Genomic DNA, 71873 nt, shown 5'->3' on the forward strand with positions numbered 1-71873 from the left:
CGCTCGCATCCTCCACGCCTCCCAGCGGCAGCATGTATAACGCTGCACGCTGGAAGGTCGTTAACTTATGCAAACGCCGAGGTCACGTGAGTGACCCGGCGTTAAAGCAACAGTACCACAATTACAGTGGGAGGCGTAGATATCTCCCACGTGTGATTGTTAATTCTGATTGGAAGTTATCCAATCAGAAATAAACCTAGGGTATTTATACTTACCTTTCCTGTCTCTCTGTGCCCTGTTGTGGTCTTGTGATAGCTGTAGTGCAGTTTTCTCGTGTTGCTCTCTGGTTACCGATTGTTTTGCTCGTTATTCCGATTATCCTGTCTTCTCCTCTCCTTTGACCTCGGCTTGTTTCTCGTTCTCCCGTTTTCTGGCTCCCTTTACTTGGCTTGTCTCCTGACCATTCTTAGTGTGCTTAGCCCGGCCACTTTAAGGACCGGTATAGCACCCTTCCTCTATGTGACCTGTTAGCGTGTTTGGTTCCAGAATCGTGACACCTATAGTGCCCCCCTCCCTCATGTCCTCCCCTCCCCCACTCGACACTGATGGGGGTTAAAATCCTATGGGTATTTAGCAGATGCTGGATGTCCTCATGCACAGGGTGAGGACGTCCAGCATCAGTTAGGCAACTTTTGGTCAACTAACCACCCGAAAGTCCCTCTAGTGGCTGTCGGGTAGACAGCCACTAGAGGTGGAGTTACCCCTCAAGGTAATTATTGCAGTTTCTGAGAAACCGCAATAATTACACTTGCAAGTTTAAGGGGACTGGGACACTGCACCCAGACCACTTCAATGAGCTGAAGTTGTCTGGGTGCTTATAGTGTCCCTTTAAGCACACTCTCTGACAGACACCCACACTTGCAGATACACACTGACAGTAACACACACACACTCAGTGACAAACACACAGACGTCACTGATTTGACACACACACATTCACTGACACACACTCTTTCATTGACAGAGAGACACACACAAACACACTGACAGACACACACTAATAGTCACACACACTAAATGACAAACAGACTCTCACTGATTTGACAGACACTTAGAAACATACACTAACAGAAGCACATACACGCAAACATGCACTAACAGAAGCACATACACTAACAGAAGCACATACACTCATACACACACACACGTACATACGCTAACAGACGTAAATACACTCATACACACACATACACTAACAGACAAACTAACAGACAGACATACACACATACACTAACAGATATACACTAACAGACATACACACACACACACACACATACATATATACAAATTATTAACATTGCCCACCCAGCCTCCCTACCTTTTAGGAAAGCTGGCATGGATGGGTCCCTGAGGTCCAGTAGGGCTGCAGTGAGGCGGGCGGCTCTCTCCCTGTCACACGCGGCGAGGGAGCTGTGTCCTCTCTAATCCCTTTCGCCGCGTGGGTTGTCTGCTGATGCAGGGAGCCGGAATATGACGTCATATTCCGGCTCCCTGCATCACAAAACGGCACGCAGCGAGAGGGAGCAGAGAGGACACAGCTCCCTCGCCGCGTGTGACAGGGAGAGAGCCGCCCATGCGTTCCTACAGGACTCGAGCCCTGTGTTTTGGGATGTCAGTGTGAAGAGGAGATCATCGGCAAAGGCTGCTATTTTAAATTCTTGTTGTTTGATGTGAAATCCCTTGATGTCTCCATTCTCCCTGATCCCTTTTAGGAAGGGTTCCATCGTGAGAATGAAGAGTAGGGATGGCAGGGGGCATCCCTGCCTTGTGCCGTTGGTAATTGGCACCAGGTCTGATAATTGGCCATTGATTTTAAGCCTGGCTGTTGGGTTGGCATAAATGGCATCCAGCCATTTAGACCAGTTTGGCCCGAAGCCCAGGAACCTCATAGTAAGTTTTAGAAAGGCCCAGTCCAAACGGTCGAAAGCCTATTTGGCATCGACCGACAGGAGAAGGCTCTGAGTAGGGTATGTTTTATATATGTGAAGAAGGCGGAGTCATTTTGTATTGTGTTTTGCTTTTCTTTCCAATCAAAGCCCGATTGATCTGGGTGTATCAAGTCTTTTAGTATGGAGTGCAGTCAAGTTTCCAAGATTTTTGTAAATATTTTTTAATCCACATTGATAAGGGATATCAGGCGGTATATGCTGCATGCTGTAGGATCTTTCCCTTGTTTTGGGAGTATGGTAATGTGTGCTTCTAGAGCTGACCCTGGTAGGGGATGGTTGGCCGTGAGTTGAATGCTTTAAGGAAGGGGCCAGACAATATGTCGGTGAAGGTTTTATAGTATTTGGCCGTGTATCCATCCAGACTTGGGCTTTTATTTAGGGGTATCGCCTTCCGAAATTCCTCTTCTGTGAGAGGTGCATCAAGGGACTGTCTTAAGGTCTGTGGGACTGTCTGTTTTATCCTGGGGATTAGGAAGTTTTCTATTTCTGTTTGAGTCGAAGGGGAGTCTCTTAAGTTTTAACGGTCTGTGTAAAATTGGTGGAAGGCTTCCTTTATGTATGGGAGGTTGTGGGATAAACCCTTTCTGGGGTGTTTGACCTTGGCTATGTACGTTGTTTGGGGAGTTTGTTTAACCCCTTAAGGACACATGACATGTGTGACATGTCATGATTCCCTTTTATTCCAGAAGTTTGGTCCTTAAGGGGTTAAGGACCTTTTGCCAGTAGGCTTCCACATCTGTTGCCCAAGAAGTAGTATGAATGTTTCGTCCGTAGGAGTTTACGTTTGACCTGAGCGTTTAGTATGTGCTGTAGTTCCGTCATTTTTGCCACCAGTTCAGTGTATGTGTTGAATGTGGTGTTGCTTTTGGTAGGTTTTCCAAGCTCCTAATCTCCTCAGTGAGTGTTTTGATTTTGGCTTTACGTCTCTTTTTGCATCGGGAGGCCATGGCTATTAGTAGATCCCTGATTACGCACTTGTGGGCCTCCCAGGTGACTGGGGTAGGGGACCGAGGGGTCGTTGTTGTCCTGGAAGTAATGTTGGATGTCAGATTGTAGCTTTTGCACTGCTTCTGTATCATTGAGCAGTAGATCATTAAGTTTCCACTGGAAGGTTTTTATCGGCAGTGAGGATATTTGGATAACTAGAGACAGTGGTGCGTGGTCAGACCAGGTGATGGGGCCGTATGTGCATGACTTCATGAGATGCTGGAATCTATGGGGGAGAAAAAACATGGCTAGTCTGGAGTAGGTGTGGGTAGCTGGGGAGTAGAAGGAGTAGTCCGTCCCTTGTGGGTTGATAATGCTCCAGCATTCTAGGAGTTGGGATTGGTCTAGAAGGCACGTGATCATGTGCCATGTGGGGTTTAAGTGTGCTGTCGATGAGGAGGTCGAGTCTAGAGTTACGTTACAGTCCCCTTCCATCACCAGCACTCCCTCTGTGAAATTAAGGTTAAGCATTTCTTAAGATAAACTATAAAAAACAGGAGAGCGCAATCTTAGGCAGTAAGTATAGATGTAGATAAAATAAAATAAAAAAATGTACTGTTAACAGTATATAACCAAGCAGCTAGACATAAAGCAAAATTCCTTAAAGATCGTGCCCTGAATATATGAGTAAAAATGTCAGCGCTACATGCGGTAGCTGTGCAATGAGGCAACCTATAAAAAATGTGTAAAAAAAAAAATCAGACTGGTCTCTGTGAATTAGTGGTATAAATATAACAACACTTATATCCCACAGTAAGTTAGAATTGTACACAAAAAATAATGAAAAACCTGCTTAAGAGTCCATAAAGTTCTATAAGGGAGTCTTGAAGGGGTTAATCTTGTGTTGTAGTAGGAGATGTAGCATCAAGAAATACACATCTTAAGATGTCTACAATGATGTCTGTTGGGGAAATATATGTAGACAAAAGTAAATACGTTAGCCTATTTTACCCTTGACCACCAAAAATCTGCCAGTCATCTGTTTTGTGATTCATCAGTGTGAACGGCAGCTGCGCCGCGAACAGTATGGCCACCCCCCGCACTTTTGCTTCTGTGTAATTCCCAAAGAACCCTGTAGGATATTTATGGTTACGTAGGCTAGGTGCCGCATACTTTCTGAAGTGGGTTTCCTGGAGGAAGGCCACATCGGTTTTAAGCCTGGCTAGTTCTAACAAAGCCCAAGGAGCGCTTTTCCAGTGTATTTACTACCCGGGTGTTTAGGGATATGATGAGCAAGGTGGCCATACCGTCTCCTACCCGCCCCCCCTTGTGAGTCCCCGGCTGGAGGGTTTCTGTAAAGACATTGGACTCTGCACTGTTTTCCCAGCAATATACAAACAAATAATAGATTAAAACTATAAACAAGAAGTTGGTAACATAAGTACTTTGTGAATTAGTTCAGGTAGATCACTTTACGAAGTAGTCGTAAAGGTGCCATTAGGTGGCTCTCGGGTCGAGCAACCTTGTACGCCCGAGAATCTGCTTGGCCCCGCGGGATAGGTTATAGCAACCTAGTCGTGTGTGTTAAATTTTTAGTGTGATGTTACTTCACCTTATGGGTGGGGTGGGGGATGTAGGTATTGTACACTTCTCTTTATTTGACCCAATGAGATGCTTAAGTGAGCTCCATTTACTGTATCAAAGTATTACCACAATACTCACCCTCTTTTACACAGGAAATAGAGCCGACTTAAGCTCCTCCTTGTGTCAGAATGTCAGGTGTAGGAAAAATACATATGACAAAGTAGTCCCTACTTTATCTTTTAAAGAAAACGATAAAAGTAAGTTCAGCGTAACAGTGCTGCTTTAAGTAATCTCTTTGACATGAAAGAACAGCAATAATGCGAATATAGGGTTATCTGGAAATAAACCCATGATCTGAAAACACTGGATCCCAATAATCAGATTCCTACCACTATTTTCTATATTTGCTTTACACGGACAAAACACCGACATTAACAAGTGTATCTACAAAAATGTGCAATAACAAAACAAAAATAAAAAAAATTGCCAACCAGAACAAACATTCTAATCCAGTATATCACAAGAAATGTCCAAAGCTGTAATGTGTAGTCATTCCTTGACAAGAGTCCACCAAACAGTGATCTAGGTTGTGTACATATCTTTCCATGTTGATCACAAGGAACTTTAGGAAACTCCCATCATAGGCAGTCCCTTTTATAGTTCCATATCTCACACATTGCAGAAGAGTTGATCCTTCTGCGTAAACAGTGGGGAAAATAAATCAATAGAACCACATGACATCCTCAACCTGACTAGACTTTTACAACATCTATATTCAACAAGGATCCCTTACCCTCTGGGAAAGCTGCTAGAGCCCAAACATAAATGGAAAGTTTTACATATAGGTTTTAACTTGTTCACGTCTCGTGTTGCTCCTACATAAATGGAGCTTTAATGATCACGTTTTCCTTGGGAATCAAGCACCCATGTTGTTCAATTTAACTCCAGCTCTGGTGTTTCTCCTGAATTATGTGGACTGGTATCAGGGAGAGGGATGCCAAGTGCAGAATGTGTATGCTGGCTCTGGGCTCGTGCCTCCTGCACTTGCTTTTCACTACAGTAATCCTCTAGAAACACGGTGGCTAGGTTCCGTATCCTGCGATTACCAGAGAGCGAGAATCGGACCATGCATTCTACGACCGGGGGGCTGGTAATGTCCGCACGAGAGGCAGTGGTGCTCAGGTACATGAGCGTAGTTAAAGCAGATAAAGCCGTCTCTTCTCGCTTGCTGGACAAGCAATTTATGACGAGGCGTAAACCACCCGAAGACAGAATGTGACTCTTGTTTGCTTTGTCCAAGCACAGATTACAAAGACCACCTGGAAAGGAAGAGAGAAAGTCACATAAAGGTCAGGTAGTTCAGAATTGTCAAAATTGCCTGTTAATAATTAAAATTTACCAACTGCTGTACACCACATGCGGCCTTCAGCAGACGAGAGGTCAGCAACAACAGTCACCCTGCTGGTAGTATCAAGAGCAGCTATATAGAGCCATGCTCCATGCAGCTTTCCTTGTAAGCTTATTAAAGAGTGAACAAGTGAATGATGTTGATCTGAGCTAAATAAAGCACGGGTCTGTGCATCTACATTACACCAAAGGCAAGGCTTCCAGGTAAGAAGGAAAGCAAATTACATAATTGTAAAATTAAAGGACTGTCATCAAATTTTCTAATTTTTAAAAGTTCATTACATGTAATGAAACTTTTTTTATTTTTATTATGTATATAGATTATTTAATTTAGAAAATTGTACTTTGTTAATCTGGATGAACATCCATGTTGGGTCAGATTCTACTGTTATCTAACCAACTTCTGTGATTTGCTCTGTGTCAAAATGCAGCCACAGGGCATCACAATACATCGACTACTGGCGTGGGGTTGGTTGGTTCCACCTAAAATTTGAAAGTCACATAGAACTCTATTAAGTATTTTGGTATAACCCTGACAGCTGACCCAACCAAACTATTTACCTAATTTACCTATTTACCTAATGTTATACAAAATTGATCCAAATACTTGCTGGAGACCTTGACAAATGGATCACTAAACCAATCTCCTGGATCGGGAGAATTTACACAGTCAAAATGAATGTACTGTCTACTATTCTTTTCCTCTTCCAAGCACTCCCGATAGTGGTGACCAGGGTAAATCTAGCGAGTCTGCAAAGGGCAATCAATGATTTGATCTGGCAACTAAAAAGGCACAGGGTATCTAGGAGGCTATATCGTCCCAAAGGGAGTGGAGGGCTTGGTCTCCCACATTTGTATTTTTACTGTGTAGCAGCCCAACTATTAACCTGCCATTCCCAACAAATACACATTGTTGGGTCGATTTAGAACCCTTAATTATGAGGATGGACCTGCCTCAATTTTGGATACGGGTTCCCAGATCTGATATATCCCTCCTAAGAACTACCAGTCCGGCCAATCGAAATTTTGTGTGCTACAAAATGTTCCCTGACCAATGCCCTCTTAGCCCATTTTTAAAGAACAGGGCCTTTTTGACAGGATTAAGGAGTCGGAACTTCAGAGGATTAAAAAAAAATTCAAATTCAAATATATGGGCACCTTTTTAGGTAGCTGCAAATGAGAGATTTTACCCAAAGTGACGCAGTAAAAACTGCTGAGAGCACTCCTCTTACCATTTTTGAACGCATGTGTACTTCAGACATGACACAGATGGGCCCTTAATACTACATTATATGCACATATTTGTGATACTTTGGGGGACTATGGAAGATTTAACAATACAGACAAATGGGAGGCTGACCTGGGACAAACGCTGGAGGGCAGTGATTGGGAGGTAACTAGGGATCGAACGATTATCGGTTTTGCCGATATTCCGATTTTTTGTAAGTATAGGACCATCGGCAAAACCGATAATAAATGGGTAGGCCGACGCATCTATAAGGCAGCACAAGCGGGGAGTGGTAAGGAACACTATGGGACAGGGGAGGAGGAAAAAAACACTATGGGACAGGGAAGGGAGGTGAGGACCCTATGGAACAGGGGAGGGGGGGACATTAAGGGAGGACACTAAGGTATAGGGGAGGGGAGGGAAAAGGAACACTGAGGTAGGGGGGAGACCATTAAAAGAGAAGGGAGAGGAACATTAAGGGGAAGGGGGACGTTCCTATTTACACACAAACGCACTACCTACACTGCATCCACTATCCAAACACACACACTGCATTTACTAATCAAATACTCTCACTGCATCCACTACACACACATATAAATATTCTTGAAAAAAAAAAATAAATCTGACTGGAATGTATATTTTGTGCACTTAATAAAAAAAATACGGTAAATGTACAGAATAGCTATCAGCTATAGGCTATTGGCCTGAAAGTTCACAGATTATCGGTATCGCTCTAAAAAAATCAATATCGGTCGATCCCTAGAGGTAACCTCAAAGTACTCGATTTGTGTTTGCCAACAGGAGCAAACCTATAAGATAGTTTGTCAGTGGTACACAATGCCAGTGCAGCAATACAAAATGGGGAAAACCACTTTGGATGTATGTTGGAAAGGGTGTGGGAATTCTGGTACATATATTCATATGTGGTGGGAGTGCCCCAAGGTCCAATGATATTGGGGGAGGGTCAGGGAATTATCGAGCTTGTTTTTTTTAACAGACCTGTTAACATGGATCCGTAGTCCTTACTCTAGCCCCTTGGAATAACTCTGATTAGCTCCTAATGGCAACGTTTTTCAAGGAAGTTATATCTACTGTGGGATGGGAACACCGCCTCTCCTCCCTTATCTTCCCTATCACCTTTGTCTTTTCTGGTCAACGATACTGTGACAAACTGCCATTTGCCACTGGGCATTGGAGAGGACTTATTGCTAGCCTCCTGCCCTGCGACTATGGCCCTGCAGTTCAAACCAGTTATTTTCCCTGCCGAAAGGTTTATTTGTGCCTTTCTGCGGACTGTTAAAGCCATGCTACCCCAGATAGCTATGCCATGGAACCCAGCCGTATACTGAAAGACTGTATGAAAGACTTTGGCTCCATGGCGATTGAACAGTATGTATTTTTATGTCTTTTATTGTAATTTGTCTGCCATGTGGCTAATGGAGTTTTGCCTCTGTCCTTGGAGATAATTGGATTACTTCTCAATTATCTCCAGGATAGAAGACTCTGAAACTGGTTTGGGCCGGAAAGCCATGCTGGCAGTGGGGTTTTAAAAAATACTTTTACTAACTTTTGAACCCCTGGTCTGATTTGTGCCATTTTTTGATATGTTGTTCCCCGGAATGGATTGATTATGAAAATGTATGTTTTATGTTTGTGACATGTATATTTTAGAAGTTATAGAAATGTATAAAAATGTATAAGTTTTAGCTTGGAGATAATTGAGTAGATACAGTCAGGGACGTATTAGCCGCGAGGCAAACAAGGCATTTGCCTTGGGCGGCATTTTCCAGGGGGCGGCAAAAAAACCGCCCCCAAATGCCCAGGGCAAATGTCTTGTTAGCCTTGCGGCTAACAGACATGCCGGTCTGGCTGCTGGGCTGGCTGCTAGGCGCGGGCGGCACTGGCGAGGGAGCACTTTCCCCTGAGCTCTCTGCTCAGCTCTCTCGCGCGCCGCCCGCAGAGTGTGGCTGGGAGCCAGAATATGACGTCATATTCTGGCTCCGCCTCCCAGCCTCACTCTGCGGGCGGCGCGCGAGGGAGCTGAGCAGAGAGCTCAGGGGAAAGTGCTCCCTCGCCAGTGCCGCCCGCGCCTACCAGCCAGCCCAGCAGCCCGACCGACAGCCCCAGGAAGAGGGAGAACCCCCCCCAGCATTCCTAAAGGTAAGGAGGCTGGGGGGGAGGGGTGTTAAATAAAATAAAAAAAGTGAGTGTTAATGTGAGTGTGTGTGTCTGCTAGTGTGTGTGTGTGTCTGCTAGTGTGTCTCTTAGTGTGTGTGTCTGTCTCTTAGTGTTAGTGTGCGTATTTTAGTGTCTGTATGTTAGTGTTAGTGTGCGTCTCTTAGTGTCTGTATGTTAGTGTTAGTGTGCGTCTCTCTGTGCGTCTCTCTGTGTGCGTCTCTCTGTTAGTGCGTCTCTCTGTTAGTGCGTCTCTCTGTTAGTGCGTCTGTCTGTTAGTGTGTCTGTCTGTTAGTGTGTCTGTCTGTTAGTGTGTCTGTCTGTCTGTTAGTGAGTGTGAGTGTGTTTGCCTGTTAGTGAATGAGTGTCTGTTAGTGAGTATGTGTTTCTGTCAGTGAATGTGTGTGTGTGTGTGTGTGTATTTAGAATGCGGGGCAGGGTGGAAGGGTTGGGTGGGGGTGGCGCGTGGAAGGGTTGGGTGGGGATGGGAGGGGGGAGGGGGGCGCCTGAGTTTTGTCCTGCCTAGGGCAGCACAAAACCAGGATACACCACTGGATACAGTAGGAAACTCAATTATCTCCCAAGCAGAGGGGAGGGAATATGTGGGATGTAACCAATATGTGATTGGTTAATGCCTAATTGCCTGTGGGCGCCTCCCTTGCAGGGGAGCACTGCATAAAAGCAGAGTCCCTGTCATTAAATCAGAGATCTTCTTGACCCTCAATACGTAGCCTTGTCTCGTTATTGGAGGGAACTGCTATAGCACACTGGGGATTGCTATGCTCTGCATACTCCCTTGAGCTTTAATCACTTAACTCTTGTTCCTGTTACGCTCTCCTGGAGTCTTTCCCACACGGTCCTGAATGCTGGAGGTTCATTCAGGGTGGAAGGAAGACGGCGCGGCTCCAGTTAAGCTACGGCGGTTGTGGAGTCTGCGGTGGTTGTGGTGTCCAGTGCGGTGCTTGTGGTCCTTGGCGCAAGCTAGGAAGCGTCCGTCAACGGAAGGCATCCGTTACAGATACTTTTCTCTCTTTTACTTTGTAACGGAGCTCCGCGTACTCCGACCGAGTACCCTCCGTTGATGGATGCTCCTAGCGCTCTCAGAGGACTCCAAGCACTGCAGACGACACCACAACCACCGCAGGCTCCACAACCGCCGTAGCTTAACTGGAGCCGCGCCGTCTTCCTTCCACCCTGGATCGGCTTCTGTCCTCCAGGACCGTGTGGGGAAGACCTCTCCTCCAGGAGAGCGTATCCGGAACAAGCTCTTACAAGAGCTAAGTGATTAAGAGCTCAGGGGAATATGCAGCGCATAGCAATCCCCAGTGTGATATAGCAATTCCCTCCAATAACGAGACAAGGCTACGTATTGAGGGTCAGAAGAGGTCTGAGGACTGGAACACCCAGCCTGCTTTTTATTAGGATAAGGTACACACAGGACACTCCCAGGGGGAGGATGAAATTAACCAATAAAAGCATAGTACAGCCCACAGGTTCCCTCCCCTCAGATAAACAGTTAAACCAATTATTACATACAATAAAAATACAGTTTTCACATACACACTGTAACTTTAAAACCATACATTCAATTTCAATAAAAGTTGCATATTCAGACTCAGCATACATCAAACATAAACACTTCCAAAAATCAGCCAAATCCCTCCAGTGGATCAAAAGTTAGCTGGAAGTCCCTTTATGAACGACCGCAAGCACAATTTCCTGCCCAAAACAGTTCCATAGATTTGGGCTGTGTGGCCGGTCAATTTCATGCGGAAAAACGACTAAGTCCCATTTCGAACGGGACTTAGTCTCTGGAGCTGCAAGTTCAGTATGGGAGAAGGTAAGGGTCAGCGGTGTTCGGCAAAATGTGTAGCCGATTTTAGTTCCACAGAATCTTTAGCATACACCGCTGACCGCATTCGAATGACTAAAATGGCCGCCGCCACGTGTTCGGCTGCCGAATGGCGGCCACCCAGCGCTCGGCAATTAACCTGCAGTAACCTCACAGCCTGGGAGGTAAATTGCCTGCACACGTTAACTTCTGGGTGGTCCGCCTGTGTGGTACTTGGTTCAGTAAGCCCTATTTACTGAACCAAGTGGGAGAGAGCCAGGGGCAAGTTATTTTACAGGTCTGGGGACATAGTCTTAAAGGGGTATTGTTCAGCAAAGTCACAATATGTCCCCAGACGGTTCTTAAAGGGCCATACACACCCAATAAAAGTTAATACATTATCAGGGGCACAATCTTCCAGGGGCCATAGTCATGAGGAAGGAGGCTGGCAAATAGGCTTCTCCACAATCCAAGGAAGCAGGGCAATTTTCCATTTAAAGGGCCAGTTACAAATAGCGATTTGTAACATACTTCATTTCTTTGTTTCTTCTCTTTCACTCTCTAAAGGTACTTCTTTTTACTGTTCCCTGGATGAGGGTTTCCAGTTATTGAAAAGATAAAAAAGGGAATTGTGGATGGATATTACAAGATACATATTATAGAATTGTCTGTTGTATGATGATGTGCTTTTGAGGTCTAATTTTTGACTGTATGCCTGTCGCATATTTCTTTTTTCTGTATCTAACCCGTCTAGGATCTCTCTTATAATAAATAAAATAAAATAAAAAAAGCAAACAAATGCAGCAGAAGGCAAGTTAATTAATGCGGCACTCTCACCCCCACCACCGATCCTTAAAAAATGGGTATTTCATAATGAAAGAATCTTTAGGAAATACTCACTTTGACTAAAAAGGGCTCCCTTGAATACTGTGTTTGTGTCTATAACCTGTCAAGCCTTTCATTGACTATTAATAATTCCTCTTTGTTATTTTATTAAAATATTAAATTCACTTATGTGAGTAGCAAGAGAACCGTCTGACACTCTCTATTTACAATTCCAGTGGCTATATGTTTGCAGACCAAGAATGGTGGTGTCCCAGTTATCTTGATGTTGTCATGTCTTATTTAACTGCTTCCTATACAATACATACAAACTGATCAGCCACATTAAAACCACCTGCCTAATATTGTGTAGGTCCCCCCTGTGCTGTCAACACAGGTATGATGTGTCAAGGCATGGACTCCACAAGATCTCTGAATGTGTTCTGTGGTATCTGGCACCAGCACATTAACAGCAGATCCTTTAAAAGTCCTGCAGGTTGAGAGGTGGGGCCTCCATGGATTGTATTTGCTGTTCTAGCACATCCCACAGATACTCAATCGGATTGAGATCTGGCGAATTTGAAGGCCAAAGCACCAAGGAACATGAAGGGGTGTATGTGGCCTGCAACAAACTCTACATAGGGGGTACATGTCAAAGTAACATACACATGAATGCCATGACCCAGGTTTCCCAGCAGAACATTGCCCAGAGCATACCACTGAGTCCACCGGCCTGCCTTCTTCCCATAGTGCATGCTATCTTTTCCCCGGGTAAATGACGCACACACACCAAGCCATCCACCTGATCTATAAAATAACGTGATTCATCAGACCAAGCTACCTTCTTCCATTGCTACATGGTCCAGTTCTGACACTCACGTTCTCACTGAAGGCACATTTAGTGGTGGAAAAGGCATTCTGGTCAGTCTGTGGCTACGCAGCCCCATGCACAGCAAACTGAGATGCAATGTGTGTTCTGACAGCTTTCTATCATGGCCAGCATTCAGTGTTTCAGCAATTTGAGCTACAATAGCTCTTCTATGTGAACGGACTTAGCTTTTCATGTGCATTGTGTTAGCTTTGGGTGCCCACAACCCTTACGCTGGCCCACCTGTTATCCTTCCTTGCCCCACCTTTGGTAGGTACTACCCCCGGCCGTCACGACAGAGGATCCCTGCGGTCTCTTCCACAGACCTCAATGCTGTACTCTCGCGTTTGTGCAAGAATACTTTTCTGATACAGACTTCTTGAAGCTGAAGTGCCAGGAACTGAAAAAGAGTAGCAGGAAGGGGGTGGTGGCCCTTGTAAAGTACAGGTAAGTAAATCTCACCTTTGCCTGACCCCTGCACAACAATGTCCCTGTCAAGGGTATTTGCAAATTATGCAATAACCCCAGACAGTGACCGATCTGCTTTAAAGGGACACTATAGTGAGCAGAACAAAAACAACTTATTGTATTTGTTCTGGTGATTATAATCATTCCCTTCAGGCTTTTTGCAGTAAACACTGTTTCAGAGAAAAGGCAGTGCTTACATTACAGCCTAGTGATAACTCCACTGGCCACTCCTCAGATGGCTACTAGAGGTGCTTCCTTCCACAATGTGCATGGAGACACTGAACTTTCCTCATAGAGATGCATTGATTCAATGCATCTCTATGAGGAGATGCTGATTGGCCAGCGCTGTGTTTGGCTTTTGCTGGCTCTGCCCCGATCTACCTCCTTGTCAGTCTCAGTCAACCCAAAGCTTTCCTATGGGAAAGCATTGTGATTGGCTGAGATCACCACTGCTGATGATGTCAGTCAAGAATGCAGATCAGGGGCAGAAGCAACAGCAGCAGACTGGAATATAGGCAAGATTTTACTATATTTAGGGGGGCCAGAGGGGCTAGATGGTGTTTTTAACACTATTGGGTCAGGAATACAGGTTTGCATTCCTGACCTTATAGTGTTCCTTTAAGTTTCATTAAATGTAAAAACGTTTTAAAAAAAAAAATTTAAAATAAAAGTGACATTTTGATGACATTTATCCTCACGCTTTCCTTGATACCTTATCAACCCAACTATATTAAAAATTGTACATATTTACTGGCCAGCCATTTTAAGCATTCCTTACGATCTATGTAATCACTCACCGATTCCAAATTCCACAAATGTTTCATTCTCCTCAGTTAGCATGTCCAGGAACAGATCTATTACCTGCAGCTTTCTAAGGTCTGAGAAGTTACGTGGATCGTATGCAAAGTTGGCAAGGTTTGCAAGAACCTGCTCTTTTGCCTCTGCGAACATAAACAAAAAATGGATTAGAAAACGAAAAAGTAAAGTATGGGGTACAAGTACAAACCGTTTATAATTCAGTACAGAAAACCAAAGTATTATTGTAATATTATTTGGGACCTCGAGGAAGCCACAGCTATGTGACGAAACGCACAGGGCAAAGGCAACTAAAGAGGATATTTGAGATAAGTTTATTTATTAAGGGACTTTTGCTAAAAAGAAGTAATTAAGGGTTCCATTGTGGCAGAGGATGACATCATCGTGACTTCTAGGAACCATCCAAGGTTTACATATCCTAGACTTTTATGAGTGAGATATTCACTCATTATTTAATGTTGACTGTGTCACACAATTATAGTTGTTTCGTTCCACCCTGGCTTTGCTCTAGATCGGTCAGATCACTATACAAGGAGTACAAGTACATCAGAAACACAATATTCTGATTGACATTTACATTATTATTATTTTTATTATTTATATAGCGCCATCAGATTCCGTAGCGCTGTACAAGCATGTAGCTTAGGCTTTATGCAAATGTGCAGGAAAAGCCTGGCAATTGGTCAAGCATGATGAGAGTGGTAATTATAAAAGCCACCCTTAATATAGGTAAAATAATTACGGGGGGGGGGGGCCATAAAAAGCCACTTTATTATAAAGGAGCCTATGGATAGTGTGTTTAAACAGTGTATGGGGAAATTAGAGAGGAAACATCACAAACATCCCTGGCTGCACTACAGCTGATACCTAGGTATAGCCAAAAAAGAACTACATTTCCCGTGATGCTTTGCCAGCCTCATTCATGGGAGTTGTAGTTCTACCCATCGTTGCCACCCCCTGATTCTCATAATACCTGTACTATCCGTGTCCTGGAATTCGGTAACCAGTGCCTGCAGATACTGGAAGCGGTCGGAGGTGGCCATTTCCCCGGTTATCAGAGACCGACCGGATGTGACGTTTCGTGGTCGCACAGCACGCTCGCCGGGTGGTGGTGGTGTTGTGAGTTTTACTATTGACGTAGTTAGTCAAACCACCTCTAGAGGGCAGTAGAGAGCTCCATAAACGGATGCATGAAAGCCTATTGGAATAGGCAAAGTGAACATAGGCTATTATTGCCTTATAAAGGCCTGGCCACAATAAGACCATTTTATATAATAAGATTGATAGTGCTCTCTGGATATATTGCCCTCTGTAATATATTCTCCCTGTTAACACGTGTAATCATTTTTTTCATTTTTAGTTTTGTTAAATCTCAACATTAAAATTGTGGAGTATTTCTGGCCAAATATGTAATGATATTTGAGATATGTTTTTATCCCCTATGAGGTATTTTATCGCCATAGCAGAAACTGTAAAATAATACAAATTCTGTCAAATATACTTTAAAAAATCTAAAGAAAATGTAATAAATAAATAAATACAATTGTGACGTGCTGCAGAATATGTTGACACTATATAAATGCCAGTAAAAATAATAATTATTGTTAGAAAATGATTCAGTGCTGAAGACCCTCATATATGATAGACTACAATGCCATGGACTTCAATTTAGAGATCTCTGCGTTAACCTGAACAATTCCTGTAACGATGGGGAGCCCCAATGAACGACAAACACACAGGTGGTAGGTTCAAAGAGATTGCCAAAAATTTGAATACGTAGCAACATAATACGTGTCTATGGACGTGTTGTAACTTTGTACCACTCAAGAGTTAAACACATTTTCAAAGCACTATGTCTTCCAGGCCATAAATCCAACCCATCATTCCCTAAATGGCATTATTTAACTCTGTTAGAAGCTCAGTTATCTGCTGCGTAGCCAAGAATTAGTTTGCTGGAAAAACAGAAAGTACGGACAATGTCCTTGAATTGTTACAGCAGCCAGTTAGTAAAGTATAAAGCAAAGAAAGCGAATATCGCCTAACATGGGTATATCAGAGGTTTAAAAAAAATAAATTCCATCAATATTATTGTATGAAAAAAAGATATTAAAAAAAATGCAGACTGTGCCCCTTAAATGGGGACACCCACAGATAGGAATTGCCTGCTAAGTAAAATATAGAACACAAACAGTATTTCTTATCACAACGTTTATTCAGACTTATAATATCCTATAGTGAGAAAACAAACCCATAAAAATAAAAAGAGATGGGTAGACCCAGTGGCTCTAATAACCAGCTTGACAGTCGATCAAACACGTACAGAGGATGTCTACCTTTCCCTCACTTATCATTAGCAGGAGTAAATAAATAAAAAAATAAAAGTGGGGGAATGGAAGAAAAAAAACAACAGATCATTGCTTACTAGCTGTGATGGTGTAGCTACAATGTGTATCCATATTGCTACAGGTGGACTAAGATTTATCTAATGACTGTTATATCTAAAAAAAAAACGTATAAACTAAATACAACGTTGCCAAATCACTCAGAAAGTTCCCCTTTTTAGTATTTCTAGCCATTCCAATAAATTGGTTATAAAAAATTAATGAGGAACACAGAAAAAAGAGATCCTAAAATAAACAGTATATAAATCACATTAACTGATAAACTGTAGCTAAACTATGTATCCGCATCCAAAGTATAAAATGTTAAATTAAATTGTAGCTCATTTGTATCATTGGCAGTCATATAGCTGAGTGTAGAGAGCATAATAATAAAAAAAGGAAAACTATTATTGCTGAAACATAGTGTAGGACAGTGCTAGGTGTGCAACCCAGGGTCGTCATCAGGAGGTACAACCCCTATACTTGTAGGGGGCCAGGCGAGTGGCCCATGCCCCTTTCATACACACAGACCCGGTATGGGAGATCAAATTTTGCACCCAACTTTTTTCAGTGTTACACAGCATGAAGGGGAGCAGGAGTCTCTCAGCCGTCACCTCTGTAGTTGTCCCAAGTCCCAGTTTTCAGAGCGTTGCTGAAGGGAGATCAGGCGTGTCAACGCTGGATGGTGAGTGGGTCCCCTACAGGCACTCAATCCACGCAAGCACAAGTTCCATACCACACCTGCCCACCTAGGCCGAGGGTCGACAGGGGCAAGACCCCAAAGCCTTGTCCACACGGACAGAAGGCCAAATGCCAATAGCAGCAATTCCCACCCAGGCCTTCTGTCTCACTTTTATGGGAAACGACTTGGACTTTATCAGGCCCCAGGTCCGTGGCATGAGGAAGCAGGCCTTTGAGTCATCCCAGGGTGGGAAGGAAGCCTTATACTGCACATCTGGTCTACCTGCCCTCCTCACCCTCCACATAAAAGGTTTGAGTATCCCAGATTCAGGTATAGGCTGAAAGTTGGCGTATCACCCGAGGCACTATCACAGCTTGTACTTTGAGTAATACTTAAGTGTAGCTGTAGCCATCTTAATTTCTGTAACCTTGCAAGCTTCTATAAGCTTGATCTCGTTGAGTTATTTTATGTTACTGTACCTATCCATCTTGGTCAGTTATTATTTTGACTAGGCATATATTATTTTATTATTTATATAGCGCCAGCAAATTCTGTAGCGTTGTACAATTGCCGTATGATGCATTTTTGCGAGACAACATAGATACCCAGTGGTCTTCAATAATGTGATAATACCATGTCTGTATCTATAACCAGATGATTGTCAAGTATAGTGTCTAGACATGTTAACTAGCCTGTTTATCTTCCCAAAAATAGTGAATTTTTCCTACATGTATGCGTATGTAACACTTGTCAATGCTGTTGTGGCATCACAAGCCTGCTTGTTGTTCATTGCACAATAAAATAAAGAATGTAAAAAAAATAAAGCAAGAGACTGCTTTACCTCTGCTACCCACTGCACGGTTAGAAAAGTCGAATCCTGTGCAGTAGAAGCACTAGTGATGGGTGTTCTAAGTCGCATCATCAATATAGTAACAATACTAATAGCTTGAGCTTTTAGAACCGTAAGGATTTCCACTTTATCTGCAGGCTTAGACTCTGGTATGAACAAGGCAGTTAGTATGAGCCACTTACATTGTAACCATATGCAACCCCTCTGGATCCAAAACTTCCTCTCAAAGCAAGTGTAACAGGGTTTCGCTCCAACCCTAAGTCAGCAAGAGGGTGGCCACCTGTTACAGTAATAAGTAGAGGAAGGTTCCCAGTCTGCAGATGTAATGTGATTTAAGGTGGATTGTGTTTCCTGTAATATGTACTGCAGTCAGGAGAGAAATAAATGGTCAGGTCGCCAGACATGGCCTCAGGATGCGTTTTGCCAAATCAAAACCGTTTCCTACGGCCCTTCCAGTGAATCCGCAAGGCAACAAATAGAGCACGTACCAAAGTCATGCCTGTTTGCTGCCAAATGGAATCTTGTTTGTTGCTGAGGAAGGACAAGATAGTTTATTATTCTGACTGATACACTAGAGCAGGGATTAAACTCTCTAGTCCTGTGCTACGAGCCAGGTCATAAAATCTACCAGCCATTGCATCAGGAATAAATTTCTACTTGCCAGGGCTAAATCTTCACTCACCAATGGCTAGTGGAAAAATAGAAGGTTTGAGCCCTGCCCAAGAGCATATGATTCCCTGGCTTATTTTTAATAAACAAGGCTATTTCTTTCCCTGGACGAAAACAAAGCAAAACAAAACACAAACATCTCTAAAATCACATTTTATTTGTGCAAATTGTGCCACAATGTACATTTGTCAGATAATCGGATTGTTAAGTGCATATTATTCTTCCCTAGTCATACGGTGCCTCGCAGAGGAGCTAGGAAGGTTATAGGTAGAGACATACACTGACAGTACAATTTCATATGGCCTCTGTGTAACAAAATGTGTTTTCTCTACTGTTTTTTTTATTTTTAAAGGAACACTCCAAGCGCCAGATTCACTATAGCTGCCTGTATCCCTCCCTCCAGGGCACTCCCTGCCTCCACTACCAATGCTCTCCTGAGCTACGCCCTGCAGTGAGCTGCAGTGGTTTTGGTGCCTGGAGTGTTCTTTTTATTCTATGTTTGATGTTCTCGTTGACAATATTTTACAGGGAAAAATCATTAAATTGCTGCCAGCTACGGTTGGTCTACAAGTTGCATCTCCATATTCTTCTTCATCTTGTCAGTCATCCACAGGGGTACAGTAAATGGCTTAAGCTCATCCAATTTCAGTTCCATAGATTCCCTAAAGAAGAGACACAGGTTACCTAGATTGTAGGGGGGTGTGTAGCATGGCAAAACAGTAAATAAAAAGGAATGGAAGAAACAGAAAGGTCAAAGAAACACTAAAATATTTTTTAAATGTGTATGTCCCTTTTATGATTAGATTAATGCCCCCCTCAATGCAACCTCATCCTTTTCTTGTGAGGTTATCATCCAATCAGACAAAGACACATTGAGCACACTGTGCATGCACAGCAATTGCCACAATCCATCAATCCAATGCAATTCAAAGCATTAACATGATGTGTGTGAAACAAAATGTAATTTGAAAATCAAAGGATATAAGGAGGCAAACTGTGTGAAAGCTATTAAAATCTTGTTTAAAAAAAAAAAAAAAAAAAAATATTTATAATTCTTTATTTTTGAAGTGCACGTTAGAAACACAGAGGACACATTATACGCTATGGAGTCAGCATTGAATTGGCATGTCAAATTATTGTAAGTGTGCAGTGAATCCAGCACTTTTTTTTTTTTAAAGGTAAAAGAGTAGAAAAACGCAATGCGAGGTAAACAAAGCGCTTGGGTAATATGTACACAGGCTACAGTATTAATCAAAAATTTAGTTTTTAGCCAAATTTGTCAGAATGTTGTACAATGTCCAAGAAAATAAAAAGCCTCTATATACCAAAACCACAAAATGAAGATGTAGTAGTTTTGGTGTAAATGCTGACCCTTTAAGCGTCTAACAGGTAGAAGATTGTGAGAATCAGTGATGACTAATCTTGCACTGCCAATGTTTGTAAACTAGAATGGTTTATTTACGTATCCCTGGACGTCAGGAGGTTCCATGCCTTCCTTCACAAAGTGGGCTTTAACGCAGTTAGGACAGCAAGGAACGTCCTAACATTATGGTGTGAGCAGGATAAAATCCCTGCCCGCACTAGAAACCCAGACATTTAAAGGGACACTTATGTGCATGCGTAGAAGCACCGCGCTTGCATTAGGACTTCCCCCATTAGAAAGCATTGTAATATGCTTTCCTATGGGGTTTTGGGCGACGCTGGATGTCCTCATGCATAGCATAGCCTCACCACCCGGAAATCCCTCATGCGGAAATCCCTGTAGTGTCTATCTGGTAGACAACCACTAGAGGTGGAGTTAACCATCAAAAGTAATTATTGCAGTTTCTCAAAAATCGGCAATAATTACCATTGCAGGCTTAAGGGGATTTGAACACTGCACCCAGACCACTTCAATGCCTACAATGTCCCTTTAAGGGCTTAAATCTTAATGGAAAAAAAAACAAAAAAAAACAACAGAAATGCAAAGAGGGATGTTGCCTTTTAGCTCAAATCAGCAATATGAATTGTAAGTGTAGGACTCACATCAGTCCTTGATGTGGCAGGTGAGCGTACGCGGACATGGCCATTGAAGTCATACTAAAGACTTTGTATGTGTGGAGGGAGTTGGGGTAGTGCACAGGTACCTTTGTTTTGGTTTTTTAAACTCTGCAATATAAAGATTGTTCCTTCAGAATGGCAATGTTTTACATTGCAGAGTTAAACAAACAGGGACATGACACCCAATTGAGGTGAAGAGGTCTAGGTGGCCGTGGTGTTTATGTTTAATGATGAAGGAACATTTGCGGTTTCTTTACCTGTAGTCATCATTTGATGCCAGCTCCAGGATATCTTGCTCTAGAAGGAGATAAGCCTGCATGAAATGGAATACGAGATTAGCATCAATAACCTCAAGATATGTACAACACATGGCACGTTCACTTTTTATTGTGTTTCTTTTGACACTTTCCCTATTATAATATTTTGTCTTTAACAGGTTACTTTTTATTCTGATTAACAAATGTATTGCTTTCAATTTATTGAGAAAAATAAATGAAATTATTCATTTTCTTTCAGACATATTTTTCCCACTACCATCAGATTGGGATGTTTTCTGTGACCCATACACAACTTTCCCATTTCAACGCACATTAGGCCTTTGCAGAGGAGGAAGGGGGGGGGGAATTTGAAGATGCTGGACGCAGTCATGCAAAGTGTGAGGACATCCAGCGTTGTTTCACAGAGTTAAACACTGTGAAAAGCCAGGTAGTGTCTGTCTGGAAGCAAGGCATTTTCTCTGAAAGGGTTAAGGGAATTGGGACACTCCACTCAGACCAATTCAATGAGATGGGTGCCTATAGTGTGTATTTAACCCCTTAAGGACACATGACATGTGTGACATGTCACGATTCCCTTTTATTCCAGAAGTTTGGTCCTTAACCCCTTAAGGACCAAACTTCTGGAATAAAAGGGAATCATGACATGTCACACATGTCATGTGTCCTTAAGGGGTTAAGGGGTTAACGAGCAAATCAAATGGTACAAATAGGGAAAACAAAACAAAAACAGGGAAAAAGTTATATAAGTGGCAGAGAGCTGGATTATTTTGGGAGCACTATAGAAAATAGGAAAAATGTATAAAGGATGGAGTAAACCTTTTCTACATAACGATGTCTTGTGCACATAAGATGATGATATATGAAATGGAACAGAACACCTTTTAAATATAACCCACAATGTGGTAGCTCTCGGCTTACTTTTTCAGAGAAGCATTGGATGCACACCCAGCATCAGTATTCAATAACTGAATCTATTTTACATAATTATGGAATGAATTTATAAAATGATAAATAGGTTTTTAGAACTTATTTTTCTACTAAAAGAAGGCCAATCCAGGTTGGAGTTGAGAGAGAACATAAACATACACGTAAATAAATAAATAAATAAATAATAATAAAAATTAACATCTCACAATTCATGTTTTTGCATTTGCTGTAAAAACCTTGGATTTACAGCCTATGCGGTGAGCTCAGTTCAGGTCAAAAAGTAGCTCAGCCAATCATAATGCTCCTTATGCTTGCCACATAAATCTCCCATACAGCAATGTTTTATGGGCAAAGTAGAGGTTTCTCAACAATGGCTTTTTTGAGCATAAACAATTTTTTTTTTTTATTATTATTCTAAACTAAAGATTATTAAATACTTTTGTCTCTTCACACGTAACATTTGTAAGATTTATGTTACTACAGAATTGCTAAAATGTTAAGCTCTGCACAGTAGTTAACAAACGTCCGTTTTTCCTCCATTACTAAGAATAAAACCATAATAAATTCTGTATTTTTACATAACAACTCACCATTTTTCCACCCGTAGCTCTCATGTGCTGCTTTTCTGTAAGCCACTGTTTGTCCTGGGGGTCTGCGGCATACTGCAAAAAAAGAAATGTAAATATAGATAAAGCAGCTCCAGCCACATACATAGTAAGAGATGAAATTCAAAGACTACAAAATATCAACACTGCGTGAGATATGTATCCAGTAATGAGTGTCTGGTAACTAGAACAGTGATAAAAACAATCTTAAAGAGAAACATTAACTTTCTTCTGTTGCAGGAAATCCTTAAATTCTGATCTCCCTCCATAGACCATTCCATTATCAAGGAAGTGACTTCAATATGTCCTGGTCAATCCTGGTCCTCCTACAGCTTTTGGTGTGAAGATTACAGAGTATGCTCTATAGTTTGGATTCCACTCACGTACAGCTGTATCTTCAATTCTAGGAATCTCGCAACTTCTTCTTGAAAATGGGAGACGATCACCTCTGATACCATAAAACCTCTTCCTGAATGGATTCTTGACTGCCCAACGACGGGTCTCGGGTAGTTCTGTTATTTTCGAATACAGCATTACTACAATTCCCTCCCATGAAGGTAGAACTCACACAGGAAATTGACTTGGTTTAAAACTCATTGCACAGCTAAGGAGCACTTAGAAAAAAATCATATCTAGTTTATATTCAATGTGTCTCCCCGTTTCATCTTGCGCTGGGAATCTGACCTGTGTGCACTCCTCTCTGAGGAGCAATGGATGAAAAGATTTATCCTCACATTCCAAAGATCCATTAGCTTGAAATTCCAAGATTAAAAATTATGTATGAAACGGTATTTTTTGAAGATAAAAAAGTGATGAAAAATAGATGTATGAAGTATGAAAATTGTTTTTTGATTTTGTTTTGTTTTTTAAATCCAGCTGCTGATCCATGACAAAGTCTCATGTTCACATATAATTAACAACAAGAATCCTTGTACATGAAATGGCTCCAGTAAAACAGCGTAATAGTATCACTTACCTTAAATAGCTCAGGATGTTTGATGTAAAGGCGTCCCCTGGTCCCTCCCATTCCTAGGGCCCTTGTAAAGCAAAGATAAACATTGCATATTAATTCTGTATCATGGGGAGCAATAGGCTCACTTTAGGATTCAAATTCACGTGGCGGGGAAAGTATACTGCAGTATATCGATGGACTTTATTCAGCACATTTCAGCGTTAAGCAAAAGGTTTATGTGCAGTAGTTCTGCTCTCCCTCGTAGTTTCATTCATATACTTTAGACATATAAATGAAAGCACCCTGAGAGCCAATAGCAGCTTAAGCTTACTTTCCTAGTAGCTTAATGAAACGATGATCGTTAGCAGGTTCTATACAAGCTCTCATAGAAAGCCCCAGCTAGTCATAAGAACACACCTGACCTGGAATCCCACAACCAAAGCACAAATAAGAGGTCACAAGTCACTAAACACAGGAGGTTATATCAAGGTCCAACTACCGGCAATAATGCCAGTAAGCAGACCATGAGGACATTTCATCTGCAACCAGCCAGATCACATGTGATGGCCAGTGTACACCTCCAGGGGAATCAGCATCCGCTCCCAGGCCTACTTCCTGGACGACCCATATAAAGCCTCCTTGGATTCTTGGTATGAAAACCATGTGATGCTTTGAAGGTGCTTTGTCTTAAGACTTTCACTTGGATAACCATGAAATAATCAACAGAGCTGGAGCAAAACATCACAAAATCCAACCATGCATGTTTTTTGGACTGGAGCATAGGCAAATGTAGGCACATGGTGGGGGGCCGATGTCTAGTATCTATGTGGATGTTTTTGGCCAAAAATCAATAAATCTATGAAAGCCAAAGCAAACAGCAGCGGTATGCCCTCCTAGCAGGCCAGAAGTAAACACTAAGAATAATACAGTATGCTGCCGAGGTAGACCCACTGATGAGTACCTAGATCATGGCTACACCTCAAGTACCTGAACCACTTCTGACTTTTTCCTGTAGTCAGTGAACTGCTTTCAGTTCATATAGTGAGCCAATTTTTAAAAGACAGCTCTACGGGCAAAAGGTCCAACCTCATCATGGTGGATTAGAGTTTTGGTACCCGGAAGCTGTGGCACTAGACCTACTTGTAGCAGAGACTCCAATTTTAGTATTGGGAGCATAAGTTTACCCAGAGAGATTCTGTTAGACCAGGCTACCCAGTTTATGTCTGGCTTGCTTCAGATCTGGCAGCTTTATGGCATATGCACTATAAGGTCTAGTCTGTGTCTAAATTCCCACTGACTCGCCCTTGGGTTTCTTCCTTGTCAGAACAGCTGTTATCACTTAAACAACCTGGGCTCTTTTCTTTATTAAGACTATCCAGTGTAGAGAGGCGGAGCCGAGCAACGGAGCAGACTGGTCGCATGGAGATAGAGCTCCTGCATACTGCTGGATATTCTCACCTATTTTGGGCTTCAAAGTCCAAACTGCACGGCTGCAGGAACTTGGCTGCAGACAGGGAGACAGAATGGGTCGAAAGACAAAAAAGCAAAAAGCTGAAAAGCCGCGGCAAGGACTCCGCATAGGAGACCTCCTGCGGCAAGCCCATAGGGCAGCTGGCCCAAGATGGCCGCCTATGCGGAGACATACTCTGAAGTCTCCAATTACTTTTCTAATGAAGAGGAGGATGTTTGTACACTTACCTATTAAGCCTAACCCATCACCAGGTCTCCCAAGTCCTGACAACTCACCAGTCACAACCACAGTCCTGAAGACATTACTGGCAGACCTACAGAGAACGATCCAGTCTGATGTAGCTGTGCTTCGCTCTGATATACAAGGCCTGATGGGGGCTTTGGAGACTACCTACGGGGACTGTGTAAACTAACTTACCACCTTACACCAAGTTGTCCAGGGTCTTCAACGCGAAAATTAAGCTTATGATCGCTGCTTTGTTGCATTGGAGGACGCAAAGCGCAAACATAGCTTAAAAATAAGGGGCTTCTCGGAAGACATACCAGCGTCTGAAATACCGCATCTCTCTCAGGACTACCTACATCTTACCAAGACCCGAAGTACTACCGAACCGCTCCACCGTTGGGATCCAGACACAGTAGCAACCTTTATTCCGAGGCAAACATGGCAAGACCGCCACGCCATACTAACCACCTAAATGTTTTACTGTGTTTAGCAGTGGTCTATCAATAGATAGAATAAACGGTGGAACATAGTCCATCTCCTTTCTCTCATCTATGACAGATACAACTGAGCGTAGATCTCTTACCCCTTAGATCGACCGGTCTCTAGACCAAACGAACAACCCCCCACCTACTAAAGAGTTTAGGGGAACAGTCACGCTTAATTTTGAGACAGCCAGGTGTAATTTTGTATACCATCAAGAACACCCCAGACTCAATAAGCTCCTGACACTACAGCACTATGCTGAGCCTATGGATTTACCGCTTATGTTATGTCAAGTCTGTATAGATTGTAGATTTAGCTTAGACAGAAATTGAATTAGTGATGTGCCCCATTTGAATCATCGTTCTCATGCCTTTCATGTTTACAAAAATAATTCAATCCCTTGTTTGAAATGTGTAACATATGTTTGTATACCACGTTGACATGTTTGCCCTGATGAATACCTTTCTTTTTGTCCCTATGTCATGAACATATACTTGAGGATTGAACCAAAAATAAAGAATAAAAAAATAAGTGTACACTACTAGCCAGTGACCTGCTGCACTCTCAGTAGGGATCGAACGATTATCGGTTTTGCCGGTATTCCGGTTTTGGCAAATATCGTTATCGCCCACTATTGATACAGATATTGCCGATTATGTGAGATGCGTCGTGGCCCAGCGCACGCAGGACCGGCACGTCCATAAGGCAGCACAGGGCACAGCGCTCCCCCTACCAGTCACTCAGTATAGCGTGGTCAAGCTGCGCAGAACAGGCTGTGGTACAGGAGCTTCAGTTTCCTGTAACCGGCCGGACTGACAGGAAGCGGTAAAGTGGGGGGAGGGGATGGGGCGGGGAGACTGAAGTACAGGGAGGAAGAGAAAAACTTAGGGGGAGGGGGGAAATGGGGAGGAGAGAGGACCACTAAGGGACAGGCAATGGAGGTGAGGGGAGAAGAAAAAACAGAATATCGGCGAGGGACACTAATTCAGGGCTCTAAAAATATCCCAGGATTTGGCAGCCTTTTAGCTAAAGTGGCCGGCTGGGCAAACAATGGAGCCGGCTTAAGAAGCTATGTAGCCAGCCGCCCTGAAGAGCAGGGAGGCGGCAGACTGGGGCAGCGCACTAGGGAGCAGTAATCTTCTTGTATCCTCTCTGCTCCCTTGCACTGTATGACGTCAATCCGGCCCCGGCATCACTGCAGAGAGTGCGAGGGAGCAGAGAGGAGCTGCAGGAAGATCACTGCTCCCTCGAACACAGGAATAGCAGCCCCACTGGACCACAGGGAAAGACCACTCAGGGAGGAACACTAAGGGACAGGGAGGGGAGAGGTACACTAAGGGACAGGGAGGGGAGAGGTACACTAAGGGACAGGGAGGGGAGAGGTACACTAAGGGACAGGGAGGGGAGAGGTACACAAAGGGACAGGGAAGGGAGAGGTACACAAAGGGACAGGGAAGGGAGAGGTACACAAAGGGACAGGGAGGGGAGAGGTACACAAAGGGACAGGGAGGGGAGAGGTACACAAAGGGACAGGGAAGGGAGAGGTACACAAAGGGACAGGGAAGGGAGAGGTACACAAAGGGACAGGGAAGGGAGAGGTACACAAAGGGACAGGGAAGGGAGAGGTACACAAAGGGACAGGGAGGGGAAAGGTACACAAAGGGACAGGGAAGGGAGAGGTACACAAAGGGACAGGGAGGGGAGAGGTACACAAAGGGACAGGGAAGGGAGAGGTACACAAAGGGACAGGGAAGGGAGAGGTACACAAAGGGACAGGGAAGGGAGAGGTACACAAAGGGACAGGGAAGGGAGAGGTACACAAAGGGACAGGGAGGGGAGAGGTACACAAAGGGACAGGGAAGGGAGAGGTACACAAAGGGACAGGGAAGGGAGAGGTACACAAAGGGACAGGGAAGGGAGAGGTACACAAAGGGACAGGGAGGGGAGGGGCGAAGATCACTAAGGGACAGGAAGGGGAGGGGAGAGGATCACTAAGGGACAGGGAAGGGAGAGGTACACTAAGGGACAGGGAAGGGAGAGGTACACTAAGGGACAGGGAAGGGAGAGGTACACTAAGGGACAGGGAAGGGAGAGGTACACTAAGGGACAGGGAAGGGAGAGGTACACTAAGGGACAGGGAGGGGAGTTGAGAGGAGAGTAACACTACATATTCTTGAAAACATAAAAAAATCTGACATGCATGTATATTTTGTGCATTTACCAAAAAAAAAAAAAAAAAAAGGATTTGCAAAACAAAAAAATTCAGTTAACAGTAGATTTGTGTAGAAATTGTTTCTTTTTTCAAAATGGTAAATGTACAGAATATCGGTCAGTTACCGGCTATCCGCCTGACAGGTCACAGATTATCGGTGTCAGCTTTCTAAAATATCAGTCAATCCATAACTCTCAGGTCATCCATCATATGACATCTGACGTAAATATCAGTCCAGAAGACAAGACCATAATAATAATAATAAGCAATAGGTTGACGTTATATATGTTTGTCCATAATGAGGAGGATAATGGAAGTTACGAGAATAGAGAAAGCCAAAATGTCACATTAAATGAGTCTTTAGAGAATACAATGCATCAATCCAGCTTGGATGCCAAGATCTAAGTAGGAGTATTGCAAAGCCATCGCCAGGTGTAGAAGTACAGGGTCTGAAAATTCCTGAAAGATTTAAAGGGACACTATAGTCCGGTGAGTATAATCATTACATGCAAGCATTTTCATGCAAAAACTGCCTTTTCAGAGAAAATGGAAAAGCATTAGATTCAAAATTGGAAATTCTGATGATGTCGGCAAGGGGGCAGAGCCAGCGCCAGCAGACCTGAGCGGTACTGGATATAAGGTTAGTTTTAATTCCTTTTAAGGGGGCTAAGAGGCGGCAAGCCACCTAAGTGGGTTTAGCACTATAGGGTCAGGAATACATGTTTGTGTTCCTGACCCTATAGTGTTCCTTTAACTACTGTACCTACACTGCCCTCCACTAATATTGGCACCCTTGGTAAATATGAGCAAAGAAGGCAGTGAAAAATGGTCTTTATTGTTTAACCTTTAGTTAAAAAAAAAAATGCACATAAAATTAATTTTCAGAGGCGAATTTAAGGCGTCCACAGTTCTCCAACGCAAAAAACAACTGCCAAGCCCAAGCATCCCTATTTCCCAAGAACAAAGGTACAGTTTGCTAGGGTCACATCCAAAGGTTCATATACAGGAGAAGTGACCCTGCAGCTATAAATCGCACTGAAATATGATATGTGTGTAAATTGAGCCATAGGGAGAGCAGGTAAGGACCGAAGACACTATGGCAGTGATTACACAAAAACACCACTATTGCATTGCTGATAAGGAAGCGAGAAGGCTACAACTGTAGTCCCTCCCTGGTTACCCTAATCCAAATAGGAGTACTAAATAAGAATGCGTATGGTTATGCTGTCCCTAACTTATAACAGGTGAGGTGATTTTTGTTGTAAACCTAATGGTTTAAATGATGTTGTTTTAGACACTTCTCACAAGATCTTTATATATTTTTTTCTTCTTCAAACAAAAGCCCCTTATGCCGAGACTACTAAGTTCTATCACATCTGGACTTTTTGTGTGTTCATTATAACACCATAACAGGGGTGGATTGAGCACTCAAAATAAATTGGTCAGAGCGGAGACCAGGTTGCTATTGATCAGCTTGACTCCTCTTGCCACAGCAGCTTAAACGGGCACTCTGAGCACTATAACCAGTACAATGCGCAGCACTGGGGTCCCTAGTCCTATCACTCAGTAAGAAGTCTGCTTTCGAAACGTTCGGCTTACAGAACATCCGTTTGTCTGTGATATCACTAAATTGGTAGTTCCCATAACACTTTTTCAATATTAATTTTGGCCAACATTGGACATTATTCATTGGCTGACGGTATCAGTACATATTGCTAAACTGAAATGGGAACTTCTGTCTTAGCAATGATCACAGAAGACCACAAGGACCAAGTGTGTCGAGGGACCACGAAAAAGAAACAATTTGAAAACGGTTTCACTCCTTACTGTGGGACAGGAAAGAGGACTCCTGGCACACTATAGTAGTAGTTTTTGTACTTACAATGTCCCTGTAAATCTCCTTTCCCCCAAGTTACTGTTGTAGCGTGTCCAAGCTTTCAGAATATTGCTACTGCTCAACTTAAACATTAACAATATCAATTTTGCTCAACGTTGGACGTAATTGATTGGCTGAGCATGTTACGGAAGGGTCCCCCAGGTTGCATCAAAGTGCTTGAAAATGGTTTGAAACCATTTTCAGATTACAGGGCATGCTGGCACCATAAACACTACAGTGGGAAATTAGCCTTTATCACAGTTTAACTTTTAAGACCCTTACACATATTACATCACCAATATTCTATATTTCAGTAAAACAACTTACTTGTTAGCTCGTGATCCCAGCACGAAGGTGGCTCTCTCATTTAATCTAGCTGGATCCCACTGCATAAAAATAAAAAACATGTCATAAATGAATTACTCCTACACTATACCAACCACATATCTAAAACAAACAAAAAGTATTTTTTCCTACCTTTGGTCCCTCCCGTCTGATGGGTTCGTTTTTTTTCAATCTGAGGATCAAAGCGGAAAATGTCACCAGATGAAAACATTCAATCTAACACTCTTAATGTAGAAAATAATGTCACAAACTCAACTATTCCTTTATGAACTAACTAGTACTTTTTCTAGAAACGATGGGGACACAACAAGTTCTAGTTTCCTATTAGTAATACAGGTGTCACTATAAAAGTATCTGCGGAAATAAAATTCAAGGAAGTCGTTAATCTTTTCTTTAAAGGGACACTATAGTCACCTGAACAACTTTAGCTTAATGAAGCAGTTTTGGTGTATAGAACATGCCCCTGCAACCTCACTGCTCAATCCTCTGCCATTTAGGAGTTAAAGGAAAACTCCAGTGCCAGGAAAACAAATCCGTTTTCCTGTAACTGGAGGTTCCCACTCCCTCCCACCCCCCAAACCCCAGTTGCTGAAGGGGTGAAAACCCCTTCAGTCACTAACCTGAGGCAGCGACGATGTCCCTCGTCGCCGCTCCTCCTACTGTCTCCGTCGGACGGTGGGCGAGACTGATCCCCGCCCACGGAGATCTAATGCACATGCGCGGCAATGCCGCTTATGCGCATTAGCGTTCCCCATAGGAAAGCATTGAAAAAGATTTTCAATGCTTTCCTATGAAGAAATGAGCGACGCTGGAGGTCCCACACAGCGTGAGGACGTCCAGCGACGCTCTATCACAGATAATCTGTGCTATGAGTCAGGAAGTGACCTCTAGTGGCTGTGTAGTAGACAGCCACTAGAGGTGGAGTTAACCCTGCAAGGTAATTATTGCAGTTTATAAAAAACTGCAATAATTACACTTGCAGGGTTAAGAGTAGTGGGAGTTGGCACCCAGACCACTCCAATGGGCAGAAGTGGTCTGGGTGCCTGGAGTGTCCCTTTAAATCCCTTTGTTTATGAACCCTAGTCACCAGGGGCAGACTGACACCTCACAGGGCCCTCGGGCAGTGGGTGATCAAGGGCCCGCCCTCCTGGTACAAGGTTTTCTGGTCCCCTGCTATTCTTCTCCCCCTTCTTTTTGCTGCTTTTACACATATATTATGTGTAGGCTGCCCAGCACACAGAATGGATGTGTGAGAGCCACACATCCCTGACTCCCACATCCCTGAGTGCCCCCCAAAATGGCCAGATTTACTTTTAAGGGGTTAATCCAACCAAAACCAGTGTTTTAATAAACACTTTTTTTAGATGGAGTAACCCTTGCTGGCGTGCCTCCCCAGCAATTAAAATAAAGCACATTTAATTACACACTTCCACTAATTTTGCTTAGGACATCACAAGCAGCATCCCCCACATGTATAACTTTACAACTAGCCACATGTGTTTGGAGTCTTCTTGTGGGGTTGTGTGTGTGGGGATGTTGCTAGTGATGTTGTGTTCCTGTATGTCAAAGTGTTGTGTTAGATTAATCCTCTCTCTTGTTTTACCTATTGTACAGCGCTGCAGAATATGTTGGCGCTATATAAGTGATTGTAAAAGTTGTGTGTGTGGAGGCTGTGTGCAGTATTGCAATGGTGGGTATGCTGTTTGTGATGTGTATGTGAAGGGAGGCTGCATGTCATTTTGTATGTGTGGGGATGCTGCTTGTGGTGTGTCTATTCAGTGAGGCTCCTTGTGGGTTTTTGCATGTGTGAATGGGGCTATTTGCAGTGCATTATGTGAGTAGAGAGGGCTGGCTGTGTTGCAGTGTGTGTGGGATAGAATCTGTAGTAGGCATCTGGTGGTTACTAGGGCTGTAGTGTGTGCGTGTTTGGATAATAGAGTCTCTACTGTGTTTAAGTTGGATAGTGGCTGTAGTGTGTGTGTAGGGGGATAAATGCTGAAATAGGTGCAGGGAGGCACGGGGCTGTGGTGGGCACTGTGAGGCGCGGGGACTGAGGTGGGCGCGGGGAGGCACGGGGACTGAGGTGGGGGTGGGACTGCACAGAGTATGAGGTGGGACATAGATGTTGTGGTGAGCGCAGGAGGGGACATAGGGGCTGTGGTGGGAGCTGAAAGGGATAGGGGCTATGGTAGTTGGAGGTGGCATAAGGGATGTGGTGGGACCATAGGGGCTTGGGTGGAAACATGGATAGGTAGATCCTGGGGTGAGTGTTGGGAGGAATGGTGGCTGAGGTGACTGCAGGGGGGCTTAGGTGGGTGCAGGAGCAGCTGTGGTGGATGCAGACGGGGTTGAGGTGTGTGCAGGGGGAGCTGTGGTTGGTGCAGGGAGACAGGAGGTTAAGGTGGGTAAAGGGAAAGCTGAGGTGTGTGCAGGGGGAGATGTGGTGTGTGCAGAAGGAGCTGTGGTGGGTGCGGATAGATAAGGGGCTCTTGTGGGCACAGGATGGGACATAGAGGCTGTAGTGGGCACAGGGAGGGACCTAGTGGCTGTGGTGTGTACTGGAAGGCATAGGAGCTATGGTAGGTGGAGGTGGCATAGGGGCTGTGGTTGGTGCATTGGGGATTAGGTGGGTACAGGGATAGGTAGATCCTGGGGTGAGTGTAAGGAGGAATGGTGGCTGAGGTAGGTGCAGGGGAACTGAGGCAGGTGCAGGGGGAGCTGTGGTTAGTACAGGGGGGCTGAGGTGGGTGCAGGTGGAGCTGTGGTTAGTACAGGGGGGCTGAGGTGGGTGCAAGGGGAGATGTGGTGTGTGGAGGAGGAGCTTAGGTGGGTATTGGGGCTGAGGTGGGTACTTGGGGGCTATGATGGGAGCAGAGGTGGATACTGGGGGCTGAGGTTGGTACAGGGGGGCTGAGGTGGGAGTAGAGGTGGGTACTGGGGGCTGAGGTTGGTACAGGGGGGCTGAGGTGGGAGCAGAGGTGGGTACTGGGGGCTGAGGTGGGAGCAGAGGTGGGTACTGGGAGCAGAGGTGGGTACTGGGAGCAGAGGTGGGTACAGGGGGCTGATGTGGGTGCAGGGGGGCTGAGGTGGGAACTGGGGGGCTGAGGTGGGTACTGGGGGGCTGAGGTGGGTACTGGGGGGCTGAGGTGGGTACTGGGGGGCTGAGGTGGGTACTGGGGGGCTGAGGTGGGTACTGGGGAGCAGAGGTGGGTACTGGGGAGCAGAGGTGGGTACTGGGGAGCAGAGGTGGGTACTGGGGAGCAGAGGTGGGTACTGGGGGCTGAGGTGGGTACAGTGGGGCTGAGGTGGGTTCAGGGGGCTGAGGTGGATACTGGGGGGCTGGTGGGAGCAGAGGTGGGTACAGGGGGGCTGAGGTGGGAGCAGGGGGGCTGAGGTGGGAGCAGGGGGGCTGAGGTGGGAGCAGAGGTGGGAGCAGGGGGCTGAGGTGGGAGCTGAGGTGGGAGCAGGGGGGCCTGAGGTGGGAGCAGGGGGGCTGAGGTGGGAGCAGGGGGGCTGAGGTGGGAGCAGGGGGGCTGAGGTGGGAGCAGGGGGGCTGAGGTGGGAGCAGGGGGGCTGAGGTGGGAGCAGGGGGGCTGAGGTGGGAGCAGGGGGGCTGAGGTGGGAGCAGGGGGGCTGAGGTGGGAGCAGGGGGGCTGAGGTGGGAGCAGGGGGGCTGAGGTGGGAGCAGGGGGGCTGAGGTGGGAGCAGGGGGGCTGTGGTGGGAGCAGGGGGGCTGTGGTGGGAGCAGGGGGGCTGTGGTGGGAGCAGGGGGGCTGTGGTGGGAGCAGGGGGGCTGAGGTGGGAGCAGGGGGGCTGAGGTGGGAGCAGGGGGGCTGAGGTGGGAGCTGGGGGACTGAGGTGGGAGCTGGGGGACTGAGGTGGGAGCTGGGGGGCTGACGTGGGAGCAGAGGTGGGTACTGGGGGCTGAGGTGGGTACAGGGGGGCTGAGGTGGGAGCAGAGGTGGGTACAGGGGGGCTGGGGTGGGAGCAGAGGTGGGTACAGGGGGGCTGGGGTGGGAGCAGAGGTGGGTACAGGGGGGCTGAGGTGGGAGCAGAGGTGGGTACAGGGGGGCTGAGGTGGGAGCAGAGGTGGGTACTGGGAGCAGAGGTGGGTACAGGGGGCTGAGGTGGGTACAGGGGGGCTGAGGTGGGTACAGGGGGGCTGAGGTGGGTACAGGGGGGCTGAGGTGGGTACAGGGGGGCTGAGGTGGGTACAGGGGGGCTGAGGTGGGTACAGGGGGGCTGAGGTGGGTACAGGGGGGCTGAGGTGGGTACAGGGGGGTTGAGGTGGGTACAGGGGGGCTGAGGTGGGTACAGGGGGGCTGAGGTGGGTACAGGGGGGCTGAGGTGGGAGCAGAGGTAGGTACTGGGGGCTGAGGTGGGTACAGGGGGGCTGATGTGGGCACTGGGGGGCTGAGGTGGATACAGGGGGGCCGAGGTGGGTACAGGGGGGCCGAGGTGGGTACAGGGGGGCCGAGGTGGGAGCAGAGGTGGGTACAGTGGGGCTGAGGTGGATACTGGGGGCTGGTGGGAACAGAGGTGGGTACTGGGGGGCTGAGGTGGGTACTGGGGGGCTGAGGTGGGTACTGGGGGGCTGAGGTGGGCACTGGGGGGCTGAGGTGGGCACTGGGGGGCTGAGGTGGGTACAGGGGGGCTGAGGTGGGTACAGGGGGGCTGAGGTGGGTACAGGGGGGCTGAGGTGGGTACAGGGGGGCTGAGGTGGGTACAGGGGGGCTGAGGTGGGTACAGGGGGGCTGAGGTAGGCACTGGGGGGCTGATGTGGGTACAGGGGGGCTGATGTGGGTACAGGGGGGCTGATGTGGGTACAGGGGGGCTGAGGTGGGTACAGGGGGGCTGAGGTGGGTACAGGGGGGCTGAAGTGGGCACTGGGGGGCTGAAGTGGGCACTGGGGGGCTGAGGTGGGTACAGGGGGGCTGATGTGGGTACAGGGGGGCTGATGTGGGTACAAGGGGGCTGATGTGGGTACAGGGGGGCTGATGTGGGTACAGGGGGGCTGATGTGGGTACTGGGGGGGCTGAGGTGGGTACAGGGGGGCTGAGGTGGGTACAGGGGAGCTGAGGTGGGTACAGGGGGGCTGAGGTGGGTACTGGTAGCTGAGGTGGGCACTGGGGGGCTGAGGTGGGAGCAGAGGTGGGTACAATGGGGCTGAGGTGGGTACAGGGGGGCTGAGGTGGGTACTGGTAGCTGAGGTGGGTACTGGTAGCTGAGGTGGGCACTGGGGGGCTGAGGTGGGAGCAGAGGTGGGTACAATGGGGCTGAGGTGGGAGCAGGGGGCTGAGGTGGGAGCAGGGGGCTGAGGTGGGCACTGGGGGGCTGAGGTGGGTGCAGGGGAGCTGAGGTGGGTGCAGGGGGGCTGAGGTGGGTACAGGGGGGCTGAGGTGGGCACTGGGGGGCTGAGGTGGGCACTGAGGTGGGAGCAGAGGTGGGTACTGGGGGGCTGAGGTGGGCACTGGGGGGCTGAGGTTGGTACAGGGGGGCTTATGTGGGCACTGGGGGCTGAGGTGGGTGCAGGGGGGCTGAGGTGGACACGGGGGGGCTGAGGTGGGCACTGGGGGGGCTGAGGTGGGCACTGGGGGGCTGAGGTGGGAGCAGAGGTGGGTACTGGGAGCTGAGGTGGGCACTGGGGTGGGTACAAGGGGCTGAGGTGGGCACTGGGGGCTAATGTGGGCACTGGGGGGCTGAGGTGGGTACAGGGGGGCTGAGGTGGGAGCAGAGGTGGGTACTGGGAGCTGAGGTGGGCACAAGGGGCTGAGGTGGGCACTGGGGGGCTGAGGTGGGAGCAGAGGTGGGTATAGGGAGACAGGGGGTGCAGAGCTGAATAAAAATTAGCTTACCTGTGCTGTCTGCCAGGCTGCTGTAGCTCCTTTTCGTCCGGGTGCTCTTCAGGCAGGGCAGGGCGGGATGTCACTTCCTGGCCCCGCCTCATCCTCCTCACACAGCACCGCACGGCTGGAGACCTGGCAGGAAGAACTGAATATTCCCTGCCAGGTCTCCCTGAGAGAGGGGAAACGGGTGAGGGGGGAGGAAGGGAGGGGGGAGGAAGGGAGGGGGGGGTTACCTACAGAGTGATATGCTGCAGGGGTCCTGCAGCATATCGCTGGAATAACGGAGAAATCATGTTGTTCTGGCTGAGGAGATCTCTGATCTTCTCAGCCAGAGCATGGCTGTGCTGCCGGGCCCTTGACTGCCTCGGGCCCTCGGTCCATGACCGATCTGCCCGACCTGTCAGTCCGCCCCTGCTAGTCACACCTCCCTGCATGTGACTTGCACAGCCTACGATAAACACTTCCTGTAAAGAGAGTCCTATTTAGGCTTTTTTTTATTGCAAGTTCTGTTTAAGATTTTCTTATCCACTGCTATGTTAATAGCTTGCTAGACCCTGCAAGAGCCTCCTGTATGTGATTTAAGTTCAATTTAGAGATTGAGATACAATTATTTAAGGTAAATTACATCTGTTTGAAATTGAAACCAGTTTTTTTTTTCATGCAGGCTCTGTCAATCATAGCCAGGGGGGTGTGGCTAGGGCTACATAAACAGAAACAGAGTGATTTAACTCCTAAATGACAGTGAATTGAGCAGTGAAATTGCAGTGGAATGATCTATACACTAAAACTGCTTTATTTAGCTAAACTAATCTAGGTGACTATAGTGTTCCTTTATAGTAAGGTAGGGATTTTTCCTATCTAGATCATTTTAAACGAACATCGCTTAGTAAATTAGAATTGCAGGTAAGATTACACTTCAACTTACGGTGTGAATGTTGTAGAACCTCGGTCATTACCCAGAGATTGTCCAGGAGGCCGTCCCTTCCTCTGTAACACAGACAAGTGTAAGATATAGACTAATTATGCCAACATTTTTTTAATATTTTTTTTTGTCAATCTGGTTTTTATTAGAGGCATAAAAAAGATACAGGAGTCATAGCAAGTGTGTACTTGACAGTAGTACAGTAGATATGCATATAGAGCTAAACTCTGAAATATACATTTATTTTTTTGAAAAGCAAGATTCAAACAGGGTAAGCAATACCCATCTAGGCTCATAACAATTTATGTGGTCTCAAGATTATTATCAGGAAATCATGTCTATGTACAGATCGAACACAATATATGCACTCATATGAGAAATTCCTGGCATGGAGAGTATATGGTTTGCTCAACCTTTAACATGCTAGTTTAACGCAAGGTTAATAAGCAGGAATCATGTGCCACCCCTGCTGGCTCTAGAGGTTATTACGATTGGTCATGTTATATGTGACATAATGCATGTTCAGTACAAAATAAACAAACACTCTCAAATGCAGGAAATAGGGACAAGCAATAGCAGAAAAATTAAACTGAGTAAAGACTAAAGACACGCCAACTCCACCATGATCTCTCCTGGCTGTGTGAATCGATTGTAAATAACATGCTAGGTTCACTGTTCAATCTAAGACCAACAAGTTAGGTTTAGCACTGTATCTCCCCACTGCAGAACACTTATGCTCAGCTTGATGGTTAACCCCATTTGTATGGTCCTGATCCCCCTCAGTCTACGTTTGTTATAACTAAAAAGATACACATGGCTGTAGCTTAAACTATATCTAAGCACATAACGATCCGTAATGGTACGGTGATATGAGATGGCGGCAACAGCCAAGTAGCAGACTGTAGGGCGTAGTTGTCAAATCCTGCACAGTGAGTCCATCCTCAGCCAATGCCGGTACTCGGAGGTCAGCGGAGACCTCTGTGGAGCGTTGCCACACCGGTGTAGTGTCAACATATCTTATTTCCTGCAGGTGAGTTGCAAATTACCTTCTTGGGAACTGGACTCTTCCGCATGGTAACTTCTTCTTCAATTTGTCTTGCTCTCTATAAATAAGTCAACAAATCACAAGTCAGTACTAAGGAAAATAGTCCAAAGGCCAAAATTCAACTCCGTCACTAGAAAAAACAATCATCTTATAGGCCCAAACTACATGCATCCTTTATCCTGACCAAATGCTAAATGTTAAAATCACCCTTAGGCAATTGCCTAATTAACGGTATAATTTATTCATTTTGCCTTTTTGCCCGACACCAAATAACACCTGTCACTGCTTATTTTTCTTTTATAAAAGTTGGCCTAAAATGACAGGTGAACGCACTGAAAATTTCTGCTTGTGTCTCACCTTCGACAGAGGCATATCGGAGATAGGTTTCTGCGCAGATTTCTCTTTATCAGGAAATAGAACCTTAGCCTGGATATATGTAAGAGAAACAATTAACGTGTAAAAAGTAACTCTAACCACATCAGACAATTTTAGATTTCATGTGTTACCTGCTCCAGGCAGCTACGGCATGTCTCACGGATTAGTTGTTCTGGATCCACCTGCTCACCGATATTATCTCTTACATTCCCAGCAGCCTTCTGAAAAAACTACACAGGAGAAATGTTAATGAACTTGAGGGAATTAATTACTGCAGATTCACTTATGTATAAGCTTGAAATTCAAGTTTAAAATTACCATGGCAACACAGAATTGTTACTTTGGTGCCAATCATGTCTCCTTGGTAGTCAAGGACGATCAAAAGACCTCCCCTGATCAACCCCGTGGTCTGCAAATGAGGTGGCTGTCTCTCTAAGCTAGAACATCATGCTCTCCTGTCCAAGATCCTAACAGACAGAGCTCGAAAGAAGGTATGATATTTAGCAGGCCCTCCTATAGAAAATCCCTAAGAACTGGGTGCTGGTGCACAGAGACAAAAGCTTCAATATGCAGTAACATTAATAATAAACCTCACAGAGTCACAATTATTTCCAAATTAAGTGTATTAACCATTCAAAAAACGGGCAACGTTTAAACACACAAACTAATTTCTCAAAATGCTGGAGAAAGAAAACTTCAGGAAAAATGTTGTCTACTTTTTTGGATGGATGGATGAATAAATGTAATTTGCTAATTATTGAAGAGTGCTGAGGATTGTTACTATAGTTAGTGCTAGATGGAAGTGATTTAAAGAGACGTCCTAAAGAACGTTCTGCTTCTGGAGGTTCTCCTCATTGCTAATCCATCTACTCTAATTATAAATATAGACATATTATTACTAAATGTGTAGTCCTAGCATATACTTCAAACACATTACATCACCATACATCTTCAGGGATACTTGTGGGACCATCACAACTTATGCTCCCTAATGCAAAGAATGGTATATCCTGAAAGGTGTTTTCTAGTTCGTAGTCTGGGCAGAGCTGGCAATTTTCGGTAGAAGCCACACCACTCAAAAGGCAAAGCCATACAAGTATTTCCCTGCAGATCAAAATGTGAATATATTACCTTCATGTACTTATTGAAAACTCCCTGAATCTCTTCGTTAATAGTAGGCTGCAGCACAGCCCGCAGTAGTTCCATGGAGACCGCAGGGTCTGTAAAGCTAAAAACAAAACAAATGTACAAAATATAAAACCACATAAATATTCAACAAAAGCTCCAGTAGTAAGTGATACAAAAGAACAAACAGATGATTAGTCATTATAGGTCATAGGCAGCAGTGGCCATACTGCTACTTTATTTAGTAATCTCTATATAGATGTGTCCTGCCAGCAAGCAAAGATTTTACATCATTCACGCAGAATACAAATTTCCCTATAATATATAATATATATATAAAAATGTTTGGTATGGGCGTTTATTTGTAGTAAATCACAAACAGAATTTCGAAGTTAAGTGCAATCTGTGACTACATCTGAGTTAGAGAAATGTTTCTTAATCAAACACAGCTTCCGTTTAGCCTGTAATTTGATGTTTAGTTAATAAACCCTGCTGTGGGACTTTACCTGTCATGTTTAATCATTTGCTTTCCATCTCCGGGGACTTGCCTTTGTCATGACACCCTATGTGGGGTGCCAAGAGTTAGCCAGCCCCATGTGCGGGTAGCCAGCCCCATGTGCGGGTAGCCAGCCCCATGTGCGGCTAGCCAGCCCCATGTGCGGCTAGCCAGCCCCATGTGCGGCTAGCCAGCCCCATGTAATGCTAGCCAGCCCCATGTAATGCTAGCCAGCCCCATGTAATGCTAGCCAGCCCCATGTAATGCTAGCCAGCCCCATGTAATGCTAGCCAGCCCCATGTCCTGTGTTTATTTGAAAGATTCACAATGCCACAGATTGGCTGCCAATGAAGAGACCTGTCTGAGAGCTGAGTAATTGAGCTGAGTGGCCACTTACCTGGCAGATATGTGGGTGCGCCTCCCCCTGCGATGTACCTGGCGGTGTTTGATCATGATATTCCATGGGTTCTGAAAATCAGAATGAAATCGCCATAATTTCCTAATACAAAGCTCCTCACCCCATATAATGACCCCCCCCACGCCACCCCCTGCTCCCCCCATATATAATGACCTCCCTGCTCCCCCCATATAATGACCCCCCTGCCCCCTCCATGCCATCCCCCATATAATGACCTCCCTGCTCCCCCATATAATGACCCCCCCCTGCCATCCCCCATATAATGACCCCCCTGCCCCCTCCATGTCACCCCCTGGACCCCCATATAATGACCTCCATCCTCACCCCCATATAATGACCCCCCTGCTCCCCCCATATAATGACCCCCCCTGCCCCCTCCATGTCACCCCCTGCTCCCCCCATATAATGACCTCCCTCTTCACCCCCATATTGATGTGGGATTATTTAAAAAACCTTATTGTATTTGTATTCAATTATTGCACTAACTCCATTTTAACTTTATACTGTGACAATCCTCCATTTTGTCCCCCTAACCTGACTTCTTCAATCCTCCATTTTGTCCTCATAACCTAACTTGTTCATTTTAAAATCACCTTACATGACAGAATTTCCCAGCACATCTAATACAATAGAACAAAGACTGTATTTTCTATAAAGATATGATTAACACAGGAATTGCTGACTTTTCCTTAGATTTGCAACAAAGTATAATTTGAAGGCCATGCGAACACAGTAGTAATGAAATGTTCTATTCATAAGAGACCTTGCACCTGGCCACGAGGCCTGAGATCACCGACCGTGTAAAATGACGCTCAAGACCCCTTGTCCCCCACCCGTGTCCAGAACAATCCCACCTCTTGGTGGGTGGACACGGGATTAACCACTTAGTCTTTTGAGCCAATTAATAATATTGATAGGTGGACACTAATCCCGACACTTGACAATTAATCCAATTAATGATGTTTATTTACTGATATTCTAATAAGCAATGATGACGTAAAATGTCTCTTAAAAGGACCTGCGTGTCCGCTTTTTAATCACTTGCCAATAAATTTTCTCGAAGTTATTTTAACCTGAACCTTGTGTGTCAGACTTAATTACTTCAGCGTATATACGCAATTTATTTTATTGATTTGGACAGGAACAGATAGACATTTAAACATTTTGGTTTACTGCAAAAAGTACCATAACAACTTGGCTGCCCAACGTGGGGCACCGGGCTATGTCTGGCCGGTGAGCCGTCCTAAGGAAGACGCTGTTGGACGGAGGAATCCAGGGGGAAGGAAGGGAGATTGATCACCTCCAGATACACGGTAGAGACTTCTGCAGAGCCACCGGTACGTTCCGGCCCCTTTGATTGACCCGTCCACGTGTCTGTGACTGCTTCCCGGGAGGACATCAAAGACAGGTAATATCTTGCCCGGTGTCTCGTTACTCATTTGTTTACCTGCATTTTAGTCTATCTGTTGCCTGGGTGTGTTTGAATTGTGTTTGAATTGTTTGCCTGTTTCCCCATTTTGAGATAAAGGGGGGGTGGACCTGCAGGGGATTTGCCTGGGGTTCTGTCTTGCTTGTTTTCCCCTTTTTGGGATAAAGGGGGGTGGACCTGAGGGGATTTGCCTGGGTCTTCTGTTTTGTCTGTTTATCTGTTTGTATTTTGCCCCTTTTGGGATAAAGGGGGGGTGGACCCGAGGGGATTTGCCTGGGTCTTCTGTTGCCTGTTTTACTCCTTTTAGGAACCACGGTGCCGTGGTTGTAGGGAAAAAGGGGGGTTGACCTGTGGATGCGTTCCTGGGGGTCTTCTTTGCCTGTTTACCTCTTTTAGGAGCCTCGTGGCTGTGGCTGTAAGGAAAAAGGGGATTGTTGGAACTGTGGATTTTGTGTAGACTCATAATTTCCTGTGATCCTTCTCGTGACACTCTGAGAGCTTAGCTAGCCTCATTGTGCACGTGGTAACCCACAGTTTCGAGTACTGGGGCTAGTGGAATTCCAATTTTGGTAACCACTGTCCCGAGTACCGAGGCTGGGGGGATTCCAGTTTTGGTAAACCTCAGCTTCGGCTGGGGGGATTCCAGTTTTCTCTTGGTAACCGCCGCCCTGAGCGCTGGGGGCTGGTGGAATTCCAGTTTTTCTGTTTATTTGTGGTAGTGAGACTTGTAAGTGGGTTTTATAGGGGCACTACGGGGTTGAGGGAGGTGACTTTGGAGTAAGCACATGAGTAAAGGAAAGGAATTACTGTTGATTTCATTTGAACTGTGATGCATACACTGTATTTCAACTGTATTGTTGTCTTGTTTGTTTAATGAGGAGTCTCATGTACTCCTGTGTCTGTCTCTAAGGATTTTTCCTTGCCTTTCATCTTTTCTACACTTTCTATATTATTATACTATCCACTCCCATTCCTCTTAAAAGAGAAGTGATTGGTCACACACTTCTCACCTCGCTCCAATCCGTGTCTACCACCCCGGGTAGGCGGATTAAGTGACTAGTCTACGTTTTGGGAAGACGCACCTGAGAAAGTCCCAAGATTCTCGGGTGGCAGTCGAGCATTGTAGACGTTCTTGTTCAAATTTCCCTCTCTCTCTCTCTATATCTAGGACGCTGGTATAGGGGTAAAGGGACTATGGGACAGGATTTAGATAAGCCCAGCAAGGGCTGGTTAGCATGTGATTTGGTAGAGAACAGAGAGGGTGAAGAGATGGTTAAAGGTGTTGAAAAGATTGCAAAAGTATGTAAAATTGCTGTACCGACATGTGGGAGATTGCAACCAGAAAGTTGGCGCAAGTTACTAGCAGAAATGAAAGGCAAGCTTACAGATAATGGTTTATTAAAGACTGCTGAAGCATGGTACAGAGTAGCGAAGGCTATTCAGTTAGAAGGTTGGGTTGAGGAAGAAGTAAATCACAAAGGTGTAAAATTGTTTGTGTATCATAAAAATTGTGTTGCTGGGGTTTACCCTCAGCCAGCGCCCCAAAATGGCGCCCAGGGGATGTCCGTCCCCAAGGTTCAGTCAGCCATAGGTGATAGCCAGCTGACTATGTTCCCCACTCCCGATCCTCCCGAATACCATCCCATCACCTCCCCTGTCTGCCCGGTCCTGAATTCTGATGGATCTTTCTTTACCCCTTCCCTTTCTCTAACGGTCCCATCATCCTCAGCCATCCCCACGCTTCCTTCCATGCCTAATCCTAACATCTCATCTGCCGCCTCCTCCCTGCAATCCCTCTCTATGGTTAATCCCCTTCCATCAGCACCCATCCAGCTAACTACCCCTCCCTCCCGTGCTACGACTCCTCTTTCTGCATCCATCCCTACTAATCCTGTCCTGTCTCCTCCGATAACCAGCTCCGCCCCAGTCCAATATCCTACCTCCTTAACCGTACCTACCCACCCTACTCTTTTGCCCTCCCCTGCCTGGCCCTACCCCTTCCCATATCCCATGGCCCTGCCCTACCCCGGTTACCCTCCCTTTCCCCAAGCCACTCCCCAGGTTCCGGTCATGCCCAGTCCGGCCCAATCTACCCCGGAAGTGCCCATATCAAATATGGCCGCCACTCCTTCCCTTAATCCTGAAGCAACTCCTTTCCCCGCCTCCAATATGGCGGCTCCCAGTTCAGCCCTGATGCCAGTAATTCCCGGCGACTACCTGTCCCCAGGTTACGACTCGCTAGCCACCCCTGCATCTGGGGCTCATTCCCAGCCACCGACCCTTTCACCTCACGCGGGACCTGCACCGCGTAGAAGAGTCAATATCATAGAATTCGATGATGACGAGATGGACAGGGTGTCCCATGTCTCATCGGAACTTGCTGCGGGAGCCCCATCTCATCGTTCTATCGATGATCCCTTCGGCCACAAGGGTCGGGGAGAACAGGCCCCTCCTAAATATGTAGCTTTTAACCCCACTCAAGCTAGTGCTCTGATGAAATCACTCCCGGACCCAGAAAAGCAGCCTATGCCCTTCTACCGAGGGATAGTTCAAATTCAAAAGACTTATTCCGCCGCATGGCGTGATTTATTGAGCATTTGTGCTATTAAAGCAGGGGATGCATATTGGCCAAGTATGGCCCGACACCTCAGTACAGATCAGCTCAACAGCGATGTTGATTACCCCTCTGGAGTAACTTTTTGCACCCAATTAAAAGAATGGGCTAAGGACAAACTTGCAGATCAGGCTGCTGGCCTTACTGATGTTATTCAAGATAAAGGAGAATCAGTGGAAAGGTTTCATGCAAGACTGTATCAAATGTTTACAGATTTGGGGTTTGATCTTACTGACAAGATTCATTCACAAATGCTGTCAGGTGCGTTTGTCCAAGGTGTTAAGGACTCTATACGCAAGGGAATCATTGCTGCACGCCCTGAATATAAGGTTGTTCCCCTGGACACCCTACTTTTAGTTGCTAGAGGTTTGGAATCCGCTCAGACCCCAAGAAGATCCACTTCAGCGCCTCTCATGGTATCCCGCTCCACCCCAGTCCCAAAAGGTACTAGACCGGAGGAGGGGGGACATTGTTTTAATTGTGGAGCCAAGGGGCACTTTAGAAGTGACTGCCCAGAACCTAAAAAGGAGCCAAGGGAGCCCAGAAAGCCCTCCAAACCTGCCCCAGCTCCCAAAGCCACCAAACAGGTTCCGATAATTGAGGAACCAGATGATTAGGAAATTGGCAAGCCTGTGTCTGCAACCCCTGTTATGGCAGTGTCTACAGGGGATAAGGGGGGGCCACTTGCCACAGTGACTTTGCCCATTGAAGGCCACCCTACCACATTTCTAGTTGACACAGGTGCAGCCCGTAGTGTTCTGCGAGAACAAGACCTGCCAGACCCATCCTTTCTGTCAAATATTGACGTCTCTTGTGTTGGAGTGGATGGCCAGCCAAGACATAGCCCTTTAACAACTCCATTACGAGTTGGCTCTAGCCTGCTTGCTCGCTTTGTGGTATCCTCCACATGCCCAATTAACCTATTAGGTGCTGATGTTCTTTCACGCCTGCAAGCATCCATCACCTTTACCCCGGATGGGCAGGTAGAAATGTCCACACCCCTATCTGAATCAGACACCTCAGCCTTGTGCTCCTTGCCTCTAATGCTGCATTTAGAAAAGCCCCGTGAGAAAGCAGCAGAATTAAGGTCCAATTTCCCAGAGGCATTAAAAACACAGGTGCCCGCCAAGTTATGGTCCTCAGGCCCAGAGGACATAGGTCACCTAAATGTTCCCCCTGTGGTGGTAAAGCTTATTCCAGGGGCTAAATTACCAAGAAAACCACAATATCCATTAAAACCAGCACAGGCTGCTGCCATTTCTACCCACATCAAGGCACTCTTGGAGAAGGGTGCCCTAGTGAAATGCAAATCTGAATGCAACACCCCATTATTCCCTGTGAAAAAGAAAACTCCAAAAGGTGAGCCAGAGAAGTACAGGATGGTTCAGGATCTCCGTGCTGTTAATGAAGCTACCGTCCTGGACACCCCTCTTGTACCAAATCCCCATACTCTGCTCTCTGGAGTCCCACCATCTGCAAAATTTTTCACAGTCATTGACCTAGCAAATGCCTTTTTCAGTGTTCCACTGGACCCATCCTGCCAATACCTGTTTGCTTTCACCCATGAGATGCAACAGTATACCTGGACTGTCATGCCCCAAGGGGCACAAAATTCACCAAGTCAGTTTGCAAAGGCCATGGCCACCATCCTTGACCCATGGCAAGCCGAGCACCCAGAAGTTGTTCTGCTTCAGTATGTGGATGATTTGCTGCTCTGTGGAGATGATATACCCACTACTGAAAAGTGCTCAATTAGCCTGCTTTGTTATTTGGCAGAACAAGGATGCAAGGCTTCCCTCATCAAACTACAGTTCTGCCAACCCTCAGTAATTTTCCTTGGACATTGCCTATCTCAAGGTACCAGACATCTTACCCGGGACCGGGTAAGAGCCGTACTGGATATTCCAACTCCAAGAACTTCAAAATCTCTCCATGCCTTCCTAGGCCTTATTTCCTACTGCAGAGCATGGATCCCAGAGGCCTCCCTGCTCATGCAACCTCTCTATGACGCACTTAAGTCTGACCCTTTCTGTTTAACTAATGAAGCAATAGACAATTTCAATGCTCTAAAACGTGCCATTGCTTCTGCTCCTGCCTTGGGCCTGCCTGATTACTCCAAACCTTTCAAATTATTTGTCTCTGAAAGACAAGGCCATGCAACAGGAGTTCTCACCCAAACTAATGACTTAAGAGGCCGCCAAAGGCCTATTGGATATTTCTCATGTCAACTGGACATTGTGGCCAGAGGGACCCCTTCCTGTCTCAGGGCTGTTTTTGCTGCAAGAGAGCTCATAGAAAGAACCTCAGACCTGGTCCTTGGCCACCCTCTGGTTGTTTTGGCCCCTCATGACATCTCTGCCATCATCAACCAAGTCCAGCTCAAGCACGTGTCTCCTGCCAGACACCTACGCCTACAGTGTCATCTTCTTCTACCTGACAACATTTCCATCCAAAGATGTCAAGTTCTTAACCCATCCACTCTTCTTCCACTCCCTGAGGGGGGTATCTATTATGGATTTGTCACAGATGAAACCTACATTTACCTGCTTTGTGGATGTATCAAGAAAGTCATGCATCCACATTTGACATTTTATGAAGATGAGAAGCCTCTCTGTGAAGGCCCAGATTACGCCTTCTGTACCATGTGGTACAAACCAAACATTACTCCCGAACCTTGCTATGAAGATGAGCTTTACTACTGGACTGATGTGAAGCTCACTGCTCAAGATTTCTATTGTGACTCTGAAGGCAATAGCATGGTCTTGGTCCAACTACCTCAACAACTTATCTACCTCTACCGCCATTGGGATACTGCTATCCCACATATTCCTGTTACCAAATTGAAGACAAGGTCATGGAATGACCTTGGGCCCATGGCAAAGCTATGGGCCACCATGGATGAAGAACAGCTACAGGAAAATGGTATTGTCAAATACCCAACAACTGACCTTCTGGAAGCATGGCCGCGCCACTTCCTAGAAAAGGAATTCCAAGATCTGGTCATAGTGAATGATTATGACCCCGAAACACCTCATGACTGTTTTGAACAGATGAAAATGGAGACAGTACACCTACCAACTGTGCATGAGAATCCATTACAAGATCCAGATTTTACCCTGTTTGTGGACGGCTCAAGATATGCTGATGAAGAAGGAAGATACCATACAGGATATGCCGTAACCACAACAGATGAAGTTATCAAATCATCATCTTTACCGCCAGCAATGTCTGCGCAAGAAGCCGAATTACAGGCTCTGACTTCAGCATGCAAAATTTCCGAAGGAAAACGTGCCAACATCTATACAGATTCAAGATATGCTCTGGGTGTGGCACATGACTTCGGCCTAATTTGGAAGACAAGAGGATTTCTTACCACCGCCGGTACACCAGTCAAACATAGTACTGCAATTAAGGAGCTAATGGATGCCCTCCTACTCCCTGAAGAAGTGGCCGTTTTGAAGGTAAAGGCCCATGGGAAATTGGATACAGATGAAGCAAAGGGCAACCATTTGGCTGATCAGGCTGCTAAGCTAGCAGCCAGGGATTTGCAGGAAGTGGATGAAGACGTGTCCGGACAAGAAGAAGAAGAAGAAGTCCCTATTTTTACTCTGCAAACTCTTCCTACTGATTTGCGAATTTTGCGAGAACAGCAAGCTGTAGTCACTCCTGAAGAAATCCAGAAATGGAAAAAGAAAGGAGCCGTCCAAAAGGATGGAGTATATTACAACAACTTCAAATTCTGTCTCCCCAAAAACTTATATCCAGCAGTGGTCCAATGGGCACATGGGCCTGCACACTTGTCAAAGGAATTAATGGCCGCCCTCATACAGAAGTATTATGAAGCACCCGGAATCACAACATTGATCAGCAGCTTCTGTAAGGCCTGTGTCATTTGTGCAAAATGCAATCCAGGAAGACCAATCAAGGTGCCTGCAAAACACCTGGCAAAGCCCATGTACCCCTTCCAGCGAATCCAAATTGACCACATCCAAATGCCCAAGAGTGGGCCCCATGAATATGCACTAGTCATAGTGGACATGTTCTCAGGATGGCCAGAGGCCTACCCAGTGGCCAATATCACTGCAAAAACAACCGCAAGACGCCTACTTACAGAAATAGTATGTAGGTTTGGACTCCCAGAAGTCATTGAAAGTGATCAAGGCCCAGCCTTTACAGCAACAGTGACTAAAGAAATTTGGACTGCTCTAGGGGTGACCCTAGCCTTCCACACCCCTTACCACCCACAAAGTAGTGGTAAAGTAGAGCGCATGAATGGCACTCTAAAAGCCAGAATGTTAAAAATGTCGCAAGAAACAAAGATGCCCTGGCCAGAAAGCCTGTCAATAGCTTTATTCAGTGTTAGGCACACACCTAGAGGGAAGCATTCACTGTCCCCATATGAGATTCTATTTGGGACAGCACCCAGACTAGGTTGTTATTATCCGCAGCAGTTACAGCTCCAATCAGATGTTTTAGTAGATTATGTAACTGAACTTGCAAGTGCCTTAAACAAAATACATGCCCAAGTTTTCTCTTCAATTCCAGATCCCGAATTGGATACAGGTGCCCATAACCTGCTCCCCGGAGATTGGGTTCTGGTCAAGAAGTTTGTGCGGAAAAATACCCTGGAACCAAGATTTGACGGTCCATTCCAAGTTCTCCTGATTACCGCAACTTCCGTCAAACTGGCCGGTAGGCCAAATTGGATCCACGCTTCCCACTGCAAGAAATCTCCTGCCCCAGAGGAAGCAGATACCGCACAAGCATGTACCTCTGGCACATCTTCTCCTTAATCAGCCTCATAAAGGCCCAACAAGTAGCCATCACCAAAGATATTAGTGGGTATACCTTCTGGTACAATTCATCATGCACCCATGTGGCTACTTACACCTTTGACTATTGTGATATTGTAGAATGCCCGTTCCCCACATCACAAATCCAGAGTATTTACAGAGATATCCCTCATTCAAAAGACCCATATGTTTGTGTAGTTGACAAACAATGGGGGCACAATTGTAATCATTGGGGGGCAGCGGGATGGAATGCCGGGCCTGCCTGGGGTTACAAACCAAAAAGTGCCTTATCTAAAGTAGATGAACAAGGTAGATCCCTTCTCCAGAGAATGACTTTGAGAAAGCCTGGGGGAGGTACACCAATGAAATTAATCCTTAACATTGAGCATCCAAGCCCAACGGATGCCGACCAGTATGTGATGGGAATGTATTGGAAAAAGGGTTCCTACCGTAAATTAGGGCATTTCTTCCTAAAAGATATGTGCAACTCTTCCGAGTGGCAAGGGGCCACCCATATGGTCCCTAACCCATTAAAACCTCATATCCAGACCTTTCAAGACATGATGGCCATTGCTAACCCCACCTTTGAAGATACCATGGCCGCTGAAACAGGTTTTAATGATGTAAATTTATGGTTAGAATGGATGAAATATAATGCTAATAAGCATAATAAGACTGCATGTTATGTGTGTGGTGGTGCCCGGCCTCACCTGGGTACCGTACCTCTAATCCTGCCAGTAGATATAGAGGAATGTGTTTTAAGCCTTTTTGCCTATCACTATGATTTTAACAGGTCCATATGTAGTGCATGGACAAAGGAGTATCCTCTCCTAACCAAGGATGTCAAACCCCCAGATGGTATTACCGTGTATAAAGGTAATTACACTTGTTATGCTAATTATGATGGAATTGGTAAATTTTTGGGTAACTTCTCTAAGGGGTATTGTGCTACCTACAGGAGTGTCTCTATGGACTTGTTGCAGTTTCACACCAGGTCATTAGGGGATATCTACTGGTTGTGTGGGGATTTACAGCTGAGATCCAGAATGGACAAGGAGTGGTGGGGGGAGTGTACTTTGGCTAAAGCTATTATGCCTATACATATCATCTCTGACACACACCTCAACACCCATGAGTCCAGACACACTAAGGTTAAGCGTGACGCCCCAGTAAAAGGAAGTTTTGATCCTCATGTCTATATTGATGCCATTGGGGTGCCTAGGGGGGTGCCCAATGAATTTAAAGCAAGAGATGAAGTTGCTGCAGGATTTGAATCACTTTTTGCCATAGTTACCACAAACAAGAATTTAAATTGGATAAATTACATTTATTATAATCAACAGCGCTTTGTTAATTATACCAGAGACGCCCTCCAGGGATTGGCCGAACAATTGCAGGCCACATCCCAAATGGCTTTCCAGAATAGAATGGCCCTAGATATGATCTTAGCCGAAAAAGGAGGAGTTTGTAAAATTTTGCCCGACACCTTGACATGTTGTACCTATATCCCAGAAAACACAGGCCCTAATGGTAAAGTTACATTAGCCATAGAGAAATTAAATGACCTGTCTATAGAGTTGAAAAGGAATTCTGGGATACAAGATCCCTGGGAAAGATGGTTTGGCTGGATGACGGGATGGCAAAAGGCTTTAATGCATATTGGTATGGCTATACTAATTTTTCTTTTTCTCTTTGCTCTTCTCTTTTGTTGTATTCTCCCATGTCTGAGAAAATCCCTCCTGAAGACTGTTGACCAAGCGGCACCCACTTTCACCCATCTCGAAGTTGATGACCAAGAGCTCCAAGACATCAACTCACCCTGTCTGCCGCTGCAAACAATCCCTTTTGTTGATAAAGTGCAGGAATTCTAGGAAGGGACTAGCTCAGGGACAGCATCTGTCAGTGAATGGTAAAGGCCCCATGTGGAGAAGTGGTGGGTTAGCTGCCATGGGATACCCTTGGGTGTGAAGTGTTCGAGAGCCATACTGACGGATGAGTTAGCCTATTAGGGTCAGATCTAGGGACAGCCTTGCACTTTGCATTAACACCTAGCTAGCGGCCACGGGGTTTCTGTGCCTTTGGGTTAACACGTCTTCCTGGTACTAACTTAATAAAGTTTTATCTCTTAGAATCTAACATTTCATAGGGGGGACTGATGTGGGATTATTTAAAAAACCTTATTGTATTTGTATTCAATTATTGCACTAACTCCATTTTAACTTTATACTGTGACAATCCTCCATTTTGTCCCCCTAACCTGACTTCTTCAATCCTCCATTTTGTCCTCATAACCTAACTTGTTCATTTTAAAATCACCTTACATGACAGAATTTCCCAGCACATCTAATACAATAGAACAAAGACTGTATTTTCTATAAAGATATGATTAACACAGGAATTGCTGACTTTTCCTTAGATTTGCAACAAAGTATAATTTGAAGGCCATGCGAACACAGTAGTAATGAAATGTTCTATTCATAAGAGACCTTGCACCTGGCCACGAGGCCTGAGATCACCGACCGTGTAAAATGACGCTCAAGACCCCTTGTCCCCCACCCGTGTCCAGAACAATCCCACCTCTTGGTGGGTGGACACGGGATTAACCACTTAGTCTTTTGAGCCAATTAATAATATTGATAGGTGGACACTAATCCCGACACTTGACAATTAATCCAATTAATGATGTTTATTTACTGATATTCTAATAAGCAATGATGACGTAAAATGTCTCTTAAAAGGACCTGCGTGTCCGCTTTTTAATCACTTGCCAATAAATTTTCTCGAAGTTATTTTAACCTGAACCTTGTGTGTCAGACTTAATTACTTCAGCGTATATACGCAATTTATTTTATTGATTTGGACAGGAACAGATAGACATTTAAACATTTTGGTTTACTGCAAAAAGTACCATAACAATATAATGACCCCCCTGCTCCCCCCATATAATGACCCCCCCTGCCCCCTCCATGTCACCCCCTGCTCCCCCCATATAATGACCTCCCTCTTCACCCCCATATAATGACCCTCCTGCTCCCCCCATATAATGACCCCCCTGCCCCCTCCATGCCATCCCCCATATAATGACCTCCCTGCTCCCCCATATAATGACCCCCCCCTGCCATCCCCCATATAATGACCCCCCTGCCCCCCCCATATAATGACCCCCCTACCCCCTCCATGCCACCCCCATATAATGACCCCCCCTGCCATCCCCCATATAATGACCCCCCTGCTCCCCCCATATAATGACCCCCCTGCTCCCCCCATATAATGACCCCCCCTGCCCCCTCCATGTCACCCCCTGCTCCCCCCATATAATGACCTCCCTCTTCACCCCCATATAATGACCCTCCTGCTCCCCCCATATAATGACCCCCCTACCCCCTCCATGCCACCCCCATATAATGACCCCCCCTGCCATCCCCCATATAATGACACCCCCTCCATGCCACCCCTGCTCCCCCCATATAATGACCCCTCCCCGCCCCCTCCATGCCATCCCCCATATAATGACCCCCCTGCCCCATGCTCCCCCCGCTCACCGTGGATGTACAGTCCTCCGTGTCTCCCTCCTCTCCATCCCCACTGTGGGCTCTGAGCTCGGGGTCTCTACCTGTTCCCATCTTCACATCACTCACAACAGCGGCGCGGTGACGTCATCGAGCCGCGACACCCAACCTGTAAACAGGCAGAGCAGCTGCAGTGATGCAGTGATCAGAGCTGGGCTGAGAGTGGTGGGAGTTGGGGACGTCAAACTCCAGCATACTGTGTCAGGGGACTATTTACTAAAAGGGGGGTCTATAAGCCAAATGTCAAGGTGAAGTAAAACTGAAATCAGTATTTCAGAGGCCAAAAGAAATAATGTAGAATAATGTTTGGAGGGTGAGATGTGTTTTGAGAAAATGTGTTTTAGAAACAAATTAACACTGTATGTGAATTGTAAGAATTCAAACTAGATTTAAAACATTATAAGGAACATTCTAAGCACCATAACCACTACTGCTTGTTATAGTGGTTATGGTGCCAGGGGTACCAGGCATCATCCCGCTGTAAGATGGCAAATTGTTTTATTATGGTTTCGCAACTTACCTGGATTTACTAAGAGTGCCCACGGCTGCATCTGGTCTAATCCAGATGGAGAATCCTGGGCCTCCCGACTGTCCTAAAAAAGACGGGTCAGTAGCGATTTTGGGCACCTGTCCCGCCATCTTGGGTTTGTTCCCTGGTGTACTGCTTTTGGGACACCATGGCATTTTCTAGTGATAGCACATTCTTAGATGGTTTATGGTCTTTGTGCATGGTCCGCTCCAAATGGCACTGACAAACATGATTCTTTGGGTGGACCCACATTCAAAGTGGGTCTGCCCTTTTTCCCATCTCAATTATTAACACAGACAATAAAGGAACTGTCCAAGTACCATAGGTCAATAACCACTACAGCCCCCTGTACTGGTTATGGTGCCAGGAGTTTTACTGGCATCTTCCCAGTGTAAGTCAAGACATTTAATGCTCTTTTGACAACTTACCTGCAATCCGTTGGGCCTTCTTCTCTTAGGATGGAAGCTCTAACACTAAGCTATGTCCAGTCGTGCAGCTTAAAGGGATTTTCAAACACGGATGGCAAAGGGTTTGAATACGTGCTCTACTCAGCAACCCATTTGTTCCAGCCTTACATTCAAGTCCGTCTCCAAGTTAACTAATAAACCTTTTAACCCCTTAATGACAATAAGGGAATAATGGAATAAAAGGGAATCATGACGGAATATATCCGTCGTCTGTCCTTAAGGGGTTAAAGGAAGACTAATGCTATAGTGCCCTAGTCACTGTTTAGGTTAAAAAGTCATCCGCTGCAGAGGTTTAAAAGTTACCTTGCCTTTTCTCCTTTGCAATGATGGTCTCCGGTGTGCTGCTCCACCTCTTTGGCTGAGATCATCGTGATCGATGTTCTCGATCTATCCAATGCTTTCCCATGAGAAAGGATTGGGAGGCTAGTGTGCATCAGTGGCAAAACACTGCGCTATGTCAATCAGATAGTTTCTCTTCTCTCTGCTATTACTGCGTAAACTTCTCTACTGGCTGTCTGAGTCACAGCCACTAGAGGCATTTGAAAACAATGAAAACATTGCTATTCTGAATAACGGCAGTGTTCTAAGATGCAGAGTTAGAACTGGGAGTGTGGGAGGGACATGGAACCCAGATCATTTCACTGGGTGTCTGTAGTGTTCCTTTAAGGTTTTTTGGAGGGGAAGTTGTATACCCATTGTGACGGAGCTCCCTGTACCCCAGCTGGGTACCTCCGCCAAGGACCGCTTCCTAGCTGGAACAGGGGACAAACAGCAGCACTTCTGCCCACAGTCGCCGTGGCTTGACTGGCGCCCTGGAACCGCTCCTTCCTGGAGCCGAAGGGGGAATTAGCTCTAGTCCTTTGAAGGACTTTCCCCGTTGAATCCCCTGCAAGCTGAAACAGCAGACACAGGAGTAAATCTTCTTTCCCTCCAATAACAGGACAACACAGTTTTGGAGTGTAAGCTGGAATAGATTTAAATGGTGCCACAGACGGGAGGGACCAAAGGTAGGAAAAAATAGGTTTTTTTTTGGCCTTTTATGTAAGTCCCCAAGCAAGGGGTATGCTAACATGGACCTTGTTGGGGACAGGGACACAAACTTACAAACCAATAATAACACATTTACAGTGTAAGGCACTCCCACACGACACACAATCCCTCCCCTCTACTTGGGAGATAATTGGATCAGTAACTGCACTAATTCTAATCCAATTATCTCGAAGCACAGAAAAAACATACATTTCTAAAAGTCCCAAAAGTACCCCAAAACACATGATATGTGAAAAAGTTTATTATTCTCTTTAATCTTTGTAAAAGTTGGCAGTGTTTAAAGGGATAACACTGCATTGCACAATAAAAGGAAGTCTGTAGACTGTAAGCTCGTTTGAGCAGGGTCCTCTTCAACCTATCGTTCCTGTAAGTTTTTCTTGTAATTGTCCTATTTATAGTTAAATCCCTCTTATCATAATATTGTAAAGCGCTACGGAATCTGCTGGCGCTATATATAAATGGCAATAATAATAGTAATAAAGTGTTCACGTGAAATTACGTAACATTTAGTGAAAAATTCCATCTGTTCCAGTAGATGGCGATGGCAGACTGGTTCATGGATCCTAATGCATATATTTATGCAAGAAACTGAAAAAATGACATATTAGGATTTTTTTTTTTTAATTCTTTCTTTTATTGAGGCATATGAGAAGGGGTACAAAATAAAGAGAGGGAAATGCAATAACAGTTTACAGTTGGGGGTCGGTACATTGTTAGCTTTAAGAGATTGCATTTCCTGAGTAGTGATGCCTCCTTTTTTTGTTTTTTCATGTCGTATAGCAAAAACTTGTCATAACCATATGCAATGCCTGTCTAGCTAAACTATTAAAGGAGAATCATTAGGCTATGCAATATTTAAGTCACGCATTAGGTAAAGAAATTGTCGGGCTGTACTTTCAAGGAGATGGCAAGCTAGGTAACTATCTGAGTATACATCAGTAGAAAAAAACATAGCTATGCAGTTAGTTGATTGTGTAGGTATTAGGTTAGACGGACTTGGAGTTGTAAAAGGTGTATAGGCTATAAGTAATAGTGAAGCATGAGTAGGTCAGGTACAATAGGCATAGTATTAATACGATTGCTGAGTATGAGTTAAATGTCGGGGGACATATTAGCCTGGACACAACTGTGCTTACTAGTGTATTTACTGTGTGCTTCCCTATTAAATGCAGCGCGGTTGGTGTAGTGTGATTATTCTTTGGTTGGTTGCATGCTAAGTTTACAAGACCACTGTGCAGGCCCCTGGGGTCGAGCCGACTGCTAGGTAGTTACATAGTGGAAGCGGCTAATAGGCAATTGAGTATATTCAAAAGGCACGTGAAAGATATAACATGAGAGATATAGTGATGTTTAAAAAAGGGTCTAAGTGTATGTCTGGCGTGTGTAATACAAAGAGTTATTGATATGCTGTATCATAAAGCTGAAAATCTAAACATGCTATGTCTGAACAGTACGCATCATATATTGTATCACTCTGGCTGCACTAGAGTCCTTGATCTGCCACATGTTCCTGGGGTCATCGGCCCGCCGGGCACGAGGCCCCGCTTGGTGTAGTGTACTCAGGGTCAGCCAACTCCCGATCTACTGTGGCGGTGTGGTTGGGCTCGAGTGTCCATCAATGCCGGGTGTCGGGCGAAATCTATTCTTGCCTGCCTCCGAGTCTCTCGTCGGTGTCCCCTGGGCCGCAGCCCTGTCGGGGTGAGCCTGCCACATCTGTGCCTCAGGAGGTTGGTGTCCGTCGGGGAAGGTAGATGGGCGTCGCTCTTTATGGCTTGGTGTTGGGTGCCACTTTTTCCCCCCCCTCGGGGAAGCCGCATTGCAGGATGTGCGTGTAAGCTCGGCTCCGCTGCAAGTGAGTGTTGCTTGGTGGCAAAGTTAATGGTCGCTGGCGGTGCATCCCATTCCTCCAGCTCTTCTGCCATACTCCTTCCGGCTAGGACTTCGTCGCTGTGTGCCGTTGGCGTGGCACGTATAGTGGACGGGTATGATGTCGCCTGTTGGGCTGCGGTGCAGAGTGGACAGGCCACGGACTTGTCAGGCCTCCAGGGCTCATGTCTATGCACCTCGCTGGTTGCTGGGAGCTCGATGAGAGGGCTGTTCTTTTCTCCCGCTCTGGCACGCATGGCTTCTGTCATCTTGTGTGCTGCATCCGGGCCCTCGAGTGGGGTGGTAGTGTCACTGGGTTTTGGGTGCGAAGCCTCTGGGTGGGGACCGGGGACCGGGGTCACCCCTGCCGGTTCATAGGGGGAGGTACGGGGCCGGATCATCGCGGGTCTGGGCCTCCTGCTGGGCACCATTAGGCAGGATAGAGGGGCAGCGGCCGTCCGTCCCTCTCACCGCCGGAGTAGGCCCCAACTGGGTCGTCGAAGGCCTCACCTCCAGGGGACTGAAGCTCGGAGAGCCGGTGTCCTCTCAACACTTGGGCCCTTCGCTGTCGGTCAGTATTTAGGTCGATTTTCATAGTTTTCATGCTCATTAGTTTGTATACAGCAGGAGCTAGTCTTGCTTGCGACCGCTCAGCTCAGCGTTCCGGCCCCGCCCCCTGACATATTAGGAAATTTAAGAACAAAACAGCAACAAAAAAATGGACGGAAGGAGAAAAACTGTTACATAATTCAAAAATGTAAACTTTAATCAAACACACTTGTCAGTGTATACACCGTTCTTAAAGGGACACTATAGTCACCTGAACAACTTTAGCGTAATGAAGCAGTTTTGGTGTATAGATCATGCCCCTGCAGCCTCACTGCTCAATCCTCTGCCATTTAGGAGTTAAATCCCTTTGTTTATAAACCCTAGTCACACCTTCCTCCATGTGACTTACACAGCCTTCCATAAACACTTCCTGTAAAGAGAGCCCTATTTAGGCTTTCTTTATCGCAAGTTCTGTTTAATTAAGATTTTCTTATCCCCTGCTATGTTAATAGCTTGCTAGTCCCTGCAAGAGCCTCCTGTATGTGATTAAAGTTCAATTTAGAGATTGAGATACAATTATTTAAGGTAAATTACATCTGATTGAAAGTGAAACCAGTTTTTTTTTCATGCAGGCTCTGTCAATCATAGCCAGGGGAGGTGTGGCTAGGGCTGCATTAACAGAAACAAAGTGATTTAACTCCTAAATGACAGTGAATTGAGCAGTGAAATAGCTAAAGTAATCTAGGTGACTATAGTGTTCCTTTAATGCAATTACAATTGCATTTACAAGATTTACAGTGTTTTTCACTGAAGTGTGAAATGTTGGGAATTCACAGTGATTTATAGCCTTGTGCAAAAAACTGTTTTGTCCGATTCGTCCAATTGAATTTCATTTTATTTCACACCTGGACTAATTGATCATCTGGGATTTACCTGTGGAGTCTTGTTTATTGAATGATCGATTTGTTTAGGTATGGTTTAAAAGGCAACAGTATCGATTTCAGGGTTGATTCCGCCATTTTGATTTAGTTCCATGTTGTCCTTGGATACGGAAAATGTCCTCAGGCACCACAGTGTGAGCGAATCATTAGAGGTGCTTGCTCTTGGCACAAGACCCTGCAGAGAGCACTTCAACAGCTCTATCTGTAAGGTCTTGTAAGTTAGGGGTCAACCAGACAGGGCCATTCAGTGTGCCTCTGTTATATCATATTTCCCTACCACCAGTGAGGCTGAATAAGCTGGATGTTGGCTTACCTGTGTACCAGGAGGAACGGTATGGGATCCTTACAGGGTGATGTGTGCATGCGCACCAGGCGCTAGGGTGGGGAAACGACACGTGTGCACATGCACAGGCAGGGAGCCGTCCAGGGGCATGTGCACATGGTGTTACTGATGTGCATGCGCAGTATTATGGTAGGGTTTATTCACGCTGAAAGTGTACATGCTCCAACATCAGCTGTGCAGTATGCATGCGCAGTACAGTGTAGGGTATTCTTAAGCTGCAACTGTGCATGCACTAGTATAGCATGCGCAGTACACCTATCACATGGACGCGTCCCCGCCTGTGCATGCACACATGCGACCTTTTCACACCATTGCAAGTGCTACAGCATCCCCGAAAGTGACAGGGGTTGAGAATTCTAACGGGGCTGGGAAATTTGATGGGGACACTGACCCATTCCTTTTTTGGGCAGGTCCATCTTTCTTGATCTCATACCTCCCAATATTGGGAGGCATAAACATTTATATATTTTGGAGGAACTATCCGAAACAAATTTTTGTCAAAAGTCTAGTTTCCAAAGTTTAGGCCAAAATAGCTAAACTGACTTATAGATGACTGTGGTGGACCGCCTGGCACCCCAACTGAGTGACTCCGCCAATTAATGCTTCCTAGTATTCCAGAGTACTTCCAAGCACTTAACCAGACACCATAACCACCGTAATCCCCGCAGCCAGCGTTACAGCTGGGTTGGGGTCTCGTTGTCCTCCACCCACCCTGGACCCAAGACCAGAATCCAGCTTCCAGTGGGTAGACCTTTCCCAATCCAGAGAGTAAAGCAGGATAGCTCTTACAAGAGCTAGTGATTATAATCCAAGGGAGTAAAATGAGTATTGCAATCCCCAGAGTAAATATAGCTGTTCTCTCCACACATGAGACGAGGCTCTATGTTGAGGGTGAAGAGGAACTGGTTTATTGGCAGCCACAACTGGCCCTTATTTGCAGGTCCTCATGCAAGGGGTTTTCCACAACATATTCCAGGGGCATTACCCACTGGACCTGAGAGGGAACTACAGTAAAACATACACAGAATTACATTGGCTCTCAGGTCCAGGACACTCCCACACAAAACAGGGTAATCTGTCCCATGTGCCTGAGAGATAATTAAGTCAGGAACTGTACTAAACTCAATTATCTCCAGGCACAGAAAACATACATTTTAACAACATCCTAAAAGTACCCCCAAAACACATGAAATCCCCTGATAGACCCGATCTGGAGGACCAACATATCCAAAAATCACCCAGATTGGTTCAGGGGTTTGGGATTTCCATGGAAGTCATAATTTGACAGACCGAACACGATGCTCCTGCCCAAAACAGTTTCTCTTTCGGGAGTTCAAAATACAGTAAAACTACCGAACGTAGCAGTTCGTGGGTATGCTCAGTCTATGTCCCTCGTTCGGGAGCTTGTTCCCACCGAACGCCACTCTTCTCATATGAATCCAGGTGAACATACATAGAGATGGAAGTCACAGCGGTGTTCACGCCGTCGAGTTCCCGATTATAGTTCCATGCACTCGACGACCAAACACCGCTGTACGCGTTCATGGCTAAAGATGGCCGCCGCCACGTGTTCGCACAAAGGAATGACGGCCACCCAGCTAACCACTTAGAATGTTGAGGTTAACAATATCAATAAGTTTAATAAGCAGCACACGTCTCTCACAGTCGGTCCAAGAGTTTGTGAGTTGGTTCCGTATACGAACACAATACTCCTAATCCGTTCAGTAAGCCCCATATACCATATAGATCTAAAGGCATGAATAGAACCTGTTAAACGTGCACGAACCAAGGTCTATTACAGGGGCCATAGTCCTGAGGTAGGAGGCTGGCCAGCAGGCACCTCCAAGAGCCCATGGCGAGGTTACTTTCGCCACAATGTCTAGGGGAATGTTTCCAATTTCAGCAATGTTGGCCTAACATTTAAAATACTTACCTTGTATGAAGAGACATTGGAGTTTATTAATGCAATACCGAATTGTAATGGATTGAAAATTGAATTGTAAAATCCAGGCTAAAATAGTCATTCACCTATAGTTACCTAAATTCTGCAATTAGGGTTCTAGTTTACTACACTTTGCTCTTACTGAACAAAACACATTGGAAATTCCCCAATAGTTATTTCAAACCATCACTGCAAGGACATCTGAACATGATACACTATATTACCATTAAATTGGGTGATAGTAACAACCCCTGGATGTTGGCCTAAGGTAACATCCCCAGGACGTACTTGGAAACCAGAGTAATCTGAATGTACCTTTCCTGGTTAAATACTTTGTTATTATTATTAGTTTGATGACAAAATGTCACCACACCCCCTCCCTTCAACCCCTTCAGCCACTTATCTGAATCCAGCGCCGATGTCCCTCTGTGCTGGGTCAGGCTCTGCCCACGCTCCTCCCCCTCCAATGTCAGCCGGCGGGGGAGACAATGCGCATGCGCAGCAATGGCCGCACGCGCATTATACCTCCCCACAAGAAAGCATCATTCAGAGCGTGAGGAAGTCCAGTGTCTAACGTGTCCGTTTGGATTCTGGAAGCCTTCTAGTGGCTGTCTGTTAGACAGACACAGAGGGCAGACTTAGAGCTGCAATGTAAACATTACAGTTCTCTGGAACTGCAATGTTTAACCCCTTCAGGACCGGCCTGTTTTTGCGATGTTTGTACGTTAAGGACCAGAGCAGTTTTAACACTTTTGTGGTGTTTGTGTTTAGCTGTAATTTTCCGCTCTCTCATTTACGGTTCCCATACAAGTTATATATTGTTTTTTTCAAGACAAGAAGGGCTTTCTTTACATACCAGTATTTATATTATGTCATATATTGTATTTAAAAAAAATAATGAAATATGGTGAAAAAAAAAAAAAAAAACATGTTTTTGGACTTTTACTTGAAAAATCTTTTACTTATCTACAAAAGCTAATGAAAAAAACTGCTAAATAGATTCAAAATTTTGTCCCGAGTTTAAAAACACCCAGTGTTTACATGCTTTATTGCTTTTTTTTGCAAGTTATAGGCCTATAAATACAAGTAGGAAATTGCTGTTTCAATATATATATATTTTAAATGTATCAATAGTGACATTGTTACACCGTTATCTGTCATAAATCCCCGAAACACACCTAACATGTACATATTTTTTAAAGTAGACAACCCAGGGTATTTACAATGGGGTATGTCCAGTCTTTTTTAGTAGCCACCTAGTCACAAACACTGGCCAAAGTTAGCATTTATATTTGTTTGTGTGTTAAAAATGCAAAAACCGCTAACTTTGGCCGGTGTTTGTGACTAAGTGGCTACTAAAAAAGGCTGAACATACCCCATTTGCAATACCTTGGGTTGTCTTCTTTTGTAAATGGTATGCCATCATGGGGCTAATTCTCATTCCTTGGCTACCATACGCTGTCAAAGGCAACCTAACCAATCTGACAAATTTCAATTAAAAAAATCAAGCCTTATATTTGACCCTGTAACTTTCACAAACACTATAAAACCTCTACATGTGGGGTACTGTTATACTCAGGAGACTTCGCTGAACACAAATATTAGTGTATCAGAACAGTAAAATATATCACAGCAATAATATCCTCAGTGAAAGAGCTGTTTGTGTGTGAAAAATGCAAAAAAACTTCACTTTCACTGACAATATCATCGCTGTGATATGTTTTACTGTTTTGAAACACTAATATTTGTGTTCAGCGAAGTCTCCCGAGTAAAACAGTACCCCCATGTACAGGATTTAGGGTGTCATAGAAAGTTACAGGGTTAAGCACAGTGCTAGCAAATTAAATTATCTGGACTTTTGGCCTGGGTTGGCAGGCAGGTCCCTCAAATTGCAATCATTAAAATTACTTAATTAGGTAAAAATATTACATAAATATGCACGTAGAATTTTAATATATATACATATTTATATATTTGACGTCTACGTGTATATTTATGAAATTAATAATGTAATTTTGTATGTGGACATATGTATATTTCGTATTATTTTTATTTATTTATTTATACATAGATATATATATCATTACATTCTAAGTGTATTTTGATATAAATATATATATATCAATATCAAAATACTGTTAGAATAAAATTGAATATATATATATAATTTTTTTTTAATTATTAAAAATTATTTTTATTTTTTGTTATTTATTTTTATTAACATAGTATTTGTATTTTATAATAATATATATATACCATATATATAGTTATTATATATATTGTATATATTTGTGTAATTTAAATATAAGTGTATTTTTATATTAATATACGTATATATAAATATAAAAATACACTTAGTGTGACATTATATATATGATACATATACATATATTATATATATAGATATAATACATGTATATATATCATATATATACACATATTATAATTTTTTTTTACACTGATTGTTTTTTTTTTAACTTTATTTTATGATTTTACACTTGCAGGGAGACTGCCTGTCAGCACAGACAGTCCCCCTGCAGGCAGATACAAAGACCCCTATTGCGGTCATGTGATCGAGTGATCACATGGCCGTGGGGTCCTGATCTGCCGAGGGGGGACTGCCCGGGCAGACAGGCAGTCCCCCTGGACCGGGAGGAGAGCTGATCGCCGCCGTGGGACCGACGGCGATCAGGTAAGTAGCCCAAAACCGTTATGACGGTTCAGGACCGTCAGCGGTCCAAACGCACGTTTTACCGCTGACGGTCCTGAACCGTCAGCGGTCCTGAAGGGGTTAACATTGCAGCACTAAGTGCAAAAGGGTCACAGAACCCAGACTACTTCAATTAGCTGGAGTGGTCTGGGTGCCTACAGTGTCCCTGTAATGAAGCAGTTATAGTGTACAGATCATGCCATGAAGTCTTACTGCTCAATTATCTTCCATTTAGGAGTTAAATCACTTTATTCCTGCGGTCCTGGCCAATAGCCTACCAATGCTTTCCTAGTGGAAAGCATTGGATTCACTGAGATCATAAAGATTAAAGGGACACTATGGTCACAAGAACAACTACAACTTAATGCAGTTGTTCTGATGTCTATACTATGTCACTGCAGGCATTCTAATGTGAACACTGCCTTTTCAGAGAAAAGGCAGAGTTTGAAATACTGCTTAGTAACACCAGGTCGTCATTCAAACTGCCACTAGAAGTGCTTCCCGGGTCACGCTCTGCATGGAATCCCTGAATACAGGGCAATTTGCCGCTCATGCGCAATAGCTTCCCAATGCTTTCCTATGGTAAAGCAGTGGATTGGCTGAGATCGTCAATTTTGAGTATCTCAGCCAAGGAGTTGGGGCAGGGGAGGAACCAGCCACAGTGGAACGCGTGGCGCTGGGAAAAAAAGGTACATTTATTAGCTTTTTAATGGGGACAAGTTGCGGACAGTCACTTAACACCATAGTGACATGAATACACGTTTGTATTCCTGTCACTATAATGTTCCTTTAATGATCTCCATTAAATGATCAGTGTTCCTTTAAAGGGACACTATAGTTACCCAGACCACTTCAGCTCAATGAAGTGGTCTGGGTGCCAGGTCCCTGAGGTTTTAACCCTTCAGATGTAAACATAGCAGTTTCTTTACATAGCAGGGTTAATCCACCCTTTAGTGGCTGTCTTCCTGACAGCTGCTAGAGGCACATCTGCGAATTTCGCATCCAGCGTGCAGAACGTCTATAGGAAAGCATTAAGAAATGCTTTCCTATGGACTGTTTGAATGCGCGCGCGGCACTTGCCATGCATGCGCTAACCGCTCCACTCGGGAGCTGATGTCAGCGGGGAGGAGAGGTCACCAGCGCCGAGGGAGCCCTGCGCTCGATTAAGTTAAGTAGCTGAAGGGGTTTTGCGTCAAGGGAGGAGGACCCTGAGGGTGGGGGCACCCTTCGGGCACTATAGTGTCAGGAAAACCGCTTAGTTTTCCTGACACTATAGTGATCCTTTAATGATCTCCATGGAGCTAAGCCAGCTGCAGTCATGCCATTGCAGCGTGGGAGAAAAGGTCAGTAAAATCACCTTTTCAGTACAATCACAGCCGTTGATCACCTAAACAACATCACCAGCACTATAATGTCAGGAATACATGTTTGTAGTTTGGACATTCTAGAGTTCCTTCAACATCTGATTGAAAATGAAACCATTTTTCCAACGATTGATGTGTGTGTCACAGCTGGGGGGGAGAGGGGGGGGGGGGGGGGGGGGGCTGTGGGTAGGGCTGCAACAGAAACGAAACAAGAGGCAACAAAAGTGTAAACAGAAACAAGAGTGAACTCCTGGCAGATAATTAAGCAGTGAGACTTCAAGGGCATTATCTATACACAAAAACTGCTTTGTTAAGCTGTTTTGGTAACTATAGTATGCCTTTAAGTACCTAAGAATTTTAATGGGGAGATTGGTGGGTACTTGAGTTTTTACCAGACTATAATTTATCAGAAAAATTGTCTCACAACACTGCGCATACCTCCTAACATTTCAAAAGGCCAAAGAGGGACACATTATTCTAGGGGTGTGAGTGGACGTGTGTCCAGGGCCTATTTGAGACATTTTATGTGAATTACTAATAACTATTTATGCAACTAATATGTAATTTAAAACAAGAACAATGTTCTGTTATTTACACGGACTGATTTCTAAACACATTTATTGTAGTTTAAAGACACATTACTGGGAGTATTATTGCTGAGGAGCTCTGTTATACATATAAGACACTCCAACAATATTGAGCTGCTAAAAAATATAGATATATAGTGATAGATCAGAGCGATAGAGGAATTTGTGTGCAAAATAGGGACTGTCCCTCTTAAACAGGGACACTTGGTTGGTATGGACGCTATATACGTAATTGCAATTGAATATGTGTATTTTTGTGATTGACAGTGCACGCATCCAATCACAGCGAGGCGTCGTTCCATCCTCTCAGCCAATCACGCGCCACGTTTTCAAACGCAGCAGGTATGCAGCAACCGCCGGTCTCCATGGCAACCCCTTGACAGCGCGCTGTCATTGGTCGAATCAAACCCGCTCGGCCCGCTCATTGGCTGCCTCGGACGGGATTTAATACATTCAAACAGAGGGCGGGATGTTCGGACGCTGAGCGGAAGCAGGAGGTACCGGCTACGCAGAGTACTCCGGCCAAGGCGTTAGCTCGCACCTTACAGACTCCTCTGTCAGGGCTCCCCGACCCGCCGTCACCGCGCCTCACCGATGGCCTCGCAGAATGTAGATCCGGCTGCTGCCTCCTCTGCCGCAGCCCGCAAGGGGAAGGAACAAGGCGCCGCGGCCGCCAGGGGATCTGTGGGCAAGAGGTGAGATCCCGGCATCCCCCGTCCTGCGCAGGCTGGGAGCAACGGCTGGCAAACTGCTACTGCGGAACTACAACTCCCGTGATGCTCTCCTAGCCCTGGAGGTGGCGGAGCATCATGGGATTTGTAGTTCTTTAAACTGAGATTCCCTTTAACTAGCTGTTCATTTAATGCATTGTATTCCTCTATCTCTCTGAATGATTTATAATGGGATGGGACATGTAGTCCAAGGCTGAGAGCCTGAGATAAATCACTGAGCTATTAACCAATTAAAGGGACACTCCAGGCACCACAACTGCTACATCTGAATGAAGTGGTTATGGTGCCAGGATGCTAACCCAAAAGTTGCCTCCAGCAGCAATGTCTACTCTTCTCTCCCCCCCCCCCCCCCCAACCCCCCAAAAGTGGTGTCAGTCTTATGACATTTCACTTTTTATAAAGCGGACACTCAGCCAATCAGTGGGTTAAAATTCTTAAAACTGGCTTGGAAAGAAAGTGAGTGTAAGCTTGTTTGAACAGGGTTGTCGTCAACCTATTTTTACCGTAACATTTTGTGATTGTCTCGTTTATTGTTCATTTCCCCCCTTTTGTTTTATATTACATGTGCTGCGGTATAAGTTGGTGCTATATAAATGCCAATAATAACTAATTATTGTACTTTTTTTTTTTTTTCTTGCAGGTTACAGCAAGAACTGATGACTCTGATGGTGAGTATCTGACTGTTTAGTTGCTGTGCAGGATGGGTGATGTTACCAAGCTGATTTTTGAAATTTTCTAATTTAATTTTTTTATTTTTGTCTTTAGATGTCTGGTGATAAAGGGATCTCTGCTTTCCCTGAATCTGATAACCTGTTTAAGTGGATTGGGACCATTGATGGAGCTGTGGACACTGTAAGGAAATTTACAATCATAATGTAATGCTGGTTAACTCTTCAAAAGCACAATCTAGTTGTATGTTGACTATAGTTAACTGTTTATTAACCCCTTGGCCACCATGGGCTGAGGCATTATTCTGTCAAATGGACTGATGAGGGTCGACTTATTTTGTAGCAGTTTAAAGGAACACTATAGTCTCCTAAACAAGGTTAGCTTAATGAAGCAGTTTTAGTGTGTATATATAGATCATGCCTCTCAGGTTTCACTGCTCAATTCTCTGCCATTTAGGAGTTAAATCACTTTGTTTCTGTTTATGCAGCCCTAGCCACACCTCCCCTGGCTATGATTGACAGAGCCTGCATGAAAAAAGCTGGTTTCACTTTCAATCTGATGTAATTTACCTTAAAGCGGCACTGTCATGCCGAATCCCTTTTTTTTTTTTAACCCCCTCCCGCCTCCACTACATCCAATTGACCCCCCAAATGCCCCTAAGCCCCCCCACATTACCTATTTTTTATTCTTTATCTTCTGCCCCGATCTATATCCAGGGCGCCGCCATCTTTGTGTGGGTAGGTGAAGTCCCTGTGGGACACGTCATCTACCCACACTACACAGACTGTGAGATTCCCGCACATGCCCAGTGAAACACCTGGACATGCGAACGGGAATTTCACCCATTCATTCATCAGACAGACGAATGAATGAATGAATAGAAAAATCCGACGAACAAACTAACACTGAGTATCAGTGTTCGTTTGTTCGTTCAGTTTATTACAAGGAGTGAGCTACTGGCGTGCAGCTCCCTCCTTGTAATATGTAAAGATGGAAGCGGCAGGGAGCAGAGCTCCCCACCACTTCATAAGCCCCCCAGGTCCCCCCCTCACTCTATGGGGGTCAATATGACCCCCATAATAGCACAAGAGGATTAAAATCTCCCCAATGCCCCTACTCGCTATACCGTGGGTAGGGGCATGTCCACTAAACAGTGAGCAGCCTGTGGCTGCTCACTGTAAAAAAAAAGTGGGTGGGGCCCTAATAAAACAATAAGGGGGACCTACTGTCGTGGGTGGGGGCCCTAAATTAAGCCCCCCTCCCATCAAGGTGACTAGGGGTCCCAAGCCCCTAGTCACCCCCCCGCCCCACCCAAAACATTCTATCCCCTACCTACCCCCCTCACCCTAAAAATAGTGAGGGGGGAATAAAATAACTAACCTGTAAAAAAAATTTACTTACCATTTGACGTCTTCTTTTTTCTAAATTCTTCTTTCTTCAGCCCCCAAAAAGGCCAAATAAAAATCCATCATACCCGTCGCACTTTAAAAAAAAAATAAAAAAAAAAACGAGCGCAAAAAAAAATTAATCCATGTTCACCCATGGAGGGGCACGCTGCGTACTGAGCTCCGCAGGACTGGTCGAGGCTTATAAAGCCTTGCCCCGCCCTGCAATTAGGCTTTGAACACTCTGGTTGGTTGGTTTAAGCCAATCAGAGTGCTCTGTGTCATTTTACACAGCGTGGGAAAGTTCCGAATTGCATCCTAACACTAATGGAGAAACTCTTCTCATTCTGTTAGGATGCAATTCGGCAGTTTTGCCGGCGTTCTGTCTAAGTGACAGGACGTTCGGCAATACTGACAGGAAGCATTGTGGGAAAATTGCTCTGACCAGCGGAAATGAAGCACACTTTGCTCCTCCGCTGGTCTGAGCTGGTAAAGCGGAGAAATCCTCCATAAGACAAAGAGTCCCTACTTTGTCTTATGATTTTAAAGAAAACTAAAGAAGACAGGAAGAAAAGAATAACAGATCCTGAGAGAGGGGGAGAAGAGATTGAGGAAAGGTAAGTTCGGCATGACCGTGCCGCTTTAAACAATTTTATCTCTTGCTCTGTAAATTTAACTTTAAACATACAGGAGACTCTTGCAAAGTTTAGCACGCTATTAATATAGCAGGGGATAAGAAAATCTAAATAGAACTTGCAATAAAGGAAGGCTAAACATTACATGACTCTTTACAGGAAGTGTTTAGAAAGGCTGTGCAAGTCACATGCAGGGAGGTATGACTAGGGTTCATAAAGTGATTTAACTCCTAAATGGCAGATAATTGAGCATTGTAGGGCTATGGCCTATACACCAAAACTGTTTCATTAAGCTAAAGTTGTTTTGGTGACTAGTGTAGCTTTAACCATTTCTATGTATTTTGTTCATCTCATAAATGGCAGTTAATTGATCAGTTAGATTGAAGACGCAGTGTTTGTACACCAACACGCTCTCATTAAAAGAGCTTTCAAAACTCCATAACCACTATATAGTGAATATTTCCTGCCCCTGTTATAAAGAATCAATGGGGGATTCAATTGACCCTCTTGAGCTAAGACCTGCAGTATGCTCCCTTTAGTAGTACTTCTGCCTGGGTTGCCCAATGTAACTTCTTGGGAGGATTTGAGGGAAGTAACCTTGTAGAGGGCTAAAGTTAAAATAAAAAGGACTCTCCAATGTTGGATACATATTCCTAATATTGTAGTATTCTTTTAAAATCTCACTATTTTTATCTATCGAGGAAATGGATATCTTTATAACCTTCTGGGATCCCTGCATATTTTGCACGAACGTCCAATGGGGACGTCGTCACTTGAATAGCAGTGGCTTGGGAGTGTAGCGGAGGTGACATATACTTACCTGATGCTCTTCCCTGTAGGTGCTGCCTGCCATCTTGCATATTCAGCTCCTGGTGCTTCATGTACCAGGAGCCATGTTGCTGCTGTACTCTCGCACATACAAAGTGGCTCATAGAGGAGACTGTGGAAGTCTCCATAGACATCCTCTTGCAATGAGCACAATAATATCTTATTCCCACAGCAGACACTAGTGACGGTTTGAAATGTAACAAAACCTGACAGCAGTGGCTCTACTGGTTTTTGTCAAGTGATTTACCAGTATATTGACAAAGGCTTGAGAGTGTGCGTGTGTGTGTTGCCACCCAGACCACTCTATTGAGCAGAAGTGGTCTGGAGTGTCTCGAAGTGTGTGTTTTTTTTTTTTTTTTTTTTTTTTATAATTCACCTTCTTTCCAGCCCCACTTGCTTCCTTGGCTGAGATGATCAAATTTGACAATCCGGATATTGCGCATGTAAATTAAAACAATGCATATCTGGAGGTTTCAGCACCAGTACTGAAAAGGCAGTGTTTACATTAGGAAGCCTGCAGGGGCAGGCTATATACATCAGATCAACAACATTTAATGGTAGTTCTGGTGACTAGTGTCCCTGTTTGTGAAACTCCTAAAGGCAAACCACAAACCTCCTGAAGGGAAGGAAGCATACGTGGAATCTGGGTACTATAACATCTTTGAATGTTATATGAAGTGGTTTTGGTACCTGGAATATCCCTGCAGCGATATATAGATGGACAGATCTTGCTCCTAAAGGATTGCCAGCACATATACCAGTTCCACTCTGTTTTTGGGTGTTGTGCTTCTTCAGTAGAAAGACCAAAAAATGTCCACTTTCTGTATGTGATTATAGTTTTTGTCTACCACTGTAAACACATAGTCTAGAAGGGATGATCCACTACCCTATAAGGGGATTGAGCCCTTTGACCTAATAGAGAAAAGAATAGAATGTGGTGAAACACCAGTGGTAAATGTTAAAATATAAAAATTTAATTTTTATGACAAACTAATAAATTATCCAACCTATGGATGTATGACAGTAATGTACTCTAAAATGCGACGAGGTAAACAGTGAAATAACTTGTCAAATGACAAGATGTACCACAAATCCAGATGGGTAAATGGGTGGCAACCAGGACTAGATTCTAAGGTACATATAGTGTGTGGCTATTGAGTAACCTGCCACCGATGTCACTGGATGCCAAGAAACCAATACCATATAGCTCAAATGAGATGAGGAAAGTCTAATACGTCAAGTGGGCTAAAAAGTCCACTATAAGCAAATACATATCTAAATCAACTGATGTATATCGAACAGTGGAATATATGCAAATGATGTACATACCGTGTTTCTCCGAAAATAAGACCGGGTCTTATATTAATTTTAGTCACACAAAACACACTAGGGCTTATTTTCAGGGTAGGGCTTATTTATTTACGGTACCGGTATGTACATTGTACCGGTATGTACATTGAACCCCCCCTTTAATTAATCCACCCCCCTTTAATTAATCCACCCCCCTTTAATTAATCCACCCCCCTTTAATTAATCCACCCCCCTTTAATTAATCCACCCCCCTTTAATTAATCCACCCCCCTTTAATTAATCCACCCCCCTCTAATTAATCCACCCCCCTCTAATTAATCCACCCCCCTCTAATTAATCCACCCCCCTCTAATTAATCCACCCCCCTCTAATTAATCCACCCCCCTCTAATTAATCCACCCCCCTTTAATTAATCCACCCCCTTTAATTAATCCACCCCCTTTAATTAATCCACCCCCCCTTTAATTAATCCACCCCCCCTTTAATAAATCCACCCCCCCTCTTTAATAAATCCACCCCCCCTCTTTAATAAATCCACCCCCCCTCTTTAATAAATCCACCCCCCCTTTAATTAATTCACCCCCCCCCCCTTAATTAATTCACCCCCCCCCTTAATTAATTAAGTCCCAGACATAAAATACCGGTATCTACTCACAGTTCAAAGAGTCCGACCACTGGGTGCCTCACCGCCCGGAATGGATCCTTCCGCTGAAGATCCGTGAAGGCAGACTGACGGCGCTGCGCACGTCGTCATCACGCTGCGCGATGCCGTGGCCCGCAACGCTCCTCCCCCTCCTCATAGAAGAAGGAAGTCCCGCCAAAGGTAAAATGCCTAGGTCTTATTTTTGGGGTAGGGCTTATATTGCAGCCCACCCCGAAAATTCGGCTAGGGCTTATTTTCGGGGTAGGTCCTATTTTCGGGGAAACACGGTATAATCGAGCAGGTATACAATGTAAATCTGTAGTTCATGTATAGGTCGGTTGGTCTAAAGTTTAGCCAAAGGATGATTTGCTAGTCCCTACATATTTAGCCACCGACACGCGTTCCCAACATGTGAGTGACCCAAAATAGATACAATTGTCTAAGAGTAAAGTTAATTATAAGTAAAAATGAAATGTGGGACCCTGAGCGGAGGGAGTGAAAATTAACATTAATAACCACTCTCTGGCTGAAGGAGGTGCCATGAGGTTGTGGAACACAGCCTTTCTAAACTGCTTTACGATTTCTCTTAAATGTTACTATATGAAAGCACAGGTTTC

At 45.0% G+C, this 71873-nt stretch overlaps 3 protein-coding genes across 3 annotated transcripts in view; 1 reads left to right on the top strand and 2 right to left on the bottom strand.

Annotated features, from left to right (window-relative positions):
• Positions 1-4681: 4681 nt before the first annotated feature.
• Positions 4682-15252, bottom strand: ARMC7 (armadillo repeat containing 7). Its single transcript, XM_063425486.1, has 3 exons — positions 15052-15252; positions 14060-14203; positions 4682-5779 (listed from the first exon to the last, which is right to left on the bottom strand). Exons 1-3 carry the CDS (start codon positions 15119-15121, stop codon positions 5394-5396), a joined length of 600 nt encoding a protein of 199 aa, XP_063281556.1. The 5' UTR covers positions 15122-15252; the 3' UTR covers positions 4682-5393.
• A 3542-nt stretch (positions 15253-18794) lies between these two features.
• Positions 18795-52872, bottom strand: DNTTIP1 (deoxynucleotidyltransferase terminal interacting protein 1). The gene is made up of 13 exons (XM_063425487.1): positions 52680-52872; positions 40281-40351; positions 39394-39490; positions 38394-38492; positions 38245-38313; positions 37889-37945; positions 36846-36907; positions 30207-30246; positions 30057-30115; positions 23487-23547; positions 22496-22567; positions 20958-21013; positions 18795-19322 (listed from the first exon to the last, which is right to left on the bottom strand). The coding sequence occupies exons 1-13, from the start codon at positions 52758-52760 to the stop codon at positions 19214-19216; spliced, it is 933 nt and encodes a 310-aa protein (XP_063281557.1). The 5' UTR covers positions 52761-52872; the 3' UTR covers positions 18795-19213.
• A 12631-nt stretch (positions 52873-65503) lies between these two features.
• Positions 65504-71873, top strand: part of UBE2C (ubiquitin conjugating enzyme E2 C) — a 9947-nt gene continuing 3577 nt past the window's right edge. The window contains exons 1-3 of the mRNA XM_063425488.1: positions 65504-65749; positions 66426-66453; positions 66551-66637. Of these exons, the coding sequence (XP_063281558.1) occupies positions 65649-65749; positions 66426-66453; positions 66551-66637 (216 nt within the window). The 5' untranslated portion in view covers positions 65504-65648. The remainder of the gene's footprint in view (positions 65750-66425; positions 66454-66550; positions 66638-71873) is intronic.

Source organism: Pelobates fuscus, chromosome 6 (genome assembly GCF_036172605.1).
Source record: "Pelobates fuscus isolate aPelFus1 chromosome 6, aPelFus1.pri, whole genome shotgun sequence".
Classification (NCBI taxonomy): domain Eukaryota; kingdom Metazoa; phylum Chordata; class Amphibia; order Anura; family Pelobatidae; genus Pelobates; species Pelobates fuscus.

Coding starts and splice junctions, on each gene's coding strand:
- DNTTIP1 (XM_063425487.1), bottom strand. CDS start 52,760: ATGGGAACAGGTAGAGACCCCGAGCTCAGAGCCCACAGTGGGGATGGA. Junction 38,493..39,393: donor TTTTCAATAAGTACATGAAG/GTAATATATTCA, acceptor TCTCCTGTGTAG/TTTTTTCAGAAGGCTGCTGG. Junction 23,548..30,056: donor CTGGGATCACGAGCTAACAA/GTAAGTTGTTTT, acceptor TTGCTTTACAAG/GGCCCTAGGAATGGGAGGGA.
- ARMC7 (XM_063425486.1), bottom strand. CDS start 15,121: ATGGCCACCTCCGACCGCTTCCAGTATCTGCAGGCACTGGTTACCGAA. Junction 14,204..15,051: donor CCAGGACACGGATAGTACAG/GTATTATGAGAA, acceptor TTATGTTCGCAG/AGGCAAAAGAGCAGGTTCTT. Junction 5,780..14,059: donor ATTTGTGGAATTTGGAATCG/GTGAGTGATTAC, acceptor CTTCCTTTCCAG/GTGGTCTTTGTAATCTGTGC.